The sequence below is a fragment of the Archocentrus centrarchus genome, chromosome 17, assembly GCF_007364275.1.
Source record: "Archocentrus centrarchus isolate MPI-CPG fArcCen1 chromosome 17, fArcCen1, whole genome shotgun sequence".
NCBI lineage: Eukaryota > Metazoa > Chordata > Actinopteri > Cichliformes > Cichlidae > Archocentrus > Archocentrus centrarchus.
The window spans coordinates 7,245,470-7,306,417 of record NC_044362.1 but is presented as its reverse complement, the minus strand read 5'-3'; the positions used below and the strand labels follow the sequence as shown (position 1 = coordinate 7,306,417).

The following is a 60,948-nucleotide window of genomic DNA, read 5'->3' as shown; positions in this document are numbered from 1 at the left end:
GATTTATTTATTGGTTTTTATGTGACCATGTAGAGAGACAGGAAAGCGGGGGGGGGGGGGGGGGGGGGGGGGGGGGCAGGTCGAGACACGAACCTGTGCTGCCTGCTGAAATATTTATACATTTTATAAATTATTACTGCTTTAAAACACAGCATAGAAGTAAATATAAAACAGCATTTTCACTAATGCACTTGACTTCAGTTACTCAAGTTTTGATCAGATTTATCATTATGAGTTTATGGTACTTTTGCTAAATATACTTTTTACTTCAACTGCATATATATTTATGCTATATTTACTTTAGCGAATAATTTTAATCTACATACTCAAATTTTACAGTTTTAAACTGCTGTTTTAACAGTTGGTGAATATTTTGAGCACTTTTCCATCTAATATTTATAATCCATCCAGCAATGTTTTTGGAGTCACAGACATCAACAGGAAGCTTACATTGGGTGTGTGGCAGTTACACCATTGCAGTATAGAACCCAACAAATACGCCAGTAGTTACTGCCCTCTGCTGGTGGGGCAATAAAGTGCATCACCTGGGTAGTTGAAATGAGCTTTTTACTGGTTTCATTGTGCAAAAAACAGATAGCTGATTGATACAATGAGAGGAGGAGAACAAAGATTAAAGAAGAAAACTTGTCAGGCACATGTTGAAGGCATGTGGCTGGTTAGAAATAAATAAACTTAGTGCATCCATAACCATGTGTGCGTTCCAATTAATGTTAAAAGAATATGACAGTGCAATACAATTCAGCACTAGAAGCTGAGTTAATGCTCTACGTGAACGCATCAGAAATAAACGTACAGAATACTAAATACACTAACAAATATCAGCAAAAAGCTTTACTGGAATAATAATAATAATAATACTAATAATATAACAAGCTAATAATAATAACTTGTTCCATTTAAGAAAACATTTACAATCAAAATCGTGGGGTCTCAAAATGCCCCGATGGAAAACCATCCAGCATGCTTCACATGCAAAAGTCTTGGTGCTAAGACCACCACGATGAACAGTTCAGTCCCACAAACGTGTGTTCAGTCCACAGATTTACAAATATTTTCAACAACTCTGTTGAACTGCCCTGGTTGATCAGCATACACGTGATGGGAGGCTTCATTTATCAGCTGCAGAGAGGAACACATAAGAACAGCCAGCAGTTATGTACAGCATGATGTTTTTCAGCTGGTTTAAACTGTATTAAAATGACATTAAGTAAAATTAGATTCATATGCTCATCTCTGCGTTTCTAGGTGTGCAAATGTGTGTGTGTGTGTGTCTCTACTTACCAGCACTCTGGTGTGGGAGTGGTTTCTAATCTGAGCCACTCGGTGCCCAGATGAGCTGTCCACCCAGGACTGTGCTCCATACAGCATAGTGACAGGCATGGAGGGGGGCAGCTGATGAACTCGCTGCATCATCGGCCTCTTAGCCCATCCCAAGGACTCTGACATGGCCCTGAAACCCACTTCTCCACTTGGTTGGAGGGAGAGAAAGAGAAGGTCGTCACTTCTCTCTAATCAGCTTTAAAAAAAAAAAAAATCACATTTCTGGTTCGGGAGTTTCTCGACATACCTTGGGGTTTGTGCGTTACAGTGGTAGATGTACTGGGTCATGGTGTCGTCATCAAACAGATCTTCAAACTTCCTTTTGAAATCAGGACGGAATCTGTTCACCAAACCTGGACCTGAATCAAGGACATGTTGTGAGAGGAGGTCACGGCACTGCGTGTGCCACAGTGCAGCAGCAGAACCATGTTTACCCTTCTTACCCCATGGTCCCGCTGCTCTGATCACAGCAAGTGGGTTGAAGAGGGAAATAACTGCTGCAATAACCTTCACCCAGCGGGGAGGGGATGGCCTCTTCACCACCTCTGTCCCCTGATCCTCCTGGCTCTGGATTTTGGGGCGCTCAGGAAAACCCCAGGGATCTACCAGGATAAGGTGTGACACTCTGTGGGGAGAAAAAAAAAAAGTAGAATGTAATTATGATAACATAAAGCCTGATGTTTTTATGGCTCATCGGCTTATATAAAGAAAAAAGTCAATGTTAGTGCTGTTACTCCACAGCAAGCAGGCCCTGGGCTGGAGCCCCCTCATTTGTTTTTGTTATATATCTTTATGTTATGTTTTCATCTTCTGTGTTTGGCACAGAGTTTACGTATAATGAAATGTGCTATATAAATATCATATCCATAAACTGCCATCAGCCAAGGGTCCCCATACATGACCACACTCTGAGTGGGCCCTCCACAGCTTAAAAACATGCCCACTGCTTAATCAGTGGCTGTAAACTGGACACAGTTGTGAGTATAATCTGAAAAATGCATCATGGTAGTGTCTAATATATTTTTATCCATACTCTACTATGTGTTTGTAAAAAATGAGACATTAAAGCAGCAATAACACCAACTGAGACTAAATCAGAATACCACAGTTTCAAGCCACACAGCTATATAAATGACAGGCTATAAAAACGCAGGGAAACTGAAGAGTTTGGTGATGATGGCGTTTGTCTCTGTGAGCGCCCCTTTTCACATTACAGACAACAGTCTGACCCATTGTGAATACAAAGATATGAGTCAGCGCTTAATGATATTGATCCCAGTAAGTACGAGCAGCGGGCAGCTGCTATGTAGCACCCAGGGACCAACTACACAGAGAAGGAAGAGATAATCTAGAAAGTTTTCTGATGCTGATCGACTCCACACGGAACATCCTGGAATGAGATGATTTGATTTGAGCTTTGTGACATGGTGAGATGTGACATTATTAAGCTGGAAGCAGCCATCAAAAGATGGGCACACTGTGGCCATAAAGGGATGGACATGGTCGACAATGACACTCGTGTAGGCTGTTGCATTTAAATGATGCTCAATTGGCACTAAAGGCCCAAAGTGTGCCAAGAAAATATTGAGACTATGTGAGCCTATGTGGATCGTGGCCGCTGTTTCCTGTTCTTAGCATACAAGAGAGGCACCCAGTGTGGTCTTGTGTTGCTGTGGCTCTCTGCTTCAATGACTGACATCTTCCAGAATCTCGAAGCAGTTACTGGAGGGCATTCTCCACTGAACTCTGTCATCTACAAGGCATGTTCTCCTGGAGGACTGCTGCTCACTGGATATTTTCTCTTTAAGTCTCTATAAACCCCAAAGATGGTTGTGTGAGAAAATCCCAGTAGATCAGCAGTTTCTGAAACACTCAGTGCAGCCCGTCTGGTACCAACAACCATGCCACATTCAAACTCACTTAAATCATCTTTCTTTGCAATTTTGAGGCTCATTTTGAACTTCAGACCATCATTTTGACCTTGTCTATATGCCTGAATGCACTCAGGTGCTGCCATGTGATTGGCTGATTAGAGTTCCATTAATGGGCAGTTGAAGAGGTGAGCGTATACTTTGGCAATATGCTCATTTCAAGACAGTTACATAAGATTGCTATACTGTTCATAGCTGTACAGCAACATTAAGCTACAGCCAGCCTTTAACAACATGACCTACCTTGATAGGGTTGAGCCTGGGTAATATTCAACATGACACATGTGACGTATGCAATTCAAATTCTCCCTTCACTAATGCAAGCCGTTCCAGCCACAAGTAATTGGCTATGTAGCTTATCGGCTTTCTTACCTAGCTGGATACTGAATGGTATAGGAGGTTGCCAGATAACCCCCCAGGCTGTGTCCCAGCAGAATCATGTTCTCCAGGCCTACAGACTGCCTCCACTGTTCAATGGAGTCAACAAACTGTTCCTCTGCCTTGGCAGCATCTGAAGGGAAGGGAGGTCTGGAACTCCTGCCGAAACCAAGGAGGTCAAATGCATAGACGGGCCGCGACTGGCTCAGGGCATCTAGATTCCTGATCCACAGACCCACCCCTCCTCCAAAGCCATGAACCATTACCAGTGGAGTCTTAGGTGCTACAGGAAGGACAGGAATGGGAAAAAAATATGTATTTGTTATGGTAATTCATTGTTTCCAGCTCTGCTGGACATCAGTCTCTTCATAATCAAACAAAGAATAAGAAAGATGCGGTGAGGACTGCACCTTGTTCTGCAGGTTTGCGAACCACCTTGTTGGTGATGGTCAGAGTCCATATCCGGCACTGGTTTGGTAGTGTCACAAACCTGGCCCATAGGTCATTCTGAATACCTAACATTACCAGACAAAGATGACTAATAATTAGAGTTAAAGCCTTGAGCAAACACAGTTATGTATCACAGGAGTCCCACAGGGTTCTGTGCTAGGACCAATTTTATTTACATTATACATGCTTCCCTTAGGCAGTATTATTAGAAAGCACTGCATCAATTTTCATTGTTATGCAGATGATACTCAGCTTTACCTATCAATGAAGCCAGATGACACACATCAATTAGTTAAACTGCAGGAATGTCTTAAAGATATTAAGGCCTGGATGACCTCTAATTTCCTGCTTCTAAATTCAGATAAAACTGAAATTCTTGTACTCGGCCCCACAAATCTTAGAAACATGGTGTCAAAGCAGATACTTACTCTGGATGGCATTACTTTGGCCTCCAGTAACACTGTGAGAAATCTTGGAGTCATTTTTGACCAGGATATGTCCTTCAATGCACATATTAAACAAATATGCAGGACCGCTTTTTTCCATTTGCGCAATATTTCTAAAATTAGAAACATCCTTTCTCAGAGTGATGCTGAAAAGCTCATTCATGCATTTATTACTTCTAGGGTGGACTATTGTAATTCATTATTATCAGGCTGTCCTAAAAGCTCCCTGAAAAGCCTTCAGCTGATCCAAAATGCTGCAGCTAGAGTCCTGACAGGGACTAGAAAGAGAGAGCAGATTTCTCCCATATTGGCTTCTCTTCATTGGCTCCCTGTTAAATCTAGAATAGAATTTAAAATTCTTCTCCTCACATACAAGGTCTTGAATAATCAGGCACCATCTTATCTCAAAGACCTCATAGTACCATATCACCCCAATAGAGCACTTTTCTCTCAGACTGCTGGCTTACTTGTGGTTCCTAGGATACTTAAGAGTAGAATGGGAGGCAGAGCCTTCAGCTTTCAGGCGCCTCTTCTGTGGAACCAGCTTCCAGCTTGGATTCGGGAGACAGACACCCTCTCTATTTTTAAGATTAGGCTTAAAACTTTCCTTTATGATAAAGCTTATAGTTAGGGCTGGATCAGGTGACCCTGAACCATCCCTTAGTTATGCTGCTATAGGCCTAGTCTGCTGGGGGGTTCACATAATGCACTGTTTCTCATTCACCTTATTTACTTTGTTTATACTCCACTCTGCATTTAATCATTAATTGATATTAATCTCTGGCTCTCTTCCACAGCATGTCTTTCTCTCCCCTCAGCCCAACCGGTCGCGGCAGATGACTGCCCCTCCCTGAGCCTGGTTCTGCTGGAGGTTTCTTCCTGTTAAAAGGGAGTTTTTCCTTTCCACTGTCGCCAAGTGCTGCTCATAGGGGGTCGTTTTGACTGTTGGGTTTTCTCTGTATTATTGTAGGGTCTTTACCCACAATACAAAGCACCTTGAGGCGACAGTTTGTTGTGATTTGGCGCTATATAAATAAAATTGAATTGAATTGAACTTCCCGTTTGTTATATAATCACATGGTTAATGTCAACATATCCTTACATGCAAGAATCTTTGACTCAGTTCTCTTCAAAAGGGACATGGAAGTAGGGCGCCAGGAAGGCCACCAGCTCCACACTGAATGTGTCCTGATGAAGGTAAAATGGAGAGAAAGACGTGAGGAATGAAGGGATAATAGATAGTGGAGTAAAAGCACAATACAAATTCCAATGATGCAAGACCAAGCCAGTAACATCAATGTTATCATTATTTGCATGGGGAACACGTGACTGCTACAGAGCCAGGATCATGGCCGTCATGCTGTTAATCAAAGTCACACCCACAGGACTGATGGAGATCTCATTATCATCATCATTATTATTATAATAACAGCATAATCCTTTTTTTTTTTTTTTTGGTTTCTACCCAGAAACAAACTGGGTGAACTGAGCCTGGGTGTGCTCTTCCACTAGTTCCTGTCTGATTGGAGGCACCAATAAGACAGCGCCACCATCATTGCATCAGGTACAACCCAGGAACCTTTCACCTGATCACCAATCAACAAGGCAGTTTAGCTTTGCTGAGTCATTTTGATAAATGACACTATCCCTGCTCCGCCAATGACAAGTGAAAAAGGACCCATTAGGGAGTTTGGGATTAACACAAACTTATTTAATCACTAATAAAACACTGTTATAGGGTACCTGCTTATAGTTAACTTAATATTCCTACTGACACAAGTCAGCAGTAGACTATACTGACCATCATTTTACTACATCTTTCCCTAATTCTTGTTATCTAAAGCTAAAGACTTTCTTTACTATGATAACAATTATATGACAACATCTACAGTTTACATCCAAAATAAGATAGAAACCGATTCACGCACAATGACACAGCGGATTCTTAAAGTGTATTCTGCCCAGAGCTCAGTACATGTCATAACACAGTCAGTTTTCATAAGTTTAAGTAAAATATGATTAAAGCCAACCAGCAGTGTGCTGTGGATGGTTGTATTCGGCCGTTACTTACTCTGTTTCACAGTCGTTCTGCATAGGAGCTACGGTTGTAGTAGGATCCATTGGTTAACATACTTCGGTAACTACATTCAGGTTGATCACGTTTGATAACGCGCTCCCTTTTCTCTGCTTTCAAATTACGCTGAACTGCTGTTTGCTAAATTCTAATGTTTTGTAACAAGTGCATTCCCACGTCAGCTGATCAAACATGAAGATCGTCTGTCGAAAAGATGCTTCAACTGTACGCAAAAAGCGACCGCGTCACATGTCCCGAGGGTCGCTTGCCTTTAACGTACGTCCTCCTGCTGCCGTCAGTTTACAGTGTTTAAAAGCTGTTCGAAATTTCAGCACATGTGTAGCTTTCACGTTGTTTCAAATAACAAAACTGAGTACTTTCATTTCTTTTTTCTGTCTTTTGTTTTGCTGTGAGCTGCCGTACTAACCGCCGCACCGTCACTCTGATATAAAATTAAAAACATCAAAATGCCGTTAATATCACTACATTCAAAGACCAAAAAACAAAACAAAATAAAAAAAAACAAAAACCAAACCAAATCATACCCAAACAAAAACCACAACACATGAAACACAACAAAACAAAACAACAAGTAAACAAACAAACAAAAAAAGACCAGAGCAATCATCTTAAGTTTACATCTCTGTACACGACGCCGGGCGACGCCAAGCAGCTCTTTTCTTTTCCTTCCGAGTTGGTCGGAACATATTCTCTGCAACACCACGTCCACTTCCGGTTTTTGAGGACACGTCACTCATTCGACTGAGGAAACGGAGCCGTGCAAAAACTGACTAAATTTCTGCTAAATAGACAGCAAAAATCATGTCGAACTCAGTCATATCTGTTATTTCTCGGTTTCTGGAGGAGTACGGCACCACGACGCCCAACAAGCTCAAAGTGGTGGACGCATATCTGCTGTACATCTTGTTAACAGGAGCCCTGCAGTTCCTCTACTGTCTCCTCGTCGGCACCTTTCCATTCAATAGCTTTCTCTCGGGCTTCATCTCATGTGTGGGCTCCTTCATTCTTGCAGGTAAATGTTTATTCAGCGAAACGCCTCGCTGGTGCTTTTTACAGTAAGGCTTGTTGGAGGTTTTTAGTCACTGGATTTGTGATCCATTAGCGGATGTGAATGCAGGCACAAGTTAGCTATCTGTGCTAAACTAGTGGCGTGACTCCAATTTATATTAAAATGAAATGAACACACGTATTTTCTGAATACAACTCTCCGAGTGGCACTCATTTATTGCGCTAAAGGTTACAAAGTTGGTCATTTGGGCACCTAGAATAAACAGTTGTACGTCTTTTTTCACACAATGCCGCAGCCCTGAACTTTTTAGGACTTAGCCCACGCACACGCACGCGAACCACTGGTTTGTGGGCTCTGCATTTCCAAGCCAAAATGTTTTGTCCACTGTTATGTTTTTTTTTTTAAGCCATAAGTAACCGTGTTTGGATGATGGGGTGGCGGAACAAGTTAATGGCTAGTACTAGCAAGCTTGGCTCAAACTGTTAGCGGTCAAAGCACAGATACAGAGGTGCTCAATAAGTGATAAAATACCAGAATTTCACCCTTAAACAAACTAAACAAAAAAACAAAAAGTAAAATAAAAAAACAAACAAACAAACATACAAAAAAAAAAAAAGAAATGGGAGAAACACCCTTCAAAATGTAAAAAGTGTTGATGTTACATAGTTTGTCCAGAGGGCACTCTGCACCGTCCCCGTTGGCAACACACATTTGGAATGCCACAGACACATCCAGCTTAAATACACCTAACAAATATTAAAGAAAATTGTTTTGTGTGTCTGGGGGGAAATGTATATCAGCCACTTTTTCTATAGTCTAGCAGATAGAGTTTTTTTTTTTTTTTTTAATATATAGAGATGATATAGATATATCTCTATCAATATATAGATAGAGATAGATATATATATATATAGAGAGAGATAGAGATAGATATATATAAAAAATAAAAATATGGCTGGACAAAGCTGGGGTGAAAGACAGCACACACGTACTAATCGTTGCAGCACAGGAACAAGCTCTAAGCACGAGATCGATAGAGGCAGATGTCTGTCACATCAGGCAAGACCCCAGGTACAGATTGTGGAGGGATGCCCCTGAGACAATCCAGCACATAACAGCTGGGTGCAAGATGCTAGCAGGCAGGGCATACATGGGCTGAGCCCAAATTCAGGGGCTGCATCCTTCGATGGCCACATTTGCAGGCCGATTGTTGTTTTTAATCTACTAAGAAATTAGTCGCCAGGAACATCCCTAATTGGAGCTGTTTGTTACCACCACAGTTTGCAAGCTAGCACGACTATTACCACTAGTGTCTTTTATTGACTAACCAGGAATTTAAAATTAAAAAAAAAAATGTTTTGCAATCTACTGTAACATCCTTGTCAAATGTAAAATCCATTGTTTGGCTTGTCCTTTGTCCTTTAAGTGAATAACTGATTATCTCTTAATCATGGCACCTGTTAGTGGGTGGGATATAATAGTGAGAAATTGAACATTTTGTCCTTAAAGTTGATTCTAGAAGCAGGAAAAATGGGCAAGCATAAGGATTTGAGTGAGTTTAACAAGGGCCAGACTGTGATGGCTAGATGACTGGGTCAGTGCATCTCCAAAACTGCAGATCTTGTGGGGTCAGTCGGTCTGCAGTGGTCAGGATCTAAGGATCTAAGGATCAAAGGTGGTCCAAGGAAGGAATGGTGGTGAACCAGTGACAGGGTCATGGGTGGCCAAGGCTCATTGATGCATGTGGGGAGTGAAGGTTGGCCTGTGTGGTCTCATCCAATAGATGAGCTACTGTAGCTCAAATTACTGAACAAGTTCATGCTCGTTCTGATAGAGAAGTGTCAGAATACACAGTGAATCGCAGTTTGTTGCATATGGGTCTGCATAACCACAGACCAGTCAAGGTGCCAACAGTGAGCATGTGAGCATCAAAGCTGGACCATGGAGCAATGGAAGAAGGTGGCCTGGTCTGATGAATCACATTTTCTTTTACATCATGTGGATGGTCGGTGTGTGTGTGTTGCTTACCTGGGGAACACCTGGTACCATGATGCACTATGGGAAGAAGGCAAGCCGACAGAGGCAGTGTGATGCTTTGGGCAATGTTCTGCTGGGAGCCTTTGGGTCCTGCCATCCATGTGGATATTACTTTGACATGTACCACCTACCTAAGCATTGCTGTACACCCTTTCATGGAGATGGTATTTCCTGATGGCTGTGGCCTCTTTCAGCAGGATAATGCTCCCTGCCACAAAGCAAAAATGGTTCAGGAATGGTTTGATGAGCACAACAACGAGTTTGAGGTGTTGACTTGGTTTCCAGATTCCACAGATTTCAATCCAGTTGAGCATCTGTGGGATGTGCTGGACAAACACGTCTGATCCGTGGAGGCTCCATCTCACAGCTTACAGGACTTAAAGGATGTGTTGCTAACATCTTGGTGCAGGTACCACAGCACAGGTCAGGGCTGTTTTGGCAACACTATATTTGGCAGGTAGTCATAATGTTATGCCTGATCGGTATAGAATAGAATGACTTCATTGTCCACATTAGTGGTTAGTTCACCAAGTCACAAATCAATTCATAATAAAAGCACTAATAATCAACACACATTCATACATATATTTAAGTAAAGAATTCAACAAAACTATATAAATACATCAAAGCATTTTATTATGGTAAGATAATGAGAATGGTTCAACGCAGCACTAATCATGCGGCTGGAACAGAGTTAGAGCTACGTCACATGTGCTAATGTTTGGGCTACCGTACACACCAGCATGTTAGGAGTGTGAGCAAGATAAAAGAGAAAACGGACATTGTTAATGAAAACTCGAGTGACCGCTTAACCGACCATAACTCCCCAGAGAAACAGCTCACGGCTCAAAAGACAAAGACCTTGTTTAAAAGAAGGGTCTGAGGGTCTCGTCAGTGTGGAGATATCTTGACTGTTTAAAGTCTGACAAAAAGCAGATTAGCATGCACTGCAAACTGTCGAAAGCAGGTTTCCACAAACACAGGCAACACCACCAATCGTTTTCACCCTCTGAAACAGTGCCATCCTCTACAGCACGCACAATGCGGGAGTTTATAGTCCCAGTATGGCAGGCCGTTTTAACATAAAATTTGTTTCTGACTATCCGTAATTACCTTTCAGATATCTAAAACTGCATTTTGACTATCCAGAATGGTAATTTAAGATATCTGCATTTACATTCTGACTAGTAAGAATAATAATTCAAGATATCTTCAATTACATTTTGATGAGTCAAAATTCCTTTCAAGATATCTCAAATGACGTCACCGGATTTGTCATTTGAAGGGTCACACATCCTTAATTACAATTTAAGATAATTTAATTGTGACCAGTCAAAATTTAATGTAGGTATCTGAAATGTGTTTCAGATAGTAATTCATTGTAGATATCTTGAATTGAAGCCTCCATTCAGCTCAATGGTAAATCTGACGTCATTTCTACTAGTCAGAATGTAATAGTAGATATATCTTATTTACTAATACGTCTGGTCATAAATCAATTTCAGATATCTGGAATGTAAGTGTGGTGAAGAGGATTTTATGTTAAAATGGCCTGCCAGACACTTTCTCCCATCACTGCCCCTTCATTGAGACAGTACTGCACTACATGTGCCTTTTTTTTTCCTGCCTGATTTCATAAGCAGACTGCAGTTGAATGAATCTCAATTTTGTTTATGTTCTCCTTTATTTACATTTGAAAGTTTCTTGACTTTTCTACTGAGGATATGACATATTTATTGGTTTTTGTCTATTTATTTGCGGAGTTGTTTCCCCAAAATTTAATCCAATCTATATGTATCATCCAGCCGTAGTTCACAGTGACAGAGAAATTATCAGTCTGCACTGACTGATCAATTATTCAATGAATTATTTCAGCTATACTCTGTCAGGCTTTCTATTTCTGGATTTTGTCACGTTCAAACACAGAGCTGCACCAAAATGTCTAAACTGGGAGCCAGCTGTGAGTGTGGAAAAATGAAGCTTTCACATTTGTGGTGTTTTACTAAACCACTGACACTAATGTTGAAAACCATTTAAATTATCATGAAAACAACTGAGCTCACTGCATTTGTGTATTTACGGGGTACAAAACTGATAACATTATCCTCCTTTTTTTTTTTTTCTTCTCCAGTCTGTCTTCGTATCCAGATCAACCCGCAGAACAAAGGCGAGTTTCTGTCCATCTCCCCGGAGAGAGCCTTCGCTGACTTCCTTTTCGCTCACACTGTCCTCCATCTTGTTGTGATGAACTTCATTGGCTGAAGCAGTCACGTAAGTGTGTTATTAAATATTCCAGTGTGGCAAAGCACAGAAAGTATACAATGTATCCAATCCAAATCTGCTGTGTGTATCTGTGGATATTGAGTCGTGTCTCTCGTCAAACAATAAACAGATATATTGTCCTTCAGGTGCTCTGTCACATTAGCCATTATTGCCAGCTCATCACTTCATTCTCTGAGGAACAGCACAGCAGATAGTACATGTAATAAGATGCTTCACCGGGGAGGACCACATGATGGCACATATTACTTTTGCTTTGGTGATATTGAATTTTTAGACTTGCTGCTGGCTGGGAAGGTCACACTGTGTTCTTTAATTTCTCTGTTGCTTTTCTAACCTCGCTGTCTTTTAACGCGAGCGCCGCTTCTTCTGTTTGTGTTTTTCTACAGATCACAGCAAAAGAAGTTATTAAACTCTCCGCTGATTTGGACCGCCCCACCCTCACCGAATAAGCCGGATCTGGTCACATATGATGCAGTGCTACTTTTTTCTAATTTCTTTCTACTTTTATGTAAAACATTTTTTATGTCAAAATTTGTTCTGCATTCCTGTAATGTACTGACACAAAGAAATAAAAACGACTGTAATGGTGACCTTGTGGATGCTGAAATAGTTGTCTTGAAATTATTCTTCATTTATAATAATTAAAAAGATTTGACTTCAATTATGATTTTTTTTTTTCTTTTCAGGCAGAGAAAAATGAGTGTAGCTAGATTTGTTTTGTTTGTCCAGTCAGGATAAATGGAGAAAATGAGTATGAATTTAAATAAATTGATTTTTTAAAAAATCTTTTTTTTTAAATGTAATCAGGTCTCACAATTGGTAAAATACCTACAGTTGTGAATTACATATTCTATATAGTACTGTGTAGATACAGTACTGTTAAGAAATTCTGGAGTCATGCCTCATTTCTTTGTTTTGCTATTTTTTTTCTTCATCAGTAGTTCTCCAGCTTTCTGAAGGCCTTTGAAAGTTTTTTTTTTTTTTTTACACATAAGACAACTTAGCAAATAAAGTTTAAAATTGTAACTTTAGGCACTTTGTTACTAGCAGCCTGTCACAAAAACACATGATCTGTTCCCATTTCTTTAGTTGAATTTATGAAAAATGCCAAAGATAACAGTTTGACAGGCATAAAACAGCATTTTTGTACCAACAAGATGAATCCCAAAGAGCTCTTAGCTGAAAACTTGGAATATCTCAGCATGGCGTACAGTTCTTAAAAGGAATTTAAGGAAACTGGACAAGTGGAGGACAAAAGAAGTGGCAGGTTTAAAAACATCTACAGCACATGAACAGTATCTGAAAGTCATGTTCTTAAGAAATAATCCAGCAAAGACCTGACAGGACCTGAGAGATTCACCTAGACCAGTGGTTCCCAAAGTCAGAAATGCTGTGGCCCCTTTAAAATCCTGAAAATCCCATGGGACCTCCCCCATTTCACCAGCCTGAGAAGTTTTCCTCACCAGAAGCCGGTCATCACTCTCATCAAAATACAAGTGAAAGTGATGTGTTTTCTTTAAAATTTGATTTAAAAAAACAAACAACACAGGCTGTTGGCTATAAATTGCTAATACTACCCAGACATATGTAAAGCGCTAATGCTGATATGTGATATGTGACCCACCTGCCCACTGGGACAAAAACTTCAATACAAGAGCAGTATATTTAGTTCAGAGTAATGGCTAATATCACAAATTAAACACCATCTATTACCTGTTTTAATTCACTTTTTTTATATAAATAAATACATTTATATCAATTTGTAACTATGCGTACTTGTGAGTAATTTCATGTTTGTAAATGAGAACTGATTCCCAAACATTTTACCTGGTAAAATAATGTTTCAAAATAAAACAAAAACAGGATTTCTGTTATTACTGTGGCGCACACTTTGGGAACCACTGACCTAGACCTTCAGCTGATCCATCTACTGTTCGCTGAAGACTCACCAGAAATGGTCTCCATGGAAGGAAGGGAAACAAAAGGCTGAGGTATGCCAAGTTACACTGGACTGAAAGTCAGTGGTAACAGGTCTTATGAAGTGATGAATCCAAATATGAAACATTTCATCTACAATGGAGGTCATGAGAGAGGTACAACAGTGAGAGTCTACAGCCATCTGGAGGAGGAACAGGATGAGCACTGCCAGAGCCTGACAAAATGACCTCCAGTAGGCCACTGGTGTGAATGTCTCTGACCAAACAACTTCTCTAGTGGGCCCTGTGCTCACTGACCCTGTGCTGGTGCAGTGGGTCCTGGGTTCCTCCTGTCGCACTACAATGCCCGGCCTCATGTGGCAAGAGTATGCAGACAGTTCCTGAAAGATGAAGGAATTGATATCATTGACTGGCCCCCCATGCTCGCCTGAGCTAAATCCAGTTGAACACCTCTGGGACGTTATGTTTCAGTCCATCTGACACCACCAGGTTGCACCTCAGACTCCTCCAAGACACCATGCGTCGTCTCATTGGGAGCATGCCCCGCCATTGTCAGGCATACATACAAGCACACGAGGGCCATATAAACTACTGAGTACCATTTTGAGTTGCTGCACTGAAATGTTGGCAAAATGTACTAGCCTGCCACATCATTTTTCTTACTTTGATTTTCAGAATTGAGCCATCTGTAGGTTGATCATTTTCATTTCTATTAAACAATGTGGCATCCTTTCATTCCCAACAGTCCATATCAGTGTAGATATCCATCATGATTTTTTCCCATTGAGATCTGAAGTGTTCCTTTAATTTTTTTGAGTGGTGTATATTTGCACATACACACATAAATCACACACCTCTCATTTTCCTAGCAAAATATAAAGAAAGTAATGGTGACTCTAAACTTTCTAAAGAAATGTATTTCTGTGCATCCTCTTTTTATTTTTGTGTGACTTTTGCAGCTTCTTATACACAGTAGGATTGTTCAAATCTGGCTTTTCAAATTAGCATTTAGTGCTGGTTATTGCAAAGAGAAATCTTTTCTTCTTTTCAAGGGGAGCAGGGAAGAAAACTCTAACATCCACATGGTTGTGGCAAAGGGCTCCAGGCTCAGTGGTGGAACACACATCTTTAGAAGTTGTGTATTTCTATTTTATCCCACAGTCCAAACTGTCTTTTTTCCCGCCTTCTGGGTCTAAGCTTAAGCACATTCAGTTCTATATAAAAAAAAATGAATACTGTATTAAAGTGCCAAGTCTCGGATTTAATTGGAGCAGATTTATGCCAATATTGAAAAGTGTTCCAGAAAAAGCAGCATTTTTACTGCAGAATTCGGGGGTTCAAAAAATAATTGCACAGATCCACATCCAAAGCCATATTTAATATCTAATTGAAAATCATGCCTTGAATGACTGCTTTAAGTCTTAGAGTTCAGCAGACTCTTTGTATTTTCCCTGGAGATGCTCTCACAGACCTTTACTGCAGACACCTGGGGTTGCCTCTGCCTTTTCACTGCCTTCTCTTTAGAAGGTACAATGCATCCAAGTGTCCAATTACCTGTAAATACTGACACTGGAAGGGCCATAACTTCCACACAATTCTTTCAGTGTTGAAGTAAACCTATTAGGATTAAAGCATAGACTTGGCTCTTTGATTGTCATTCTCCTATTTCAGACTGTATACTGAGATTCAAAGCCTGGATTATAAAATGTGTAACTGTTAAACTCTGGACTGTATTTTACACTAAAACGCCACATTATTTGGGAAATACTGCAGTTTTCCTTACACTGCATTTACTTTGCAAGCTGCAGCCACAGATCTCAGTGTTATAACCTGTCCTAATTTTGAGTCCCCTTTGTGCTGCCAAATAGGCTCTGGCCTACTGGGACATGGACACGGTGTCTTGTGGTATCTATTGCAGGGCCTTTGGCAGTGGGTCTGGATCAGTGTGGTAGGAAGCCCAGCCAGTGCCTCAGGCTCTGTAGGCTATGTGTCAAAATATGTGTCAGAATACAAGGACCGAGGTTTTCCAGCAGAAACAAGATAAGCAATTATTCACTTCAGTGTTGTGGTGGTTTAAATGCTGTTTTTTTTTTTTTTTTTAAATATAACAAAATAAACTTAGCACAAAAAAGTAATGAAACTTGTGTTTGTTTGATTATGCCTTTGTTGTAACAGTGCTTCTTGGCAATAAATCTTATTCCGTTGGAAAGCCTGTTTGTTTCCCCTTAAATGGAGCCACATTTGTAAGGAAAGTGCATTTGTGGGTTGAATTGAGTATGTGGGTTGCGCCCATGAAAAACTCTGCCAATGGCAAATAGCTTTTTCTGTTATTGACTTGTTTGGTGTCATTTATAGGACTGGATGATTGAAGTCTGAAGAAACAGAACATATTGGCAATTTAATAATTTATTCATTTAACAAACAGGGGCCTCCGTAACATTTGGAAGAACCATACACAGCCACAACAGCCTGGCACCTCCTCAATCAGTCAGTCAGGACTGTCAGGACTGCAGGCAGGCCATTCCATCCTCTCCGCTCCCAAATTCTGGAGGTAGTCTCTGATAAACCCCAGGATGGAATTTATCACATAGGGATTTCCACTGGTTGCAGAATTTCATCTCGATAACTCTGCATTTTGCCACCAATGATGATAAGTCTTGTTTTCCCAGTGAGGGAGATGCTGCCACACACCATCACGCTGCTTCCACCAAAAGCTGTTTCCCTCTTGGTGCAGCAATCAGCATCGTGTTCTCCACGTCTTCTCCAGACTTTGATTCAGTGATTGAACTACCATAAGTGGAATCTGGAGTCATCACTGAACAAAATGTTCCTCCATATGTTCATGTTCCAGTGCACATGTTGCTGACATCAGCGCAAATAGGCCTGACAGTGAAGGTCAGTCATGGCAGGCCTCCTGGCAGCCCAATGAGACCGGAGATTGGCTGTGTGCAGTCTGTTCCAGATTGTCTGGCTAGAGAGCTGTCGGCCATATTGTCATGCAAACCTTGACTGCAAATCTGTTTCATCATATGGAACTTGGCCTTCAGTTTGGAGATGATACTAGGCTCACCCAAATAATGCCACAACCTGGTTTTGCGGAACACCAGCTTGAAGTTGCCCTCTGGCATGGTCCCTGTTCAGATCAGTCAAACATGGCATGCGTATAGCAGACACCAGCTGACTGCTGTAGAAGGGTCCATGCTCACTCATCAGGCACCAATCAGGCACCTGATTGTCAGCACAGAAGCTCAAAAGAAGAGTCACTGGCAGAGACTTGTACTGTACTCAACTCTGCTGCTCAACCCCCAATTGCATTTTCCTTACAAATGTGGCTCCATTTAAGAGGAAAATAAACAGGTTTATTACCTAGAAGCATTGTTACAACAAAGAAATAATCAACCAAACACAAATTTCCTTATGGATTTTGCTCAGAATACTTTCATTTATAATTCAGGCCCTCTGCTTGTAAAAAATGTTTTCCTGTTCTCACTTGGAAGTGAATATTCCCCCCACTACTATCCATACTTTGTAGATACTATTCTTTTATTCCCAGAGACTGTCTAATTTTTTTCCAAGTTGAAGGCAAAGAAACTAGCATTTCCCTGCTGCCCTATTTCTGCTAAGAGAGGGCAAAGCGAGAACATTACCCCCCAGAGCAAAGAGAGGGTTTGCTTCTATTACTTGTACTGGAAGACGTGATTGAGTCAAACACATTCCTACCAAAATTGCTTTAAACTCTGCAGAGCCAATACAGGCTCGTATTTGTCACAGAAAACACTGACCTGAGGGCACATTTTAGCTAGTTTGGTCTTGGTGTGTGAGTCTGTGGGGGTGTTTGAACATAAAATGAAACACCATGCATGAAGGGATGAAAAATAGAATCAAATTTGCCAGGCCAGGTTTCACCTGGATCTGACTTTTCAAGATCTCACCTGGAAAGGTCAGATTTGAACCTTTTCCTGTACTGATTTTATGGCTAACAATAAGGCAGTCCATCTACCTGTCTCTACATATTAAATATAAATGTGTCATCATTCCCTCATTATAGGTCCTGTTATGGGTCCAGGTAGGTAAAGGTTACTGGAAAATACACAGTCTGGAATTAAAGCTACAAGCAGCTGTATCTTTCTGTGACCACTATAGAACTAAGTTCCTGTGTCATGGTGAAACATTAAAATCAAAAGCTTTGCAATTCATAGTTTAGCAGCTTAAAAGTCCTTAGATTAGACCGAAAGAACATGTTGTCAGTCTGATAAATACACTCGGAGGACTTCATGAAAGCACAACACCTGAAAATAGCTACAACTGGGTGAAAACTGCACAGTGAAATCAAAATGGCAGGCTTCCTGTTGGCTTCAGCTGCTGAATTTCATACATGTAAAGTAATACTGGACTACTTCACTGGAATTTTGTAGGTGGCACTGTGGGACCATTTTGCCTCACCCCCAAATAAGACCCAAAAATATTAAAGTTCTCTGAGATTTGTGGCAGGTTTGATAAATTTACAGGGATCACCAGCTCCTCACTAAGATGATTTCATGATGATTTGCCACATAATTTTCACTATATAGTGTCATAAAGGTCGGAAGGTTTTTCTGACCATATTTGAGGTGGATGTGGTCGACCGGCTAGGAGAAGCACATAGATTATAAAATGCCATTTTCTGCAGCTAGTAGGTGGCTATCATTGACTATGGCAGGCAGATGTGTTCAGGCCAGAAGTATTGTCACATGTGAAGACTGGGGCAGGTTGGACAATGTCTAGTTGATTTAAGTGACTACAGCGTTGTGTTTCATGGGGACACAGTGAAATTCATCATTCCACAAAGGTATTGCCACTTAATGAAAAATCAGTATTAAAAACAAAGCAACATCAACTTCAAATCAGCATAAAAGTATAAAACATGTTGCTTCCTGTTGCCACTAGATGGTGCTACAACAATCGCCTGGCATGCAGATTATGTTCAGGCTTGGATGCTTATCACACATATATGACTGGAAAATCTACATGTGAATTACAATCACTTAAAATTTTGCAGCGAATCATCAAAATTCACCACAGCGGCACTTGGAAATTTTGCAATAGGGAATCACCAGGGTCTTTGGATCAGATTGACCAAATTTATTGTTGGTCTGATAAAATCTCTAGGAGCAGTTTTTTAAAGTACAGTGCCTGGATATGGCAAAAATGTCACCAACAACTTACTGGGTTGTTCATTCTGCAAAGGCAACAAAGGAGCGGCTACAGAAGAAGCACATTAAGGTCATGGAGTGGCCTAGCCAGTCTCCTGACCAAAATCCTATAGAAAATCTATGGAGGGAGCTGAAGCTTTAACTTGCCCAAGCAGCAGCCAAGAAACCTAAAGGATTTAGAGAGTTTCTGCAATGAGGAGTAGGCCCAAATCACTCCTGAGATGTGTGCAAACCTGGTGACCAACTACAAGAAATGCCTGTACTGTGGTTGCCAACAAGGGTTTCTCCACCAAGAATTAAGTCATGTTTTGTTTAGGGATCAAATACTTTTTTTGTTTGTTTTGATATTCTTTATTTTTATTGTGAAATAGAAAAAAAAACCATAAAAACAAAAGATGGAATAATATATCCATTTGCTAGCTTTTCATTTTTACAAATTATATATATACTCTGCGATCAGAAAATCACAATTCCTCTGAAATAAATGAAGGAACTGTACAGGTATTTTATTATTGAGTACAGTAGTTATAATTTTGTGAACCTCTGCCCAAAATGGTTTTATTTTTGGACATTCCCAAAATATATGCCAATGGTCAGCTTCCCGAGAACCACACAGTCTCCAACACTCAACACTCAACTCTCCAGGATCAAAATATGCTTTTTGCTTTGGTGTTATAAAAAAACGAATAAGACATTTCCAATTAAACTCCTGCCACATATGAGAATTAGTACATTTCCAATGAGACTTACATAAATTTAACCAGTCATCTGTAGATATAGATACATTACATTCCCTTTCCCATCTTACTCTGATGTAATCTGTGGAATGGGTATTTTTCATCAGTAGCCCTTTATAAATACTAGAAATAACCCCCTTAACCACAGTATTTCCATATGCACCCAAAATTAGTTTTAGAATGGGATCGTTAAGATCTGTTTTGGGTTTAATATTATATTCAAAATAATTGTGAACTTGCAGGTATCTGAAAAAAATCTGAATTCTCAAGCTGATATTTTTTTTTCAAATTTTCGGAGTCCCTAAATTTCCCCTTTTCAGTTAGTGAACAGAATGTTGTTACACCTTTGGAAATCCAAAATTTAAAATGATTATCTATTAAGTTAGGCCTGAATCCAGGGTCAAAAGCACACCATTGGATTTTATTATTTAACTGATACTCTCCTTTTATTTTATTCCAATTTTTTAATTGAGTTTTGATCCATGGGTTTTGAATCTCTTTTATAAATTTGTCTAAATGCGTATAAGCCAGTCCTGCAGGTACTGGGGAACTTTTATGATTGAGAATTCAATATCTTTCCACCTAGCATCATATTGTGTGGAACATAAGAGGAACATAAGAACATAAGAGGAACATAAGAACATAAGAGACCTAACCTGGTATGTATGTATTGCATAATAGTATCCTATAAAATAAGGTAACCCCATTCCTCCCTCCTCCTTCGACAGCTGTAATGTTTTAAATCTAACCTTAGGTTTTTTTCCCTTGCAAATAAACTTAGAAATAATTTTATCTATTTCTGAAAATTCTTTTGAAGTGATTTCTACGGGGAGTGCTTGAAATAAAAACAAATATCGTGGGAGAATATTTATTTTTCCACAATAAATTCTATAACTGAAACTGAGAAAGGAAACAGAGTTCCACCTATTTATATCTTCTTTCATTTTTGTCAACATAATTCATTTCTGCGAGCTGTGAAACATCACTTGGTAGGTGTATACCTAAGTATTTCAATAAGCGTTGGTTCCAGTTTAATTGGAATTTATCTCTCAGTAATTTTGGAGGTGAGTAATTGAAAGTTAACAACTGAGTCTTTTGTTCATTCAATTTATAACCTGAAAAATTGCCAAATTTTCGTAAAAGGGTCATTAATTCTGAAAACGTTTTAGAGGGATCAGTTAGATATATCAAAATATCATCTGCATACAGAGCCACCCTACCTCATTTATACTAACCCCTTTGATATTTTTTGTCTGTCTTAGCCATTGTGTGAGGGGTTCAATAAAAAGAGCAAAGAGTAATGGAGAAATAGGGCGTCTTTGTCGCGTTCCTCGTTCTAAAGCAATAGTACTTGAGAGATTTCCATTAATTTTTATTTGTGCTACTGGTTTGTCGTAAATCGTCCGTATGACATTAATACAATTTGGGTGCAAGCCAAAATGTTCATGGACTTTGTATAAGAAAGTCCAACTGACAGAATCAAAAGCTTTTTCTGCGTCAAGACTTACCAGAAGGGCTGCTACTTTGTTCTGTTGTACATGGTCTATGATATGCAATGAGCATCTAATATTATCATGTGTTTGTCTTCTTAAGATGAAACCGACCTGATCAGTATGTATAAGCTGGGGTAGTAGTTTTTCTAATCTTTCAGCAAAGATAGCTGTAAATAACTTGTAGTAAACATTTAGTACAGAGATGGGTCTATATGCTCCACAATCTGAGGGATCTTTCCCTCTTTAGGAATAACAGAAATGACTGCTTCATTCAAATACATCAAATATTTATTTCACTCAGTGACATGCAAATCAATTTATAACTTATATGTAATGTATTTTTCTGGAGTTTTGGCTGATATTCTGTCTCTCTCCAAATTAAATTAGAGACTGTTCATTTCTTTGCAAGTGAGTATACTTACAAATTCAGCAGGGGATAAAATAATAGTTTCCCAATGACATACATGAAAAGTAGCAGTAGGATGTAATAATCTGCAGGATATGCAGGGTGTTAGTTATGAACAGGGCCAAATGCAGGACGCATTGATGTAAATGGTTAAAATGAAAATCAGTCTTCTCTTAGACTGAAGGCTGGGAATCAAGGACCGAACACAGAAATCGAAAACAGAACTGAACCTTACTAAAACATAACCCTTGGGAACTTACTGAAAACTGTAAGCCACGGAACATAAAACTAGGAAACTCTCTGGTGCTGGGAAACACTGGGGCAAGGGAACAGAAACAGACAATCTGACGAAGGGCATGGGAGACAACAACAATATAGCCACAGAAGGGTAATTGAGGGAAGTGGAGACAGCTGGGGAGAGCGAGACATAGGTGATATAAATCATGGGAAATGGGACAAAGGAAGCTAAACTGAGAGCAAAGCACAAGGAATAAAGACTCACAAAATAAAACAGGAAGTGACAATAATAGGGGAGACACAGACATGAACTTACGCAGGAGATTTGAGAGGGAACACTGAGGGAGGAATAAACTTAAAAGTAAAGGGGAACTAGTAACAAACTGAGTATACTTAAAGAGAAAACACGTGAAACAATTTAAACATTAACAACCCAGGGATCACAAAGAATAACAAAATAAAATAAACTGAAGCATTAGGAATTAAGAACATGAGTGAGTATATTAAAAGGGAAAATATACAAGAAACAATACAAACATAAGGCAAACCAAGAGTCTCATGGAATATTTAAATTTACAAAACCTCAGAGTCTAAAACCTCAAAACACTGGGCAACTGGTCCAGGACAATGACATAGGACTGCTCTGTTGAAAATTTGTAGGGGATGCTACTGAGTCAGTTTGCATCCCCTATTTGTTAACTCGTTAAATGTGTAAATTTTCACCAGTTGTGATGTGTGTGCAAAATTTCAAAGGTGTTCAGCCACTCAAAATTGGAATGAATTTGTATGAATAATAATGATCATGGAGCAACACCGAAATATTCTTTATCTAAAGTGCTTGAGTGGAAGAGAACTTGACTTCATTTAGCATCTTGAATATGTTTCACCTCTCATCTGAAGCCATTTGAAGAAGTGAAACATCTTCAGGAATTTTAAAGAACTCCAGCTGTCTTCCACTCAAGCACTTTAGACCACCATCACCTTAATGAGTGAGAGCATAGGTTCTTTAACCAGTGCTTTTTACCAGTGCTTTTACACTTTATTAAAGATATGACTAAACCACATTTGAAGAGTAATTGTGTTGAAGACAGTATCATTAACAGCCTGCATTTTGAACAATAACCCATCTGGCAAAGCAGTGGTGTTACTATCACACCCCTAAGAAATGAATACTAGAGTCATAATAATAAAAATAAAAATTAGGCATCATTACACTATTCTGCTTTGAACTGTATGAAAGCAATGCTGCTTAACGTTATAAATATGAGACATTATAAAGTCAAAGGTATCAAATAATGGGAGAAAAACTAGAAGAGCTTTTCCTCTTATTGACATGCTCATGGTGAAAAGTCCACTGGTCTGAAATGTCCTGTAACAGACACAAATAGATATGCAGCCACAATGTTCAAAATACTACAGCATGGGATATGGAAAAATTAAGCGACTGGCTGGAAATTATTACTTTAGGGAATGTTAGGTTTTACTTCTCTGTAAATGTCAAACTGGGCTAAAAGTTAAGTTTCACTTCTGAGATCTGCCTAAATCTTTCCAGGAAATGGATGACCATAAAAGGTTTTGTAGCAGGAGCAACAACAAAACAGCAAAGGGGGGAGGGGGGGGGGGGGGGGGGGGGGGGGGGGGGGGCTTTAGGGACATCCTTCACAGAGCAAATTGAAAGGACTGGAATAATTGTTTGTTAATTCAGTGTCTGAGGGGGTTGTGCTTTGAAGCTTAATCCGACAAATGAAGACTGGACCATATCCAAGGTTTTCAGGCACCAGAATCAAGTAATTTCACTGCAGCCTGCCAAATGAATTCTCTGCAGCTAAGGAGGGATGTGACTTAGTATGTGGTTGTCAGAGGGAATAACGTTATTGTAAAAAAAAATTTGCTAAGTATGTCATGTTTTTATTTACAAGCCAAAACCTTGAAGGGACAGTCTATCTTTAGGGGAAACAACTCTGTGCTGTTTAGTTAGACAATAAGACTGATACCTCACACAGTTGTATGCTTATATATATATATATATATATATATATATATATATATATATATATATATATATATTAGGGGTGGGACTCGATTAAAAAAATTAATCGAATTAATTACAAGCTTTGTAATTAATTAATCGAAATTAATCGCATTTTAATCGCATTTCAATATTTGACATGAGAAATATTAATTTAAGTTTAGTTGATGAATGAATCAATATACATAAGCTTAAACTTCAAAATTTTGTTCATTTTCCCACCAGTCTACTACACAGACCAATGAAGGGTGGAAGCGCTCCTGTGATAAGCAAACTCCTGAAATTAAAGTTAAGCATCATAACTGGATAGTTTTATTCTACATTAATGTCTCACTTGTTATAGTTGGAAATTAATCATTAGCTCAGCTGTATTCCTTGATGTTGAAATGTGTTATGCTTGTTTTAACAGCTTATTTTGAATTAAAGACTTAAAATTAAACCACAAAAAGGAGAAAAAGTTCGTTCTCCGTTTAACAGCTGCTTTTACACAGCTGTGCTTCGCACTCACGGTTGCTAGGCGACATGAGCTACGCAGAGGTGACGGCAGCTGATATGAAGGCTAGCCGCTCACTTCCGGCCTTTGTGGTGTTCGTGGGCTGCGAAAGACGTGGGCCGGGTCCTTCGCAGGATGCGGCCCCTAATTTGGACATTGTGCGTCGATATAATCTGTATGCCGGGAACTCGCGCACTGAGAAACGTTCCACGGTGCAAAGTGCGATTAAAATGCGTTAAAATTTTTAACGCGTTAATTTCCCCATAATTAATTAATCGAAATTAACGCGTTAAAGTCCCACCCCTAATATATATATATATATAAATCAACCAAACATACTGGTGGCTAAGTAGAGGAGGGCAGTACTGATAGATGTAGCAATTCCAAGCGATAGCAACATCAGGAAGAAGGAACAGCAGAAGCTGAAGAAATCCCATGGGCTGAGAGAAGAGCTAGGGAGGATGTGGAAGGTGAAAGTAACAGCGGTCACCGTGGTAATCATAACTCTCGGTGCAGTGACCCCAAGACTGGGAGAACGGCAAATTTGTCACTTCATAATAAAACATTTTCACATAAGCTGAGAAACAAGAAAAGAGTAAGAGAGCAACTTTCCACAGAGAAGACAGACCCATCATAGAATGCAACATCAGCACAACAGTGAATTAATCTAAAGAGGTGTTTACTACAGTAGGTGTACCAGGCCATTAAACTCTAACTAGCATGTAAGTAGTTAACATCTGGAACATCTGGATCCAAACAAAGGTCACATGACAAAGTGAAATTTGACACACTGAGGAACCTAGTGTCTGTGTCTGTGCGGCGGAGAGCACTTACTCGGAGAACGTTAATCCTGAAGTGGAAACATGACGCGACTCTTCAAATTCACCCTCAGCCTGTTACCATGGATCCCAGGTATTAACTGTGACTGTTGTCATTTGATTACAGAAGTTAGACAAAAACACTCTTGAGCTGTTTTTTCTGCACATAATTGGAAAAAAACAAAGTTAATTTATGCCTATGCCGCCTCCTCCTCACTTTTACACTGTGCTTTTGGCAAATACTCTCGCTAAAAAGTACGATGTTCTTTATGCTTCGCTTCTCTTTACAATTTTATGACTTTTCTGTATTAGTCATTTGTTTAAGCCAGACTAGAAGGTTGTTAAAGCTTACATTTATTTTATTTTTTGCTGGAGCCAGAGAGGGCTTTTGTGTTTTTGTAAATCTTCCAAGCTTCTGTACTGTTTGCCCTTTGGCAACAGTATGTTTGATGTTTATTTTGTCAGGCCTTCAAAAGCCTGTGTATTATAGAGGGATAATCCAATTTTGGAATGAGAAGTATGAAGAGGGAAGTTAAAGCAGGAAATGTGCTTTGTGACAAAGGAAGCTGAAACGATAAATGCGGTACAAGCATTGCTCAAGGCCACATTCACCCACTTCTCATTCGTAGATAACAGGTGTCCAAACGTGAGCAACTGTTCTGTTAAGGTTGCATGACACAAAGTGAGTTTCCCCTCAAACTGGTGTTTAACATTCAATCATCTCCACTTCTTATCAGCCTTCTTCTGCTGGGTAACCACTGTGGACGAAGTTAGGGTCCTGGAGGGGGGATCCATCACCGTCCCGTGTCGATATGACCCTCAGTATGCCAACCATGTAAAATACTGGTGTTGGGGGAGCATGAGAGAGTTCTGCAGCAGCTTGGCCCGAACTGATGAGACCCACCCGACCAATCCAACAGAGGACAAAGTGAGCATTTTTGATGACCCAGCCCAGGCGGTGTTCACAGTAACCATGAACAACCTGAAAGAGGGGGAGTCTGGGTGGTACATGTGTGGTGTGGAACTAGGTAACGGGTGGAAGCCTGACGACGTTGCTTTCACTAAGGTCAAAGTCATTCACGGTGAGTAACGGAGAAAGTCTGAGCAGCAGATAAACATTTCGTGAACCAGAGTTTTAAAGGAGCTCCTTGCATTTTCATGATTTCTGCAGGTATGTCAGTCATGAACAGCGTGGTGAGCGGGGAAGAAGGAGGTACTGTCGCGGTTGAATGCCTTTACAGTGAGAGATACAGGTATTTGATTTTGCTTTGGGTGATATTATTGCCCGTTTTATAAATATTTTGACCTTTAAAACCCTTAGAACTGCACTTAAAGAAGCACTGATCGCATACCGGTTAATGTCACGAACAAGGGAATTTGTGCGAAAACCTTCATTTGTGTCAAATGCTGGCGGACGGTGAGAATTTGCTGACTCCCCTGTGACTGCCTGCCAACAGAGGAAGTGAGAAGAAGTGGTGTCGGAGTGGAGGCTGGAGCTCCTGTCTGTCAACAGGTTCTGAAGGGAGTTACGAAGATGCTTCAGTGGCCATCAGCGATGACAGAACTAGGGCTTTCACTGTAACCTTAAAGAAGCTGCAGATGAGAGATGCTGGCTGGTATTTATGCTCTGCAGGCCAGCAGCAAGTGCCTGTACAGGTGCAGGTAACACCACGATCCTCTACTAGTAAGTTGATAAAAAGCCTTTCATTTTATGTGCAAAGTCTGAAACAAATTACACTTTCACAGCAATGCCTTGCATTAAATAGCAATCTCGACAAACTAACATGGTAATCCTAGATTAATCCTGCATTAGGATTTATACATTTTGTCATTAAGCATCGACAGAGCAGCAACGCTACTCCTTTAAAATCATGTTTGTAACTGCTGTTTACCTGCTAGTCACTACTTCTTTTTTCTTTTTTTTCTTTTTTTAGCATTTGGAGCTGGGCAGGTCAGATATGGCGGGCAATAAAACCAAAATAAGGATAACAGAGTGATCCTATAATTGGGGGTATATTTCATATCAACCAAAAAAGTGAAGAAAAATCTGAATATTTGGTAAAATTCATAAATACAGCCTGTAGACATGAAATTTACCCCTAATTTTAGAACAAACCAAAAGCTGCTAAAATACTAAACAGACCTAGTTTGTGTGATTTCCCAATTTCAGGAACACAAATAAATGATGGCAGCCTATCTTTTGGATAACACATTACCTGCTCCATGTAAATCATGCATTGTACATATAAAATGAAAGCACATTTCTGTGACTGCATGGCATTTTCTCCGTGTCACTTTGCATCTACTGAAATGAGAAGAAGCAGCTTTAAAGATCAATATGTCTTTGTGACAGATGGCAGAGGCTCTCAAGTCTCTACTTGTTTGGGGTATCGATTATTGAAAGTCACCTATCAAGGATATTGATGTTACAACGCCGCAAACACTCTTTACTTGTCGCAGCACATGTACAGAGCTGTTACAGTATTTTTTCCACACTACATATATAATATGTTTATCTTCAGCAGCAGAGTCTGTGACATCCCCACCTACTCCTGGTCATTCTGCTGTGTACGTCCCTCCACCCAAACCCATCACTAAGGAGTCCTGGAACAGTCACCGGTAAAAGTCAAGCACTTCTTTATCTTCACTTTAATGGATGTTGAAGGTGGACTGCCTGCTAAGTCTGCTTTGTGTCTGCTTTCCAGTCAGATGTTGGAGTCTGTAGCGGTGTGTTCGGCTCTCATGTTCCTTGTGGGCTTGGCCATATTGGCAAGAAAGTTGTGGATACTGCACAGTAAGGCAACTTTATATTCCTTTGACTTTTAAATGATTAAGTGTGTGTCGCAAATCTTCTATAGATATATAGATTCATAAGACATTTAAAAAAAACAATTAAATATGTCTGAATAATAATTCACATTCATATATTTGTGGCTTTCCAGAGGAGTATTCTGTGCTAAGACAAGTTAAGGAGATTGAAGTGAGATTCCCTGTAAGCCCCCATTACGATGGCTGTCACTGATATGTTACATTCTATTTAAAAACACAATTATCAAGGATATTCTTTAATGATTAAATCACTCATTTTTCTTTCTGTCACCCACAGGATAATCCAGGGAATGTGAGTGACCTGCAAAATGCTCCTATTGTTTTCCATAACAAAGAAACCAAGAACACACATCTTTACTAAAATGGTTCTCTGCTGTGTTCATTGTTACTCTTTGTGACTGAATGTAATTTTTGCATCAACTTTCCAGACAGAACATATGCTCTTTGTGTCAGTATCTTTTTAACATACCATATCATGTGTAAAGAGAGTTATATGTTCAGCTTCCTGCAATATGAATCTGGCACATTATTATCTTGAGGTCTTTATTTAGACTCTGTGTTTTTAGACTGATTCCAGTTTTAGACTCAATGAAATAAATCAAAATACTTGTGTTTATGACTTTTTATTTACGCACCAGACTCAGTGGGCTCAGTCACTCATTTCAGGTTATATTGAATAAAAATAAAGCCTGTTTTCTAAATGTTGATCATGCTATGTTTCCGTGGTACGCTCTTTGGTGAACAACTTGACGTTGTGACTGAAAAGTCTTCCTTTCCACAGCAAGTTTTTTTTTTTTTTTAAACCAAGATGTTGTGGAGGCTTCAAACCAGGACTTCAGAAACCAGTGGATGATGCTATGGTAGCTACATCCATCTCTTATATTGCCTATGGGTTGAGTTATTGTTTTTGTTCCCCAGATGCACAGTGAGCATGAAGCCATATATCCTTTGTTTTTGTTCTTCAGCTACAAAATGAAATATTTGGCTATGTGACCACTAAATTCCCCACTGCTTAGATGATAACCTGTCGATGCTGGGCAGAAAGCACTTGCTGGCTTTTGGGAGAGTACTCTATGGCAGATCTAGCCAATCAAACCTGCAGCTGAAGCAAAGCAACAACTAGCCCTCAGTTGAGGTTTAAGTGTTTGTGTTTAGCTGATGCAGTATGTGGATTTGGCTCTGTTTTAGTCTCTACCAACTACTGAGAGAAATGCAGTATCTAGTTTGCCACTGAACGCAAATGACTGGGATTCTTTGGGCTGCGTTTGCTAAAAAGTGCTAAAATGGCACTGTAGCAGAGTAGAGTGCAAAGAATGATGTCAAGCACTGTCAAGAGCACACCAGAGCAACAGGCCGTGATACAACCCTATCTGTACTGAAAGGTTGGACAATCAGAAGCCACAAACAATCACATGGAGCACATTCTGACATCAAAGAAGGAAATAAAGACCCACAACTTTGATGCTGTTAGACACGAAAGGTGGGGACGTCTTCTTTGTCCACATGTAAACACAAAAACTGAGGTTCTGAAAACCTTCAGAATCTGTTGTTTACATGCAGACTAAACACAGAAAAAGCTACATTTCCCAAAATGTGTGGACAGTTCTTTTTAATAGTCTTTAATACATCCATGAGTAGAAGTAGTAGTAGTTCTCAGAGGAGGCAGCTGTTACATTTTAATCAAACTACTACAAAGTGAAAATATGAAAATTGGTAGAAACAGCACGTAGTGGCGTAGTGGTTAGCACTGCTGCCTCACAGTTTGAATACCATCTGGAAGGCCTGGGTTCGATTCCACCTTGGCCCAGGCCTCTCCCTCTCTCTGTGTGGAGTTTGCATGTTCTCCCAGTGCTTGCGTGGGTTTCCTCCGGGTACTCCAGTTTCCTCCCACATTCCAAAGACATGCACTTACTGGGTTAGGTTAATTGGCTAATCTAAATTGCCCATAGGTGTGAATGAGAGCATGAATGTGAGTGTGAAAGGTCGTCTGTCCCTCTGTGTTGGCCCTGCAACAGGCTGGCGACCTGTTCAGGGTGTACCCTGCCTCTCGCCCTATGACAGCTGGGATAGGTTCCAGCCCCCCCGCGACCCTTAACAGGATGTGCTTTATCCATCCATCCATTCGCTTCGAATGGATGGATGGATAAAACAGAGCAAAATATAGACTGAATATTGTAATTTGTCAGTGTAACATTGTAAACATAACTAACCGTTCCTTCCTTGAACCACTTGTGATAGATACTGACTGCAGACTGGGAGCACCCCACAAGAGCTGCAGTTTTGGAGATGCTCTGACCCAGTCGTCTAGCCATCACAGTTTGGCCCTTGTCAAACTCACTCAAATCCTTATGCTTGCCCATTTTTCCTTCTTCTAACACATCAGGTTTGAGGCCAAAATGTTTGCTTGCTCCCTGATATATCCCACCCACTAATAGGTGCCGTGATGAAGAGATAATCAGTATTATCCACTTTACCTGCTGTGGTCATAAGGTTATGCTTGATTGCTGTATAATGGATATGCGCAGTGATTGCTACTTGTGGTATGTTTTTTTTTTTTCAGCTCCAACTTGCTGCTTGTTGCTACAAAGGCTAAACAGAAGGAAGATCAAATGCAAGACAGTAAATCTTGTCTGCCTGTAAAGCCCATGGGACAGACGGGGGAAGGTCAATTTAAATTTTTGCTGCTATTTGTGGAACTAGACTTCAGTGTTTGATATTTGAGATCTTATATCTTAATGATATGGCTAATTAACAGATTTAGGTATGGATACAGCATGTGTGAAAACTTGTAGATGACGTTAGCATATTTGTGAGATGTACTTCAGAAAATAGGAAGCAAATGAAGACCGAATGCATTAGAAGGAGTTCACAAATTAACTCTGAAAGGAACAGCATTTTATGCTTGAACTGTCTGTTCTCATACCTAACCACAAACGAGGCTCTAGAATTGTAAATTGAACGAGCTAATGAGACAGTTGAAACTGCTGTGGAGCCCACAAATCAACTAGACCTTGAAAATATTATATTAATATTTAGCTCACCTTCATTTGAAGGGGGAAAACTTTTTTCAAAATTCAGAGTGAAGTCCATCACGGTGCCATACCTGCACCTACGTCCATCAACATCTTTTAATTTAAGCGTGCAGTGATGCTTTTCTTTTGTGTGTGAACCTTCATAAGTATTCGACAAAATTCAGCATCTTACTGACTATGACTCTTTTTAGTTGCAACATTTTTTTGGTTAGAGTAATATCACCAAAGAGGTTAGGATGACACAACCCAGCAACATCTCTGTGCTGATAGCAATGCAGACTTTGGGCTCAAAGGTAACAGTACGAAGGTCACATTTGGCTGTTGCTTCTGTTGCTACTGGCAGAGGCTTTTCAGGAAATACAGACTTCAAATGTACTGATTTGATATATCTGTATTTTCTATTCCTAATATACCGTATGGACAGAATTCAGAATCCAAGGCTGTTATAAAAAACAATTTTAAAATTCTTCTTGGCCTACTTTGGTCTTTTTTATTTTTAAGCATTATCTGGTCTAGTATTGCTTAATCTGTGACCTGATTTTTACATCTCATTCTCAGCCAGAAAAGAACATTTAATAATTTTAATGAGTGTAATTACTACTTAAGTCACCAACTTGGAAATAATTCATAACAACTTGCTAATATTTTTAGCTCCTTATCCTCACAAATAATTAAACCGTGGCAATATGTGATAGGATTTTGAATACATAATGAAAGCTAGTTACATGCATCACCATTCTCTGATGTCAAATTTTAAAAAAGGAGCCAAATGAGAATAAAAGGATGGCTTAAAAAAGTGAGTTTGTGGAACAAAGGCCAAGAAATATGAGAAACAACACTAAGAATAACTGATGAGCCCAGGCAAACGGACAACTGGGCACAATCAGCTGGAAAATTACTTTGGAGTTTCTGGCTTTAACCTCACAATTCCTTGAAACCAGGTCAAAGCGGTGGTCGAGCAGCCAAAAAAATATGGTGTGAAACTAAGTGAATACGGTTTGGGTCAGCTGAGAAGCTGGGGTGTTCACCCCCAGCCCGTAGGCCTAGGTGGAGCTTTCACATGTGAATGATAATGACATCCACCCTTCCAGCTTTGTGCCGCCGAAATGTCCGTGTGCTCACAGGGCTGAAAATCTGTTTTTTCATGCATGCACCATTTGAGCACTGGGCTTTTACTGCAGCAAAATTATCAGCAAATAAGTGTGGAAAGTTGTGTAATAGATAAGCTACCATAGCTGCTCCACTTATGTAACGTAACAGGGTGTTCCATTCGCCACCGTTTCTGTTTGAATTAACACTTTGTAGGCGCTGAATGCAGCTCTGAACGTTAAAATAAAACAGAAAAAGAGAGGCGCAAAACACTGGCTGGCAGAAAGGCAGGCAGAAGAGACACAAGGCTAAAGTTGACACTAACAGAAATGGAAAAAAAACCCTAAATACTGGAGGTGAAGCAGCACTGTTACTGTTCAGTATGCAGCTTCAACTTTTGTGTATTTACTGAGTTACACTATTCAGTTGGACTGTCCTGTGTGTTCTGTTCTACTATAATTTATTGTGGTCTGTTCTACTCTCTGTTGCTCAGTCAGTTGTAGCACAGCATCACCACTGTCTTGTCTCCACTGTGTTTCAGGGGCTTCATCATTAATCTTAATGCATTCAAGCGGAATCCATTCTGCCACTAGATGGAGGTCAATGCTGTATGAAATATGTTCTTTTCATTACATATTGTGGGTGTATCTATTCTGTGTGTGTGCGTCTGTTCATGCACGGAAATATTTCTTTGTTTTTATGACACAATCTGTGGGAAGTGAAGAAAAGCAAGAGGCTACTGCCATTCCCCACAGAGTTCTGCACAGAAAAACCCACGATCTTATCTTAAAAAAATGCATTTGGGTGTGCCTGTGTTTCATTCAGCATAACAACATTTCAGTTCATTTTGATGTCTATGTGCTTTTGAAATTACATTTCAGTAACCATCCTCTCGGCCGTTGCCATTTGAGGACATTGAAAATCAATACATTTGTACTCAGATGCTTCTGATAAAAAGGCATGAGTTGGAAACAAGGGTCAGGCTTAAGGATAGGATACTGCTATGTGACAATGTGTATGAAGGCCAAGCCTGCACAAGCACACAACTCTGTTTAAAAAAAAAAAAAAGCAGTGTAAAAATGTGACTAAATTCTCTCGTGTTTGCAGTTGTACCTGAGGGCGCAAAGATCAAGCCTTCTCACACAGGTTTTGTGTGCAAAGATTTCTCTGCTGTCTGAATCTTTTCATGATGTTTTCAGTGAAGATGATTAAATTATATACAGCTTTTTTTTTTTTAAAGTATTATTATTTTTAAAGGGATGAATGCATATTTCTTTTTTAGCATATTGTAATCAATAATTTAGACACCGACCAGGTGCATTGCAAATTGCAGTGGACTTAGTCAGAAGCACAATTTTACTCAGTGTTTCTATAGTGATGGAAGCTTAAAAATAACACAAAACTGTCTGAAAAGGGACCTAGTTATCCTATCACTCAATGAGAACACATGACTTGGCCTGAAATAAGGGCTCTGGGTGATTGTGCTGTGGCACTGCGGATCTGAACTCCTCCAAGTGCATCTCACATCTGCACTCTTTAGCAGTTATTATCCATTGCATCTCCATCTGTTTTATGTGAGGATGCCAAGATGTGGAAAAACATATACTATAGTTCTCTTTTGCTTTTTGCTTTGCCTTCAAGGCCCCAGTGTATTTCATTTTATACTGTAAGAATGCGTAATGTCCAAGGATGTTTTATTACAGCTAAGAGAAAAAGGCTGCGCACCTTGAGAAAGAGATGAGCTCTTTTATAATGGACAATAAGGCCAGGGAAGGACATAGCCAACATAGTGTTATTCAAGATGAGTGCAATATATTCTTGAAAATAAAGGAAAAAAAATGTTGTCGGTATGCCGGAGAATAACAAAATAATGTGAAGCTGAACCCTGTAAATGGATTTGGTTTGCTTTCTCTTTATCCTCTTTTCCTCCTGCTTCGACAGTGTTTTCTCCTTCTTTTCACCATCTATCTGTATTATTGAACATGCAGTGGAGGCATTCAGATTTGCAGGAGAACTGATGAGCTTTTTCTAGCTGCTCAAGGGACACCATGGCTGCACAATGCAACATAATTTTAAACAGTACATTCAGCATTTATGAAAGTCATTCCAGAGGTCACAGAAATTCGAGTTATTTCAGTCTATTTATAAATTCTCTTTTAATTATATGCCCGTCAATATCTGAATGCCTTAAATGTTTGTGTGACAGTGCATCCTTGGCCTTGGGGTCTTGAGGTCTTGGGATCTTGGGGTCTTCACCTCGGGGAGGAAAAAAGATGAATTAAAAAAAAGAGTCAATAAATGGAATTAACTCACTTGGTATTTCCATCCCCTGAAGACTTTGGCACTCAGGTTGCTTTGTCCAGCCACAATAATCTCATTTCTTGGGGTCTAATGTAAAATAATAGCATTCATTCCAGTTAGCTGTGACTCAGGATGTTTCGTAACAATAGTAAAGTGTGCTGCAAGAGCTCCTTCATATTTTTCATGTAACACAGACACACACAAAAAAAGGAAAAAAAAAAGATGGAAGGCACAACAACAGAAAAATGAATAGCAGCTTTTATGATTCAAACCGTGCACCCGTACCGAGCCATTTCAAACTAATATTTATACGCTGTGAACATTTATTTGTGTTATAGACCGTAAAAATCCTTAGCACATAATTGCACTATAATTAGCAGCAAGCTACTGCTAATCATTTTGAGTTCTTCTGACATCTGACTGAGGTTAAGCTGGTTTTCTTTAATGGTCGCAGAATAGCTGCTTTCCCCTGAAACTGCCGGGAGAAACGAGGCAGGTTTGAGCATGTTAGTGATGGGCTACGCCAGAGTTCAGCCCCTTCAACAATGAGCATTGTGATTTTAAATGTCACTGCCAGCATGGAGCAGCATTCCTGCGATGTAGTCCAATTGGGTCAAGAAGCATTGTGTCCTCATCATCTGCAGAAAATGCACAGTGATAAGAACGGGCACTGAGGGCTGACAGAAGCCAATGCCGCATATAATGTGAGCTATCTCGACTTCCCAGAAAAATATAGAATAAATATAGAAAATTCTAAGATTTGACACTTGTTTCATTATTATGTTTTCACTGCTTCCACCAAAGTCAGAAAATAAGTTGCTTTTAGCTGATACAAAGTGCACAAAATGGAATTAACTGAGTAAAAAGAGCGCGATAAATGCCTTCCGGTCCAGCTGATATCTATATGCACGAGAAGGCAATGACATCGAATGACACAAATTATCTGTAAAGCTTTTATTGAAGTTTAAAACCAATAACAGTTATCTCTCAACAGTTATTTAGAGATAACTGTTACTTCTGTCGGCCTCGTTAACAAGTCACATTTGAAGTCCTAACGGTAATGGTGGATCTCAGATTACTATCAAATATATATATGAATCTCTGATATTGGTTATTTGCATATTAAAACCTTTCTGCTCTAGAAGTATGACTCAGTTGTTAGGGACTGTGCACAGTTAAAGAATGCTTTACCAGACCCCTGAGATAATCTGCATTTCAAACTGACTCAGCTGTAGGTCTGCAGCTTTAAATTTGTTTTTCAGTTATTGTAAGAGTGTAATTTTATCATGCACTGCACATCATAAAATATAAGTGGAGTTTTGTTGGATAATTATCTTCCTCTGTTGAAGGGAAGATGCTGGGGGAAACAGAAGTGCATACAGGGATCAATATCTATTTCATGCTTCTATATTACCATTGGCACTGTACAATTTATTGGTGTTACAGCTCAATTTTGACCTGCTCACAGAGCATAGGGGGATATTAAGGTGAGCTCGGTCATCTAGAGGCTGATGATGTCCATGGGTTTTATGTTGCAGACAGAATCATTTTCAGCACTGACTCATATGTACAGCTCGTGCCCAGCAGGAGCCTAATGTTTTCTGGGTGAGTGTATTTTCTGTAGTCCTCTTGTTTCACTTTCAGTTCAGACTTCTGTGGTTGTTCTGAAACAGCTGGAAGGATAATCGTGGGTTTTTATCCACATGGTTGTTGGTGCCAGATGGACTAGTCTGAGTATTTCAGAAACTGCTGGGATTTTCCTGCATAACCATCTCTAGGTTTAACAGAGTATGATCCAAAAGAGGGAAAATATCCAGTGAGCAGCAGTTTTCTAGGCGAAAATGCCTCAGTGATGATAGAGAACAGAGGAGAATGGCCAGATTGCTTTGAGTGGCTGGCTCGTGACAACCAAGGTATGCAAAAGAGCATCTCTGAATGCACAATACGCCAAACCTTGATGGGCTACAGCAGCAAAAGACTGCACTGGGTGCCACTACTGTCAGCTAAGTACAGGAAACTGAGGCTATAGTCCGCAGTGGCTCACCAAATCTGGACAATAGAGGTTTGGTAAAATGCTGACTGCTGCCACATTTGGATGGTTGGGTCAGAATATGGTGTAAAAAACATGAAAGCACGGATCCATCCTGCCTTGTACCAATGGTTCAGGCTGCTGCTGGTGGTCTAATGGTGTGAAGGATATTTTTTTTTTTTTAGCACACTTGTGGCTCCTAAGCCTCAACTGAGCATCATTTTAATTTTAAAGGACACAGCCTAACTTGGTACTGTTCCTGAACATGTCCATTCCTTTATAACAACATTATTCCCATCTTGTGATGACTGCTTCCAGCTCGATAGCACTCCATGTCACAAAGCTCAGATCATCTCCACCTGGTTTCTTGAACATAACAGTAAGTTCACTGCCCTCAGATGCTCTCCACAGTCACCAGATCGCAGTCCAGCAGAGGCATCTTTGGGATGAGGTGGAATGGGAGATTGACATCAAGGATGGCTAACAGATCTGCAGCAACTGTGTGATGCTGTCATGTCAATATGGACCAAAAGCTTTGTAGAATGTTTCCAGCTCCTTGTTGAATCTAAGCCAGAAAGTCTTTCAGGAGTTACAAACAAATATTAAAACATACAAGAAAACATCTGAAAGGCCCAAAAAACAGGAAAAAGAAAATAAAAGACAACAAAAGATTATTGTGTATATTGTACACAAACTCTGGACATCTGACTTTTACTGGACTTCAGCACCAACATTGCATCATTAAAGACAGTTGCATTATGGTGCCTACACAGACCTATGTGTAAGAATATTCATGAGACTCAACAGAAATAAATGGAATTTAGGTTTCATAAAACCATAAGAGGAGGTCTTTTTGATACCTCCAGCTGTTTGCATGAATAAATACCCACAGCATCAAAAAGTTTCCTATAGGATCAAAGGAAAAGGCTTTTGCACATTAGCAGCACAACAGCATTAAGTTAATTAATTATTCACAGCTATTAGTTATTTCCAACACAGATAGTGTTGGTCTGAAAGGTAAGAAGCAATCTATACTTTTCTACACATAAGACAGTTTTAAGCTTCCTAACGATGTAACAGGAAGCTGGTTCTTTACATTTGTCCACTGTGGAAGAAAAGATATGCAGACTACAAAAAGCAAACATTTGTGATGGGCCAACAAACCTGAACACTGAGTTTTAATGTTCTGTGGCTTTTGAGGCACATGTAAAAATGCACTAGAAACACACACACACGAACACACACACACACAAATGTACAAAGCTAGACTCATGAAACACACAAAACAAACAATATTTATTTATTTATTTTTAGGATTTATCTGCCTTTGTAGTCCTCGTGTTTTTGTATTTTTGCCAATTTGTACTTTCGGTTATTTGACGATGACTGTGGATTTTTTCATTTTTCATTTGCTGATATTTTACAAAAAGGAGTATCATGAGTGTATTTTTTTTATTACACTTTGTAGCAAATTTGGTACCTATATGCATCACTGCTTTATTATTATTATTATTATTATGTGGATCCTTTAGAAAAACATGTGGGCTACATTCCCTGGACAGCTCAGGTGTATTTATCAGGGTGTTTATCACTTGTACGCATCCATCTTGAAGCTGTTTGGCTGTTTTTCTGGATAACTGAAAACTTTGACCTTCTGCTGGCAGATCAACAACGTTCAGCAGAATTCTTCAATGTCGGTAAAAGTTAATTAAAATACTGGACCAAATACCTAGTGTGCATAGAGTATACAAGTGAACTTTGAAGCTGTATTTTTGAAGATTAGTCTTAAAAAATATATATTGCAGAGCAATGTCTGCATTCACTTGAATTCATGAGGTAAGTCCTGTATGAACTCACATTTTTTTTTCTCTTTTCTTTTGGTCCTCTGCAACTCTTGGGGAAATCTGCACTTCTCACTATGTTCACCAATTAGCTCTAATGTGTGGAACTGCACTCACAGAGCTATTTTTGTTTTAGCCAGGTTGTTGTTGCTGTTGAAGCCATTGTTAATGAAACAACAGCGTTAAAAATATTATGTCAAATTATGAAACAAAAAGAAGCGTCTTTTAGTCCAGCTGCAATAAATAGGCCATGTCTGACTATATTAAAAAGGTGCTAATGAGCAAAAGCCACAAATTTGTTCTAAGGTGAAAGTTTGCCAGTGAAAACTGAGTTTTTTTGAAAAATGCTTAAACAAAAGGGTAAAACTACACACTGCAGAATGAGGCAGACCTGCTCTCAGTGTAATGAGACCTTGTAGGAGTCGGTGGAAGGAGACACGAGCAGGTATGTAGTCTCAGCTTTATTCGGTAAACTCACAACAACTAGAACTCCAAATATAACTCCTGCAAAAGGAGGAGTCAAGCCCTTTTATCCCAGGCCTCTCTCTCCCGCCTTTTCCAGCTCTATTCCGGTCTCTCTCTTCGCAATAAGAGCTTGGGGCATTCTGGTGTGAAATGTGCATATATGTGGCCACCACACAGGCCCCCCCTGAACACACAGAATGGCAAACAATACAATAATAAAAACAGCAACCATTTTCAACTCAACATAGCAAAAATAAAATACCACATCAAGAGTATCTCCTAGGGGGTTTAACAAGGCGGCCGCTACGGCTGTGCTTGGCGACCACAGGTGGTGAAAACGAGGGAGGGGCATAGCCCCGACTACGGCGAGACTGCCCCCTCGCAGGGGAAAAAACAGCAGCTGGGGGCAGGTCCTCCGAGTGAGGCATAGAAACGGGAGGACGACCGCGGCGCGGAGGTTGGGCCAACTCAATAGGACCATCCGGAAACATGTGAGCAGGCTTAAGGCGATCCACCGAAACCCGCTCCTGACGACCTCCCAGCTCAACCAAAAAATCCTTAGGTCCCACCTCTAGCACACGGAATGGACCATCATAAGGAGGTCGAAGTGGAGAACGGTGCACGTCATGGCGGATAAAAATGTACTTGGCAGACATCAGGTCCTTTGGCACATATGACTGTGGAAGGCAGTGATGCGCCGCTACTGGGGCCAAAAACCCATCATTCCCCGGGAAAACCGGCCCGCTCCTTTTGTCGGCCCCCGAAGCAGATGCACCAGGAAGGAATTCCCCTGGAACCCTCAAAGGCTGGCCCAGGACCAGCTCGGCTGAAGAAGACTGCAGGTCCTCCTTAGGTGTCGCACGCAGGCCCAGCAGGACCCAAGGAAGGCGGTCAACCCAGCTGCTGTCCACCAGCGCAGCCCGTAAGGCAGCCTTCATGGTACGGTGGAACCTCTCGCAAAGGCCATTGGCCTGCGGGTGGTACGCGGTAGTGCGATGGAGTCTGACGCCAAGGTTCTCCGCCACAGCAGTCCACAGCTCAGACGTGAACTGAGGACCCCTGTCAGATGTCAAGTCAAGCGGTACGCCAAACCGAGATACCCAGGAGGAGACGAACGCACGAGCAACATCTGCTGAGGTGGTTGACGCCAAAGGAACTGCTTCAGGCCACCGAGTCGTCCTGTCCACCATTGTCAGGAGATGGGTGAAACCCCGGGAAGGGGGAAATGGACCTACCAGGTCTACATGGACATGTTCGAACCTTCTCTGGGGTATGGGAAAGTGCTCCAGAGGGGATTTGGTGTGTCGTTGCACTTTGGCGTGCTGACAAGCAACACATGAGGAAGCCCACGCCCTGACCTCTTTCCGGAGGCCAGGCCACACAAACTTGGCCCCTACCAACTTAACTGAGGCTTTAACTCCTGGGTGCGAAAGAGAATGAACTGCCTCAAAAACCCGCCGACGCCAGCAAGCAGGAACCAAGGGGCGAGGCCTGCCCAATGAGACGTCGCAAAGTAGGGTTACGCCACTATCCTGAAATGAGACATCTTCCAAACGCAAACTGGACTCGGCCACCTTAAAAGCCTGAATCTCCGTATCCGTAAGTTGGTCGGCAGCCATGGCAGAGTAGTCCACTCCCAAATGCACAGAACTAACCTGTGCCCTGGACAGACAGTCAGCCACCCGATTACACTTGCCGGCGACGTGCTGAATGTCAGTGGTAAACTCTGAAATAGCAGAAAGCTGCCGTTGCTGCCGTGCAGTCCATGGTTCTGAAACCTTTGCCATGGCAAATGTGAGAGGTTTGTGGTCTACAAAAGCGGTAAAGTCACGGCCCTCAAGCAGGAACCGGAAATGACGCGTCGCGAGAAAAAGGGCAAGGAGCTCCCTGTCAAACGTACTGTACTTTCTCTCCGCATCCCGAAGCTTCCTGCTAAAAAAGGCGAGGGGCTGCCAAGCACCACCCACCCATTGTTCGCACACGGCCCCGACTGCAAAATCGGAGGCATCGGTAGTAAGGGCAACAGGCGCCTCGGGAGACGGGTGGGCCAGCAGGGCAGCGTTGGCAAGAGCAGCTTTGGCACTGTCAAATGCCTGCACCCGCTCAGGTGTCCACTCTATCTCTTGGTTGCCTTTCTTGCCCTTAAGTGCATTGTACAGAGGGTGCATGAGGTGAGCAGCCCGGGGGATGAAACGGTTATAAAAGTTCACCATCCCCAAAAACTCCTGCAGGGGCTTCACTGAGGAAGGGCGCGGAAAAGCAGAAACCGCCTCCACCTTAGCGGGCAGGGGAAACGCCCCTTGGGGCGAAACGAGGTGTCCCAAAAACTCTATGGCCGGCAGACCGAACTGGCATTTAGCTGGATTCACAATCAAACCGTGCTCACTGAGACGCTCAAACAACTGGCGGAGGTGCACTGAATGCTCCGCGGCGGAAGGGCTGGCAACCAGTATGTCATCCAGATAGACGAACAAAAATGGCATACCACGCAAAACGGAGTCCATGAGGCGCTGAAACGTCTGTGCCGCGCCCTTCAGACCGAAGGGCATTCGCAAAAACTCGAAAAGGCCAAAAGGAGTGATAACCGCGGTCTTGGGCACATCACGCGGATGGACAGGAACCTGATGGTATCCCCTCACCAAATCCACCTTTGAAAAAATAGTTGCCCCCGCAAGATGAACCGAAAAATCTTGAATGTGGGGAACCGGGTACCTGTCATTAGTCGTCGCATTATTAAGGCGCCTAAAATCCCCACAAGGGCGCCACCCACCGTCAGCTTTAGGGACCATGTGCAACGGGGACGCCCACGGGCTGTTTGAGCGGCGCACAATACCAAGGCGCTCCATGTTTGCGAACTCCTCCCTGGCTATCGCTAACTTCGCGGCATCGAGACGGCGTGCACGCGCAAAAACCGGCGGACCCACAGTGGTAATGTAATGCTCCACACCATGTTTAGCTACGGCTGCAGAGAAGGTGGGAACCGTGAGGGTGGGAAACTCGGCAAGCAAACGCTGGTACTCATCACCTGTGGCAAGCATGTTAGCGAGGGGCAGGGGGCCAGGACTACCAAGTGTACAGGGGTAGGTATCAAAAGACACAGCATCTATCAAGCACCTATTAGCTACATCGACCAACAACCTGAAAGCACACAAGAAATCAGCGCCGAGTATAGGTACTGACACAGACGCTATCACAAAGTCCCAGTTAAACTGACGTCCCTTGAAACACACAGTCACCAACCTCATTCCATATGTGCGAATGGGGGTACCGTTCGCCGCGTCCAGCAGGGGTCCGTGACATTGTCCCAATGCGTCCGCAGCTGAAGCCGGCATGATGCTACGCTGAGCACCCGAGTCCACAAGCAGACGGCGTCCCGAAGCAGTGTCCTCAATGAAGAGCAGCTTGTCCGAGCTGCCAGCGCACACAGCTGCTAGTGAGCACCGGCCCTCTCGTTTCCCTGGTGCTGGAAGGTACACGGCGGAATGCAGCGCTTCGCCTTCACTCCGAACCGGCGATGATAGAAGCAGAGCACGCTCTCCTTCCTCCGGCGCTCTGCGACGGCGGCCACAGCACCAGCTTCTCTCGTCTCCGCCCCTTGTAGAGCCGCACTCGGTAAAAGTGCATGCACACCGGAATGCCTGGATGCCAGCAAAATCTTGTCCGCCTCTTCAGCTAGCCCGCGGTAATCCTTGGCCCGTATCAGAGCGGAGCTGGCTAGCGCGGTGCGTACGGGAGGGGGGAGCTGGCGCAGGAACAGATGCGTAAAGAGAAACGAAGTGTCGCCCGGGCCGAGCAGAGCCAGCATGTGCTCCATCAGCTCGGAGGGTTTACCATCTCCCAAGCCATTCAGGGACAACAGGCGATCAGCCCGCTCTTCGTCTGAAAGCTGATAAATCCGCAGCAGGTTCTCCTTCAGCGCTCCATACTTGTTAGCAGGCGGCGGGTCCTGGAGCAGTCCCATCAGCCGGCGGGTAGAAGCAGAGTCCAGCGCCGCGACGACATGGTAATACTTGGTGTCGTCTGAGGTGATCCCGCGGAGGTGAAACTGGGCCTCCACATGCTGGAACCAAGGCTCTGGATCATGCTGCCAGAACTCCGGGAGCTTGACTGTGGCCGCAAAAATAGCGGGAGAAACGGCGGCGGCTGGTGAGGAAACGGCGGCGGCTGGTGAGGAAACAGCGGCCGTGGCCGTTGAGCTGTCGTCAGCAGACATGTTCTTTAGTCGGGGTCACCAATGTAGGAGTCGGTGGAAGGAGACACGAGCAGGTATGTAGTCTCAGCTTTATTCGGTAAACTCACAACAACTAGAACTCCAAATATAACTCCTGCAAAAGGAGGAGTCAAGCCCTTTTATCCCAGGCCTCTCTCTCCCGCCTTTTCCAGCTCTATTCCGGTCTCTCTCTTCGCAATAAGAGCTTGGGGCATTCTGGTGTGAAATGTGCATATATGTGGCCACCACAACCTTATGAAATCAGTTCAAATTAGAATTAGACCGTCTTGATCTAAACGTGCCATCAAAAGGCTGCTAATCTTTGCATATAGCTCACATTTGCAAAATTGTCCATTTACAATAACTGAATATTTGGTGCATGACTAAATTTACCATGATGCCAACTACAAAGCAATTGACTTTCTAGTTAACCTCTCTTAACACACGATTATACTCTTGTCCACGGTCCATTTGTGTTTGTGGTCAGCATTAGGCTGAACAGTTCAGAGGAAGGCAGCAACAGCGTTCAATGTTCAGCGGCTCCAAATTTAGCATTTATTAGAGGTGCTGCCGAGGTTTGCAGTCCCATACAGCCATTACGTTTTCACTACATGGTATGTGCATGCTGGGGGATGATGAGAAGAATGCATCCACTGTGACAGTAAGGGATAAAGCATCGTTTGCTTCAGTATCACAGTGACAATTATGGATTCCTCATATTGTATACATTCTTTGTAGTATTCTGGAAACAATGCTGGAAACAATTTAATTAAACGCTTTTTTTCTTTTCTTTCTTTGTTTTTTTCAACCACAGTGGTTTTAAATTAGAACGCCAGAGTGAAGCAGAACAAATCCTGCGTGTGTATTTTAGGAGCTATATGAAAGCATTAATCACATTCCTCGTTAACCAAATCATGTTTTAAATGTCGCTGAAATCTGCAGCACTTTGTTTCGTGACATCACAAACATGCACACAGCTTCAGATTTGTTTGCAGAGTTTGTCTAACCTGAGCAGTGCTAGCAGCAGTAGCCTTGGTTTCTTACTCCATGCTAGTATCCACACCCCAGAGTAAAATGTGGTTGGAGCTGGCATCGGTTGCTTGGTTATTTTACATTTTATGTGCCCATTAGCACAGCTGTCATCTGTTTACTTTCCACCACCATCACAGAGACGGAGGTTTCTCATGTGATCATGCTTGCTAACTACTGTCCAAGCGGGAGTGTAACTTGAAAAAATGTGAACCAGAACCAGGAACCAGAGAAGGTTCTGCAGCCAGTGCTGCAGCGAACTTTACTTTCAAGGCAAACGGTCTCCATTTCTGTTTAAGCTTTTCAGTTTCACTACAGTGCGCAGAGTAGCTGGCCAGCGTTTGCAGGCAACTGCATCACTTCCATTCAAACTATGACTGAAGCAAGATGCCTGCAACCAAAGCAATCACAAGGAAATGCACAGTTTTCCATAGCGACAGGTGGTTGCCAGTGGGTCACTGCAGTCTGTAGGCCTGTGTGACTGGGGCTTGAGAATTAACTTTCCCACTGACTGCCATCAACCTCCAGCAATCACTCGTTAGAGGTCAGGGAATGCTCATTTTTCTCCCCACTACCAGTGGTTCCTAGATGGTTGTGAGCCAGTCGCTAGGCCTGTGTAACTTGAGCCGAAGTTTTCAGCATGATTGTCACACTGAGGTTAGATTTTTTTTTTCTGGACTCACAAGGATTCAGTATCTTCTTTGTCATCAAATATGGTGAGCAATTGTAGCAAAATGTATCTTTTTACAGAGAGGAAGACCCCTGCTGGGGTTAGGTTAATTGGCTACTCTAAATTGCCCATAGGTGTGAACATGAGTGTGAATGGTTGTCTGTGTCTCTGTGTTAGCCCTGTGACAGGCTGGTGACCTGCACAGGGTGTACCCTGCCTCTCGCCCTATGTCAGCTGAGATAGGCAACAGCCCTCCCACGACCCTGAACAGGATAAGTGGAAGAGAATGGATGGATGCAATTGTTAGTTGAATGTAGGCTAGCCTGGAAGTAACATAATGATTTTAGCTCAGCGTAAAAAAACATCACAAACGTATTTTTTTTTAGTTGCCTAATGTAAAAATAAATAAATAAAATAGTTTGGGATTTCTAGTTAATTTAGCTTAAAATGATTAATTATATCTTCACACAACCCTAAAAAATGAGTTCAAAATTTTTGAGTTAAAATGCGGAGATCAATAAATAAACAGTTGAGAAATTACTCAAGTCATTAAATATAAAAGAAATAACTAGTATACAAGCAGACTTCCCCAGGAACTCTTCTGTTATCATAATGATGAAAGCAATTGTCTATTCATCCTTCTGTCACTGAAGTAGCCTTATTGCACTGACTATGGTACAAATACTGAAGAACATCCGTCACTGCAGGAATCAGGAGCTGCACATCGTGGAACAGGACACTCAATAACAACACACAGTGGCAGATTCCCCAGAGAACACAGTTCTGCAATGTAAAATAAAAATTTCTGCATTTCAAAAGAATCAAGGCCTGTAACATAGTTGCACTGTGGCACACAAAAAAGTTAATAGACTGTTACAGTGTTAGTAATTATATCAAGCCTTATATCAAGAACTATAAAAAGAATAATATATTGTATCATGTTTAATAAGAAAAAGCACTGACATTCTGATGACACTGGTACAAAACATTTTTATATATTATAGTCTGCATTTATTAAGGATTACCTAATGTTATTGTTGCTCTGTAATGAAACATTTATTTACTGATTAGTGAGCTTGTCTTTATTCCCAGCTCATTGACTCCTGCTGTTTCAGATGCTCAGAGATAAACAGAGGATGTCCTTTGGTGTCAGTGCAGAGACACACTTGTCACAGCAACACTGGCATCAGTCTCACTACCAGCTCCTCACACATGCATGCTTGAGCAGGATGGCTTAACATCACATTTAAATGCAATGGCTATGCACCATTTTCAACCCAGACTACATTTTTTTCCCCCCCTGAACTTAACTGTTCGGAAGGTTCATCCACTTATCCACACAGTTTCAGCACAGGTATCCCCAGTCCACATTCAAAGAATTAAAGTCTGGAGCTTTGCAAATTCACTTAAACAAGCAGCGACAAAGACTCTGCTGACTCTACACCCATCTAAAGTGTCCGTTCAGTTTTCTGTTTATTCTGTCAGAGATTTTGGACTATTTTTCATGTTGTTGTATCTGATATATTCCTGTGTGTCCATACTAATGTGAACTCTATTTTTTTTAAAACTCTGTTACTTATGTTATTAGCACTGTTGTAGCTGACTTTGTTATAGTAGTGAGTGCACGATAGCATATTGTGATTTGTTATGCTGTTGCAGCTTTCCTTTCTGCCATACACGGTAATGCAGACAATCCCCAACAATGCCATTTATGTTGAGTTGTTATGCATCATTATGCTGTCGGGGTAATATATTGAAAAGTTTATGTTCTTGCAGGGTGAGCAGTAGATGCAGCTGTTAAGGGATGTCAGGCAGTTTAGCGTGTCCTATTTGTGCACAAATAGCCTATCAATAGTAGAAACATAGCCTTTCTAAGCTAAATGTTGCGCTGTGGTATGCGCTGCTTATTTTTAGAGTGCACTTGTGTTGTCTAATTCATTTGTGCTGTTATATTTACATTGCATAAGCTTAATACCTAATAACTGCTACATTTTAGTCAGCTTTGCTTTGCTACATAATTGCTATTGTATTTAGGTGTCACAGCTGGATCATGATGTGTATTTAATTTTCAAAAAAAAAAAAAAAAAGAATTAAAATCTATGAACCATCCTGGTACCACTTGCTTGCTGATGAACAGGAAGCAGCACGTGAGGCTGGGGAAGAATGTCTCGGACTCCCGGACCATCAGCACTGGCACTCCTCAGGGCTGTGTCCTCTCTCCTCTGCTCTTCTCCCTGTATACCAACTGCTGCACCTCTGACCACCAGTCTGTCAAGCTTATTAAGTTTGCAGACGACATGACTCTCATCGGACTCATCTCAGACGGGGACGAGTCGGCCTACAGGATGGAGGTCAAACGTCTGGCGTCCTGGTACAGCCACAATAACCTGGTACTGAACGCCCAGAAGACAGTGGAGATTATAGTGGACTTTAGGAAGCACACAGCCCCTCTACCCTCCATCATCCTGACTGACACCCCCATCACCACAGTGGACTCTTTTCGCTTCCTGGGAACTACCATCACCCAGGACCTCAAGTGGGAGCCCACCATCACCTCTGTCGTCAAAAAGGCCCAGCAGAGGATGTACTTCCTGCGGCAGTTGAAGAAATTCAACTTGCCAGCAAGGACCATGGTGCAGTTCTATACTGCCATCATTGAGTCCATCCTCACCTCCTCCATCACTGTGTGGTACGCTGGAGCCACCACTAGGGACAAACAGCGACTACAGCGCGTTGTGCACTCTGCTGAGAAGGTGATTGGCTGTAACCTCCCATCTCTCCAGGACCTGTACACCTCCAGGACACTGGGGCGTGCAGGTCGGATCACAGCCGACCACTCTCACCCTGGGCACAGACTTTTTGACCCTCTCCCCTCAGGCAGGAGGCTACGGTCCATACGGACCAGAACCTCCCGCCATAAGAACAGTTTCTTCCCCTCTGCTGTTGGACTCATGAACAATAACCCTAAGACTGTTACCACCACCCTCCACAAACGCTGATGACCCTATGTCTATGCACCTGTCTGACTGCACTGATGTACATATTAGTGGAATATAGTCTACATTCTTTTATCTTTTAATTAGTCTCTGCACTGTATATTTTGTAATTTTGTAATATTGTGCTATAGTTATAGCTCTAATATCTCTGTATATTTGCAATTTGTATACTTGTATATTGTCTTATAGTTTTTATACTTATTTGTTTTTTTTTTCTGTAAGCACGAAGTACCGCAGCAATTTCCTAATGCTGTGAACCTGTTCACCCATATGGCAATAAAAACCTTCTGATTCTGATTCTGATTCTGATTCTGATTCTTGCGTGCCAGTACTCTAAATATAATGAGTTAGCAGTTGAAATAGCTAGCTTAGAGTAATGGAAAATGACCAAACTTACTATGGTCATAAAAAAAGACTGGAAGAAAAATATGTGCAATACCAGCTTTAATAATTAAAGATTTGGGCAGTGAGATTTCAAGAGAATATCATTACGTTGCGTTCAAGTTTTTTTCACCAATAACTCTGATGTTCATGTACTCAAGTCCAGAAGATTGTGCTGCTCTGCAGATATCAGTCAAGGCGTGAGAGCCTCACTGTGATTAACTGACTCTTTTCTTTCCACAGGCCTGTGCTGGCCCTGTAGGTTCAGGGGAAACCAAATGAGGTGAGAGGTTTGTTTGATTCTTGTATCTGTTGTCTGTTTGCCACACTTTGCGTGGGTATTGAAAATGTAGCAATGACCTGAATTAATTTTTGAGCTTTGAATCCCATAACCTGGGTGAGAAAGCGTGCCTTGAATAAAAATGACCGCCGACAAAAAAAATTCCACATTCAAGTAAAGTTGCATTTTCAGCCGAGCATCCTAACTAAACATTGCTTTCACTACTGTAGGAACCAACACACAGGGGCTTAATTACTGTTTCTTCCTCTTCTTTTTCTGCAGGTGCGCACAGGCTTCCAATCCTCGCTCTGATATTCTACATTAATACAGCTGTTAAATATTAATAGGTCTATCTGATCTCACATTGCCGAGCATAGTTTAAACATCATCAAAGCGGCACAAATCCAAAACAAAAACGGACGCACAAATGAAATCTGTGCACAAACTTAGTGACATGAAACATCAGATGGAATTTTGTGCAAAAATTCTTCTGGCAAAAAAAGAGGCGAGACAAAAATGCGTCAATAATTCAGTCCCACATATCTCATATTTGACCTCATGCGAAAATTCATTCCCTTGTGTCGAGTTTGAGGAGAGATGAGAGCAGATGCTTGAGAGAAAGTAGATGGGAAAAATAAAGAGCAGAATAAATAACTAATTAAAATAAAAGAACAGCATCAGCATGAGCACTGTGAGCTTTCACGCCTCTCTGCTGCATCCTCGCTCACACGCTGACTGATGGCATCACTGGAAACCTTAGGTATAAAAGAGGGACGCCAACATCTGATTGGTAAAACATCTCAGAGAGCAATAAAGGCTTGCACTGTATGCATACATGTTCTGACTGTACAGCACCAGTCAAATGTTTGGGGTGAGTGTGTCCAAACTTTTGTATATTATACTAGTAACATGCGCTAAATTTTCCTGCTTCTTCTTTTTAACAAAAAGAATTCAATTTTTAATGTTGACAGCTGCCCTCCGCAGTCCTTGAAGGGTTTTAATAAACCAAAACCGTAATCTCTCCCTCAATCTTAAACATATTCATCTCCACAACTGCCTTCTGCATCAAAAATGGCGAATAATCCACTCACCATGACCAATGTTGCACTGCAAAGTGCCAGTGCATTTTGGAATTGTAAAAGCACGCACTGACTACTCATCTCGGGGTGCTCTTAGCAGCGGCAGTACATTAAAAACTTGATTTCCATATTACTGCCATCATTAGCATTATTTTTGCATAAATTTCTGTCTGTTAAATCAATTAGGGAGGTCTCTAATAAACAGCAGAGGTCTGCAGGTACACTGGTGGAGGGAATCATTTGGAGTGATTAGAGAAGATGCACACTGTGGTTTAATGCATTCAGCTTCTATTTGTTGACGGTGACTTGGGACAAAAAGAAAAAAAAAAAAAAAAGATTTGGATGTGCTGCAGTTTTATTGGACAGTCTTGTGCTTGGTTCTGTGTTTTTGTCTACCTGCTGTGATCCAGACAGAGAAAGTAAGAATCAATCAGAGACAGCAACATTAGCCTGATGACTTATATGTACCAAATCTATTGTGCCCATGACAACCATTGTGAGCCGGGCTTTGTCGGACATGTAATGACACAGCTCGAGAATTGTGTTATAGTAGACACAAAGAAAATCCATTTGCTTCATGGGGGCAACTGGAATAAGAGTATTTCACATTTCATTGTGTGAGATAGGCAGCATAATACATCATCTGTGATAAGAAGGTGTTGTTGTGAGCTTCAGTCAGATGGTCATGTCTTTTTTCAGTGTCTGGGGAATGCTCTACTTTTATGCTTTGTGTTAGCTTAGGTCTCTGTGGTAATGCTGCTGTTGGTGAATCTGTAGGTGCCTGTCATCTGAGTTTTCATTAGAGGAAAACAAAAAAAACATGTCTGTGATCATTCCATCAAAGAGGAGGCACAAAACAACTCCAGTCCAATGTTAGTAATGAATAGCCAAGCTAGCTGTTTCTAGTTTATGCTAACCTGGGCTGATTGTCTATTTGAGCTCCCTGTTTATTCTCATCTCCTAAACATTCCTGTTACTCATTTGCAACAGCAAATGTTTTTATTGAGACATTACAACTATGCTCTAAGCTGTAGGTCTTCTCTGTTCAGTCTCTTCCTCTGTGGTGTGTGTGTGTGTGTGTGTGTGTGTGTGTGTGTGTGTGTGTGTGTGTGTGTGTGTGTGTGTGGTATATATGTGCTTATCTCTATCCTGAGTGGGTGTGATCACCTGTTCCTTCTTGCCACTTCCTTCTCCCCTCCACTCATGGAGGGTATTTTTGAGTATTCAGTGTAGTAGTATAGTGCAGGCCTTTCAGTATTTTGGAAGTATTGTCTGCTTACCTGCAGTCTTGCTCATAATAGTCACCCTACCTGTTTTAGCCCCCCTGTGTGTGTTCCTGTTGAGCTCTCCAGTATACCTGCCTGCTGGAAGTCCATCTCCTTTTGAGCCTAAGGAAACTGGATATCCTGCTTTGTGGAAAATTGGAGGTCTTGTGGTCAGTTGATAAAATTTGATAAACCTTTCTTAGCTGCATCCCGCCATTGAGTCTTTTGTTGCGGCTCTTTTAACCATCTCTAGTGGCTCTGACAAGAAAAAAAAAAAAAAAAAAAAAGATTCTGAGCAAGGCTTATTTTTTTTAAACTACTCATTTTTTAAAAAATTATCATTGTTGTATATTGTTTACATTCTCCAGGTCTAAAGATGTGTTGCCTATGCACATCATCACCAACATCTGTTCAACATTGTCTGGTGTTCTTTGCTTAGGTTTTTCTTTGCTTACCTGGCTTAAAATCTAAAACCCAAATTTGAGAAAACAGTATTGTGACAGTGATTATGAACTTTCTTTGTTAGGCTGAACTTTCTGCTTCAGGTGTGCTCACGTAAAAGAGGGCAATTTGTGTGTCGTGCAACTCCTCTTCCTCACAAAATTATCCCCATGAATGCACCTACTCCAATCAGAGACATCATCAAATGATGATGATAAAGTGGTGACAAGCCAGGTCATGTGAAATTAATTTTATTGAATGGGTATTCTTGGTGATAAACAGGCTACAAATGTAACTGATCAGTTTTCTGTGTAGTGTAGTAGCTGTAATTCAAGCAGTGTAAAACAGACTTGTCAGCATTAGAACTAAATATAGAAAGATTAATATATATTTTCTGTATCACCAAAGGTATACAGTGCGTGCACGTTGCAGTGATAAGGCGATGCAGTTTGTGTAGCTGTAACTTTGCAGCTGGGCTTCATTCAGTGTTAAGCTCTACACGTTGCATATATAAAAAAAAAAAAATCCAGAGAATCTATAATCACTTAGAAGATGCTGTGAACAGAAGAGTTGAACCTGACCAGGTTATGTGTTCAGCATAAGTTACCATGGTGATTTAGTCAGGTAAAAAGCAGCCACTTTTGTGACACAGAAAACTCTGACTTTAAGCTTTAGCTCACTAACCTGTTAATCTTGCTGCATTCTACACCTCTCTGGTGCCTTATTGCTAATTTGCTGAACCTCACTAGTGGTGACTACAATAGATATATATACACATAAATGGCTAGCCTTGAGTCCTCCTGGCTCTGTGTTGCAAAATGTAAAAAGTAGCAAATAAAGTAAATACAGTGGCTTGCAAAAGTATTCATACCCCTTGAACTTTTCCATATTTTGTCACATTACAACCACAAACATAAATATATTTCACTGGAATTTAATGAGAAAGACCAACACAAAGTGGTATACAATTGTGAAGTGGAAAGAAAATTATACATGATTCAAAACATTTTTTAGAAATAAAAAACTGAAAAGTGTGGTGTGTAGAAGTATTCAGCCCCCCTGAGTCAATACTCTGTGGAACCACCTTTTGCTGCAATTACAGCTGCAGGTCTTTTAGGGTATGTGTCCCCCAGCTTTGCACATATAGTGACCGAAATTTTTGCCCATTCTTCTTTGCAAAACAGCTCAAGCTCAGTCAGATTAGATGGAGAGCGTTTGTGAACAGCAGTTTTCAGATCTTGGCACAAATTCTGGATTGGGTTTAGTTCTGGACTTTGACTGGGCCATTCTAACACATGAATATGTTTGGTTTTAAACTGTTCCATTGTAGCCCTGGCTTTATGTTTAGGGTCGTTGTCCTGCTGGAAGGTGAACCTCCACCCCAGTCTGAAGCCTTTTGCAGACTCCAACAGGTTTTCCTCCAAGATTGCCCTGTATTTGGCTCCATCCATCTTCCCATCAACTCTGACCAACTTCCCTGACCCTGCTGAAGAGAAGCAGCCCCAGAGCATGATGCTGCCACCACCATATTTGACAGTGGGGCTGGTGTGTTCAGAGTGATGTGCAGTGTTAATTCTCCGCCACACATAGCGTTTTGCATTTTGGCAAAAGTTCAATTTTGGTCTCATCTGACCAAAGCACCTTGTTCCACATGTTTGCTGTGTCTCCAACATGGCTTCTGGCAAACTGCAAACGGGACTTTTTATGGTTTTCTTTTAACAATGGCTTTCTTCTTGTCACTCTTCCATAAAGACCACATTTGTGCAGTGCACGACTAATAGTTGTCCTGTGGACAGATTCCCCCACCTGAGCTGTGGGTCTCTGCATTTGGTCCAGAGTCACCATGGGCCTCTTGGCTGCATCTCTGATCAGTGCTCTCCTTGTTCGGCCTGTAAGTTTAGGTGGATGGCCTTGTCTTGGTAGGTTTACAGTTGTGCCATACTCTTTCCATTTCATGATAATGGATTGAACAGTGCTCCGTGGGATGTTCAAAGCTTGGGAAATCTTTTTATAGCCTAATCCTGCTTTAAACTTCTCCACAACCTTATTCCTGACCTGTCTGCTGTGTTCTTTGGACTTCATGATGCTGTTTACTCCCCAATATTCTCTTAACCAACCTCTGAGGTCGTCACAGAGCAGCTGTATTTGTACTGAGATTAGATTACACACAGGTGGACTCTTTTTAGTCATTAGCAGTCATCACGCAACTTCTGAATGCAATTGGTTGCACTCAGAGAAAAGGGGGCTGAATACTTTTGCACATCACACTTTTCAAGTTTTTATTTGTAAAAAATGTTTTGGATCATGTATAATTTTCTTTCCACTTCACACTTGTATACCACTTTGTGTTGGTCTTTCACATTAAATTCCAGTAAAATATATTTATGTTTTTGGTTGTAATGTGACAAAATATGGAAAAGTTCAAGGGGTATGAATACTTTTGCAAGCCGCTGTATACCACTGTGCATGTGTTTCAAGAATGAATTTTTTAATGCTGCACCTGTTTGGTATCCGATGGCAGGCATCACTTTCATTATGAGGCCAAAACATGTTTTGCAGCTCCATACAAGTTTTTTTTTTTTTCTTTTCAAAAATTGCTGAAAAATGGCTTTTTAGCAGTAAACAGTAAAGGGTTCTGGTCCCTGCTCTAGGCCAGTCAGTCTAAGATGAGAATCATCTGGTTTAGGGCACTAAGTCCACTCATGGGTGTCTCAGAAAGACAAACTCAGGGGAAGATGACCACAGAGGAAGTATTAATACTACCCCACTGACTTTCCATAATCTTAGCAATACATAACTATGTGTAAGCATTAGAATCCTCTGATTTGTACAACAGTGAAAACAAAGTAGATCCCACAGAAACTGTTGGCATTTTATTTGACAGTTTTGGATTTAACCTTCTTTAGAAAAGTAAGTACTCCTTTGGCATCTTACGGACCGCTCTAACTGCTTTATACTATGAGCCACATTCACCTTTTTTTTCTCTGCATTGCTTTGCAGAATTGCTAGCTTTTGGGGGGATTTGAAGCAAAGTGTTTGTCCAGAAAGTTCATGAAAGCAAACAATTTGGTTGGGATTTTGCTTGTAACTATATAGTCACCACCTTTAGCAAACACATACTGCAACAAAAATGCACTTCCTACACAGGATGGTTGATTTGGGAACATAATCTAAACAGTTCAGGACTATGTAAGCGTGCATGCTCAGGCTACATAAGAGTAGGCTGAACTGTTGCCTTATTTGTCTATGTTTTACTGAACTATACAGTATGTACTGACATTGTGCTGACGGTTAAAATGTTACTGGCAGACAGCATTATTACGAATGCAAGTTCTACATTTTTAAAAAAATGTCTTTTGGTTGTGATGCTTATTGAGTTGCATTACATAACCATGGCATTTAATGCTCAGTTAGAAACAGCTTTAAAATACCTGGAGAGAAGCCAATTTAAAAAGAATATTGACATGTTTTTGAATGAGAATCAATATAGCTCTCGGTCTCTGTGTAAAGCAGACATTATCTGGGATTTCAAAATACATTTTCAGTGGAGACCATCTATCTCAGTCCACAAGTAGCTCTGAAAGTACTCTTGATATCTACAGCATTTAGCAGCAAAGGGAAAGAATAAATGGTTTACAAACCTCTCACAGACTGGCCTCTACTCTGTGTCTCAGAGCCACAGTCTCTCTATAAAACCCTTTTCACACCATCCTTTTCACGAAGGGGAGAGCACAGAGGAAAACTCTGAACTTCACATTTAGAGATAGAAAAAGAGAAGGAAAAACTGTCTCTTTTAAAATACATTTTATTACTGTATTTAGAAACCAAAGACAAAATGCACAATATTATCATAATGGTTGTTACAGGCTAATGTTAATGAAGCCAGTTCTTCCAAAGAGTCAATTTCAGACATTAGAAATGTTAATACCTTGTTCTATTGTTGCAGTCAGCAGGTATAAAATAACACAACATGTTAACATCAAGAAAAACAATGCTATGATACAAACATTAAAAAAAAAAAAAAAAAGACTGGCTGCTGCATGAACCTCTATAAACAAATCCACCTACCCACACCCACTCACACATATGGGTAATGCTAATGTAGTTTCAGTAAGAGGATTGCTTTAGGCCTAATTCTAATGGGATGTGCAGCAGGATTCACAGCACAACTGTACTTCACAGTGAGAATTAGCTTTGTCATATTTTACACAAAACACAGACAAAACACGGAAAACAAAGCATAAAGAAAGAAATGAAATTAAAGCAGACACTTTGTGCTGCACAGTTTCAGCCTCTTTTTAGTGTAACTGTCATACTAAACATGTCTGACAAGGTTAGCCACTTAGAGTTATCTTTAAAGGGTTGATTTTGAGACAGAAAGGTGTGGTTCGTTTGTTGCTTCCCCTTTAATCATCAGTCTTCTTAACCCTGACCCATCTGAGTGCCATACAATCAATCAAGAACATCTCTGGGAGGCCACTTGTGAACCAGGTGTCCCCCAGAAACGACTAACTGACAGTTCTCCCTCTATTGAAGGCCAGATAATAATCTGATGCTTCAAATCATTGCACCAAGGTGATTTCCATTAAAGTCTTTAATTAAAAGTCCATCAACATGTTGTTTCATGCCAGATCACAATAATAGCTCCTTAGCAGTGGATCTCATAGGCAACCTGTGATCCAAAGAGGAGACTCTGACTGAGGAAGAGCTCTTCGGGGTCTGTTGTTAGGGGCCCCTCTCCTCCGTCTGCTGGATTTCTGCGAAGCCCCAGTCCCCCCGATCGTGTTAGAGTATGAACCATTTCATGATCTAGGAGAGCCTCTTTCATGCCGTTCTGTTGGACAAACCCACTCATTATGGGACACGTAGATGAAGTGGAACCCAGGACTGGCTTAGCTCGGTTGAGTACATACATCTCGTGGCCGTGATCATCTCGGTACTCCTCCAGCTGCGCAAAGGTGGTAGGTCCATCGGAGTAGTCGTTCACATAGAGGATGCTCTCTTCCTTGCTCGTGCAGTAGGAGCCAGTGTCATCTTTCTGATACTGCTGGTGACGGGTGTAGATCATAATCAAGAGGAGGACAGCAGTGAGTGCCAGCAAGGAGATGCCAACAGCAATAGCTGTCTGTGTGGCAGGGCCCAGGGCATTGAAGTCCATGCTGTCCTGCTCATACAGAGGCTCCTGGCTTACATCCACAGCCTCAGGCTGATAGAAGGAGTTAGACGAAGAGGAAACATAGGAGTGAGTGTTCAAACGGGGCCAGAACTGGGATGAATAGGAGGAAGTAGACATGTTGACTGCTAGGTGGAAAGTAACCCTAGCCACACCACCAGGGTTCCAGGCCTCACATTCGTAGCGCCCAGCATGTGCTACAGTCACATTGCTGAGGAACAGCATGCCGCTGCCCATGTCTGGATCAAAGCTGTCCCTCTCGCCACCCTCCTCAGTCCCTCGCACAGGCCCATGGATTCCTCCAACACCTCCCACCTTGATCCCTCCACTGCTAGGCAAGGCTGTCACCACTCCTCCGGCCCCTGGCCTGAACAGCTCCCCGTTGGGTCCCAGCTCTTGAACCAGGCCTCGAGGTGACAGCTGTGGTTTGCCATGGGAGGATTTCTTCCAAGTCACTTGAGGCTGTGGGTATCCCGAGGCCTGGCAGGAGACTCGGAGGCTCTCTCCTAGGCGAACCGTAAGGTGGCTTGGCTCGAGCTGCACCACGGGAGGGATGCAGACCAGACTGTTTGGAGGTACCTCCACCAGGCTAAGGTGGGAGAGGCGAGGAGGTTCTGAGCACATAAGCCGACGCTGCTCTGCAGAACTCAAGAGACGCTGTCCTTCTTCACTTATCCAGGTTCTCAGCCAGCCAAGAGCACAATCACAGCGCCATGGGTTCTCTGTGGGGAGATGAAAGAAAGCAGGGAAGGAAACATGACATAAACAAAATGCAGTTTTCAAAGTCAAAAGTATCAGAAAGAGCACACATATGATCTATATGAACCACTGAAGTGGATTGACATTTTGGTTATGTAATGTAAACTTCCAATGAGTTCTTTTGAGCCCATTGCAAGATCATGGGCTAAATAATTCATGTTTACAGTCAGTCTGATTGAAAGTCCGACTGTCAGAGATTGTAGGAATCTTTAAATTGTAAAAAAAAAAAAAAAAAAAACATGCATATTTTTTACATGAAAAGTGACAACAGTGTCAAACTTGGAGAGAAGCTCAGCCATTGGATCCATTCCCACCTCTGTTAGGGATTGGAACAAGTGTGAATGTGGGATTGTTTCTTGAAAGTTGCAGTAAGGGTCAGTCTGACTTTAGAAATGTGTGGGAAGAGGGGGTTACCAAATTTTATTTGACTACACTGGCTCCTCCACATGAGGTCCTATAAATCAGCTGTTTCTTTAGTTTAGTTGACGTTTTCTTCCCGTTTTCCTTCACATAGGTCTGCCTGCTGTGACCTGCTGTTATAATTTCATTGGTAGTGTGTGAGTTTCAGGGGTTGGAATTACATTATTGGAAGGGTGAGAGTTATTCAGAATTGTGGCATTGGAAGAGTTATTCAAGGCACCTTGAATTAAAATCACTGTTGGAAGATTATATCATAGTATAGTAAGACTTAATATGATCTAGGAATTCTGCCTACCTGTAACACGGAGAACCTGCAGGCTGACAAGAGGTTTGAGTGATGAGGCTCCCAGGGTGCGGAGGTGATTCCTGCTGAGGTCCAGCAGGGCCAGAGATGACAATCCAGACAAAGCTTGCTCAGCTAGCAGCTCTATGCTGTTTTCTTGCAAGTGGAGCTCCTGCAGACGCTGCAGACAGCAAAATGACACAAAGCAGAGGGAGTTAAGTATAAAATGTGCAAGTTCATAAGGGATAGAATTATCCAATGTAATGACAGGGGGGGGGGGTGTCTCAGCTTCACCTGAGTCAGTCTGTGCTGTATTACTGTATGCTAGGGATTAGGGAGACATCAATCATGAATTGGGCTTAGAGTCGAAGACGTCATTCTATATAATCCATAAAAAGCGTTCCGTATTTGGTTTATAGAACATGTAAATCAAAGTTTGAATTAATTATTTCCAGCTAATGTATTCAGGCTCACACAGCCTAACCTGTAGTCCTCTGAAGGTGTGGTCCTGGACTCGAGTGATCTGGTTGCCAGCGAGGTACAGGATCCTTAGGTGCTCTAGACCCCGAAACATGTCAGGGGTGACCAGGTGGATGAGGTTACCATTGAGAGCCAGCTCCAGCAGCTGACCCTGGCCGAGAAAAGCCCCAGGCTCCAGGGCTGAGATGCTGTTGTTCTGGAGGTATAGATAATGGAGGCTGCCGAGGCGAGTCAGGTCCTGAAGACGGATCTGCACAATAGCGTTGTCCTGGAGGAAAATGGTCTTTATGGAAGACATTGGAAATGAAATTAGTAGAGTGATCACACATTGATTACATTAAGGAAACAGAAGATAGGATGCGAGGTTTCATCTGGTGTTTGTTTTGCACATAAAACGAGTGTGGCTCATTGCTGTGCTGTGCTCAGCGGGTAGAAATTAACCACAGGAAAGATTAAATCAGCAACAGAACCACCTTGAAAGCTGTCTCGCTGTGCTGTGGATATATGTTAATGTAGCCAACCATGCACACCACGGAATGAGCTAGTTCATAATCATGATAATCTTATTAATGATTCTAATGTCTCTCTGTTCTTAACCTATCATTGACTATCGGTCATCTGATCTTTCTCAAATCTGGCAGATGTGTTGCTGGAGAACCAAATAAGTGTCACATAGTTTGGATGAGGGGTTCTCATATCGGCTCCCTCGTCTGCGACTTGACTGTCCTGATGGGATTATGGGAGCAATCACTGAGTTCAAGTCATACTAAATACAGCATGATTTTAACTGAGTAACCTGTGGTCTCTGTTAGTGTCCAGGAGGACAATAATGTAGGGTATGCTTCACAAATTTCTAGCCTCAGTTTCTCAGTCAAATCTGCCTCTTGATCTCCATGTTCACTTTCAGAACAGCAGGTGAGGACAAAAACATTCAGACTGAGGTTTCACATTGGGGCTCCGCTAACCAGTGAGTGATGTCACAGTGGCTAGGTCCATCTTTTATTTACATCTTTTAGCTGCAGCCCACAATCTGCCTGTTCTGCAGAGCCCCCATTTTGAACAGGTGCAATCACACTCACGCACATTCAGCGAGTGTATCTTTATTTCTGTCCTCTTTTTAATTCAGTAAAATTATGATTGCAAACATGTGTTATGTTTAGGGGACATCCATTTAGACAAGCATGGGTTATACTCTGCCTCAATGGGCACCGTAATAGTAATGACAGAGTTGGCTGTGATTCTCTTCTCTTAGCATTTTTTCCTTTGCAGAAATCATAGCTCTTTTCAGTCAACATATTCCCAGAAAAATAATATTACACTGACTGGAGTTTTATGAAAAGTGCTCTCTGTGTTGGATCTTACATGCGCATGATTGGTAATATGCATTCATCTGTGACTTTTTCTCAGAGGAAAACATGGGGCCATGAGGTAAAGTATGATGGACGAGATAGACCTGCTGATTGAGGTTAATGGAACAATTTATGCGGGGCATGCTTTGCATTAATATTCATGAGCTGCGGTGATGTTGGGGGGGCCTGAACCCAGGAGGAAGAAAGACGGTATAATGTTAAACATCTTCTCAACAGATGATCAGAGCGTGTGCAAGAGTCGCACTCTGAGCAAGAATGAATAATTACACAGCCAACAGCGCAGCCCCTCCCTCAGGCTTACATCAAAGAGGGTCACGGTGAATTGATTAACCACAATCATTTCGGGGTAATAAGAATGGATCAGAGAGGAAGTCAACTGAAAACCTCTTGTAAGGGGGGAGGGGGAAGGGGGGTGCACTGGCAACTAGTACCCTAACATACAGTCGATTGTCCAACTGACCTCGGTGACAGAAGGGATACCCTGTGGTATTTCTTTGACCCCGAGAGATCCGCACTCCACTGTGAGGCTGTAGCAGCGACAGCCGGAGGGACATCCCAGGGACGGTTGAGGGATGAGGACTAGGATGATCAGGATTAGTCTGGACAACCACAAGAGGCCCATGACGGCTTTACAGTAGGCCTTCAGAGACAGAACCTGAAAAGAGAAGACGGAAAAAGAGACAGAAAACATTTTTCTTCTCTTAACGGTAATGCACTTCATTCTCAAAACAGGGCCTGACAGTCGCTGCAGATGTGCTGCTGAAGCAGATGACTGTGAAATGGCAAGGGAAGATTGACAACAAAGCAAGAGAAAACAAGCGTATCTTTTCATCCCCAGCTATTATCCATTCAACTGTGTCTATTCTGCGGAATTGCAGCAGCTTCTATTATGGGCTTCAATTAATTAAAGATGTGATAAAAGATGTGCAGGTTGCCTCAAGGACCTCTCTCTTGTCTGTTTAATGCATGCGCAAACACACTCTCCCTCATTTTCGGTCTCTTTCTTTGTCTTACGATCACACGCGCGCACGCAAATGTGTAGCGAAGAGTCACGGTCTCTGTTTTGAACTCTGTAATCTCAGAAAGCACATTTACCTCCTCAAAGCAGCTCTCCAGTGGTAACCACCCCTAATCATCTAATCAAAACCATCAGCATCGGCTGCTTTCTGCACCTTATAGCAACGCCTTCCTTTGATATAAACCCATCGGCGAGC

At 41.5% G+C, this 60,948-nt stretch overlaps 4 protein-coding genes across 9 annotated transcripts in view; 2 read left to right on the top strand and 2 right to left on the bottom strand.

Moving 5' to 3' along the window:
* Positions 1-550: 550 nt before the first annotated feature.
* abhd4 (abhydrolase domain containing 4, N-acyl phospholipase B) lies at positions 551-7,331 on the bottom strand. The gene is made up of 8 exons (XM_030751605.1): positions 6,618-7,331; positions 5,649-5,734; positions 4,061-4,165; positions 3,645-3,933; positions 1,785-1,966; positions 1,589-1,700; positions 1,303-1,489; positions 551-1,140 (listed from the first exon to the last, which is right to left on the bottom strand). Exons 1-8 carry the CDS (start codon positions 6,665-6,667, stop codon positions 1,051-1,053), a joined length of 1,101 nt encoding a protein of 366 aa, XP_030607465.1. The 5' UTR covers positions 6,668-7,331; the 3' UTR covers positions 551-1,050.
* dad1 (defender against cell death 1) lies at positions 7,332-12,560 on the top strand. Its single transcript, XM_030751610.1, has 3 exons — positions 7,332-7,653; positions 11,819-11,958; positions 12,357-12,560. The coding sequence occupies exons 1-2, from the start codon at positions 7,443-7,445 to the stop codon at positions 11,947-11,949; spliced, it is 342 nt and encodes a 113-aa protein (XP_030607470.1). The 5' UTR covers positions 7,332-7,442; the 3' UTR covers positions 11,950-11,958; positions 12,357-12,560.
* Positions 12,561-25,258: 12,698 nt separating this feature from the next.
* Positions 25,259-28,842, top strand: pigr (polymeric immunoglobulin receptor). Of its 3 annotated transcripts, none has more exons than XM_030751608.1 (8): positions 25,259-25,406; positions 26,050-26,394; positions 26,484-26,565; positions 26,770-26,996; positions 27,838-27,931; positions 28,018-28,106; positions 28,255-28,304; positions 28,419-28,504. In XM_030751608.1, the coding sequence occupies exons 1-8, from the start codon at positions 25,358-25,360 to the stop codon at positions 28,500-28,502; spliced, it is 1,020 nt and encodes a 339-aa protein (XP_030607468.1). In that variant the 5' UTR covers positions 25,259-25,357; the 3' UTR covers positions 28,503-28,504. The 3 variants fall into 3 exon arrangements, with proteins under 3 accessions (XP_030607468.1, XP_030607466.1, XP_030607469.1); XM_030751606.1 differs by having other exon boundaries at positions 27,835-27,931; XM_030751609.1 differs by lacking the exon at positions 28,255-28,304 and having other exon boundaries at positions 27,835-27,931; positions 28,419-28,842.
* Positions 28,843-55,092: 26,250 nt separating this feature from the next.
* lrrc24 (leucine rich repeat containing 24) overlaps positions 55,093-60,948 on the bottom strand; it is a 20,205-nt gene continuing 14,349 nt past the window's right edge. For 3 of the 4 annotated variants that reach the window (XM_030752057.1, XM_030752055.1, XM_030752056.1), the window contains exons 3-6: positions 60,195-60,389; positions 58,369-58,647; positions 57,897-58,065; positions 55,093-57,144 (exon numbers count right to left, since the gene is read on the bottom strand). In XM_030752057.1, coding sequence (XP_030607917.1) covers positions 55,898-57,144; positions 57,897-58,065; positions 58,369-58,647; positions 60,195-60,356 — 1,857 coding nt within the window. In that variant the 5' untranslated portion in view covers positions 60,357-60,389 and the 3' untranslated portion in view covers positions 55,093-55,897. Of the gene's footprint in view, positions 57,145-57,896; positions 58,066-58,368; positions 58,648-60,194; positions 60,567-60,948 lie in introns of those variants that run through there. The other variant, XM_030752054.1, reaches the window with a different exon arrangement.

Coding starts and splice junctions, on each gene's coding strand:
- pigr (XM_030751606.1), top strand. CDS start 25,358: ATGACGCGACTCTTCAAATTCACCCTCAGCCTGTTACCATGGATCCCA. Junction 26,566..26,769: donor CTTTACAGTGAGAGATACAG/GTATTTGATTTT, acceptor GCCTGCCAACAG/AGGAAGTGAGAAGAAGTGGT. Junction 28,107..28,254: donor AAAGTTGTGGATACTGCACA/GTAAGGCAACTT, acceptor GTGGCTTTCCAG/AGGAGTATTCTGTGCTAAGA.
- abhd4 (XM_030751605.1), bottom strand. CDS start 6,667: ATGGATCCTACTACAACCGTAGCTCCTATGCAGAACGACTGTGAAACA. Junction 1,490..1,588: donor TGTAACGCACAAACCCCAAG/GTATGTCGAGAA, acceptor CCTCCAACCAAG/TGGAGAAGTGGGTTTCAGGG. Junction 1,141..1,302: donor ACTCCCACACCAGAGTGCTG/GTAAGTAGAGAC, acceptor TCCTCTCTGCAG/CTGATAAATGAAGCCTCCCA.
- dad1 (XM_030751610.1), top strand. CDS start 7,443: ATGTCGAACTCAGTCATATCTGTTATTTCTCGGTTTCTGGAGGAGTAC. Junction 7,654..11,818: donor GGGCTCCTTCATTCTTGCAG/GTAAATGTTTAT, acceptor TTTCTTCTCCAG/TCTGTCTTCGTATCCAGATC.